General features: G+C 34.6%; 2 protein-coding genes across 3 annotated transcripts in view; one reads left to right on the top strand and one right to left on the bottom strand.

Annotated features, from left to right (window-relative positions):
• Positions 1 to 1,866, top strand: part of LOC119836407 (homeobox protein invected-like) — a 52,776-nt gene extending 50,910 nt beyond the window's left edge. For both annotated transcript variants that reach the window (XM_038361720.1, XM_038361719.1), the window contains exon 6: positions 1 to 1,866. This exon is cut by the window's left edge and continues 187 nt beyond it. In XM_038361720.1, coding sequence (XP_038217648.1) covers positions 1 to 74 — 74 coding nt within the window. In that variant the 3' untranslated portion in view covers positions 75 to 1,866.
• A 27,386-nt stretch (positions 1,867 to 29,252) lies between these two features.
• Positions 29,253 to 44,516, bottom strand: LOC119836443 (segmentation polarity homeobox protein engrailed-like). Its single transcript, XM_038361770.1, has 3 exons — positions 43,826 to 44,516; positions 30,033 to 30,124; positions 29,253 to 29,496 (listed from the first exon to the last, which is right to left on the bottom strand). The coding sequence occupies exons 1-3, from the start codon at positions 44,514 to 44,516 to the stop codon at positions 29,269 to 29,271; spliced, it is 1,011 nt and encodes a 336-aa protein (XP_038217698.1). The 3' UTR covers positions 29,253 to 29,268.
• Positions 44,517 to 72,089: the final 27,573 nt, after the last annotated feature.

Here is a 72,089-nt window from a genome sequence, read left to right as displayed (position 1 = left end):
CCATCCCACTCACTAAGGAGGAGGAGGAGCTGGAAATGAAGGCGAGGGAAAGGGAGCAACAGACGCGGCATTAAAGGTCTTCTTTTGTGTACCATTTTGACAGCCCTAGCTTTTTTGTATCGATTTTATAGTCCTTTGGACCTCGTCTCGATGTGTTTATGACATTATTGTTGACTAGACTGGTAGGTACATTTTGAGATTTGTAAATACCCTAATATTTTATGATTTTGACATCATAGTACCTATAAATAAGAAAATTATTGAAATAAGACAAGTCATATTTTTATTCTTGGCATAGTTAAACCACTGTCCAATTTATATGGGTTCTTCATTCGAAGTATTTCTTATATAGTAGTTATGGGGTGACGTGTACAAACAGATGGACATCTATTTGTACACAATCGCTACGTCATTTAACCTCAAACTGGACACAGTTTTTCAAAAAAAACCTAGGAGACCTATATAAAACGATGTGTCATAAACAGTCTAGGGCTCACGTAAGTACATTTAATGCTATTTAATCAAACACTTGTTAAACCTACCCTACACTATCTGAATTTTGTATAGATAATGTAAATATTTAGTACAATTATTGTTGTAACGTGTGCATACGCCCTTGAGCATAGATTAGGGAGTTAATGTTTTTAATTATAAAAGTACCATACACGTTTTTATAACTTATGGTAAAGCTGAAACTAAAATAAGATAAAATGGGAGTTGTTTTTTCCATAATCAACGAAAGCTAGTGCATTCTGAAATGGTGATATTTTATTCAAAACGTATAATGAAACATAACATCACTTATCAGTCATTCAGAAATGTTCAAGAAAAAATTTGTTATTCAGTCAGGCAGTTCGTTATTACAACAAATATTTAAATGTTTCGGTTTTATTATAATAAAAAGAGAGAAAGAAAGATACCTCTTCTTTCTTTTTCTTTTATAGTAAAAAACGTGTTGTTTATAAAAGTAAAACAATTTTAACGAAGATTTTTAAAACCTCCGCAATGCCATATAACTAAATTATTAAATAAAATTATCTCGACAAATCACTGCTCTCTTTATACTAAATTATTGTTAATGAAGCCTCTATAACGTCTAACTACGACTGTAGCCATGAATGGACTGAAACAATAGCAGTCATTTAAAATATTGTTAAACTACCCTCAATGAACATAGAAATCAATTTGTAAGGTTATTGCCTACAAACAGACACATTTTAACCACAAACGAAATATTGTTTTTTACACATGTAATAAACATGTGATTTTTAATACTATTATATATGAATACTTTTAGTCTGTCCATACCACTGCTCTCTTCTTGGAATAATTATGAAATAAATTGTGTTAAACTTGTAAAATAATGGAGACATTTTGAGGCATTTTTTTTTTAATTTTTTTCTATTACGATCGTAAATATCTCATTTCGAAATCTCTTTTATACTTGTATGAAATGTTTGAATATCAAAAGCTAGAAAATATATAAAAACAGTATACAAATAATAATGTATTTGTTATTTTATATATTGATTTTTAATCCCACTCGTATTGTAAAGTAAATAATTATTAATGTAAATATAGTGCTAAGTTATTATTAATTATTATCGTTAAGTTATTTATTGTGCAATGTAGCAGTATTAGATAATGTCTGTTTGGCAAAGTTATTGAAAATTGCTGGATTCGAAATCGTGAAACTTTTTAATGTGACTCTTTTTAACGTTTCAGTTAATGATGAACTAGCTTCAACAATGTTAAAGTTAAAGTATCTAAAACTTCCAAAAATATATATATTTTTTAATAATTTTGCCAAAAGTCATTCACCTAAGTAGTGATATAGAATCGTCCTATTAAATGAAATGTGAGATATATTGTTGTTTTTATTTATTTTTATTTCTTTGCCTTCCATTGCCATAAGGTGCACTTTATTAAAAAAGAGCAGTAAGACTTGAAATAAGCGATATATAGTAAGATTATAAAAAAAAAATGTTTTTTTTTTTGCTAAAAACTTCAAGTTCAAAATAAACTTAGACACACCCCAGAGAAAAAAGTAAATTACAGACGGGGAATCGAACCCGCATTCCTGATTCCCAAGTGCCGCAAAAATTCCAATAAAATCTTACCCTTGCAAGATCAAAAGGGGTAGTTTTAGAGGGGTTGTCTTTAAAGTGACGCGTGTAAAAAGAAAAAAAAACAGTCCTAAAACAACTGTATAATAACTTTGAACTCAATATAAGTCTATGATTTTTACACAAAATTGGAAAAATATACATTATCTGTCTTTTTTTTTCTTTTTTTAACTGCAATATATGCAACTGAGCTGGTGGTCCGCCTGATGGTAAGCGATCACCGCCCGCGAACAGAGCAGAGGTAGTGCCTCTGCGGATGCGCTGCCCGCTTTTAAGAGGTACAGGATGAGGAAAGGATTGACGACTGGTAAGCAGTACTGGTCTGGGAAAGGTGAGGAAAAGGAAACAGGCCTCCGGCTCCCTACTCACCGTACCAAGCTACCCAATTCGTGCCAAGCGTACTGGATTCCCACACACTACTGGTAGCAGCCCTAACTAGGGGCAAAGTCTCCCATATTTATTCCTAGAACAGGGGCATACACAGGAGGCCTATCTAACGAGAGATCAAGCTATAATCAACCATGTTGGCCAAGAGCAGATGTCAGACACTTCTGGTTACAGGCCATTACCACAGTTTGAAGAAAAGCCTATTAATTAGGCTTGTATCCAAATATAAAAACGCAGCGCAGCGTACGCGTATAAATAAGTAAATTATGATATTAAAGACTTTATTTAAATGTAAAAAAGTAATAAAAAAATAAAGACAGCCATGTTTAATGGAAGGCTACTACATATCCTAATAATATTATAAATGCGAAAGTTTGTAAGGACGTGTGTGTGCTTGTTGCTCTTTCACGCAAAATCTACTGAACCGATTGCAATGAAATTTGGTACGTAGACAGCTGGACAACTGGAATAAGGTAAGTTTTTATCCCGATATTCCTACGGAATACGGACTTATGCGGGTGAGACCGCGCGGCGCAGCTAGTATACTCTAATTTAATTGTGCCATTGTGTGTTTGTTAGAATTGATTACACTCCAAAACTATACTAATGGACCGATTTGCATGAAATTTGGTTCAGATATAGTTTGAGATCTAAGAAAGGATTTGAAAGGAAGTCCTGGTAGGTACTATTGGGGATAAACCACAGATATATCTTCATTATCATCATCTTTACTTTAGATTTTCTTATATTTTCCTTTGGGAATATATTTATTAAAAACTTAAAGACAGTACGTCCCTTAAATCGAGTGTAACAATAAAATTCCTTTTGTAAAAAAAACAGTTAATTTAAAACATTGAAACGAATTCTTCGCGCGCCATTTGTAAAGGATGGGTTACATGTCTCTATAAACTTTCTAGAAATTTTAAAATTTTTGGATGAATTAAGCGTTTGCTGCTCGTTTACGTAAAAACCCCTGATCAGATTTTGGTATGATTGAGTTGGAGGATAGCTTATTCTAGATCAAGCAGAATGTTAACTTGAAGAAGTCATTCTAAGCCACGGTTAGACCCTATTAACTACTGTACCAAGGTCCTACTAATGATAATTCACTAAAAAATAAACAATTCAGTAGTTTATGTTGAATTTAATGGAGATAAATATTCACAAATCACTAACTACGCTACCACTGAATAAAAATATCACAATTTTTTCACCATGTCGTCATGTAACCCTCACCGATTTAAGAGGGTGAGAAATTCCCTGCCGTGTCAAGTTATGTCTCGGAGGGCAGCATCCCTCTGTTCCAACACGTGTTTTATTAAATCTATTGTTTTTTAAACGTATCAAATTTTAAGAATGTTTGAATTATCTAAGCACCTGCTTAAAAAAACGTCAAAGAAAAAAGTCAATCAAAATTTAATATAATTGTTGTTATCAAGAATTACAGTGTAGTAATAATTAAAGGAGAGCTTTTTAGACTTCAAAAAAAATTTTTTTATATAAAAAAAAAGTCACTGACTTATGTGGGGGGAGGTACCACTCGATTGACTTCCTAATAAACAAAAAGACACACGACAAGACAAGACCTCCCAATCGGTTGAAAACCCACGGAGTTATCGAGTATCGAGTATTCGAATTCACCTCCTTCGTTTTTGGGAACGTCGGTAAAACAGTTTCATAAAAAATTCTGTCATGTATATAAAAAAAATCTTTAAGTGTTGTCTGATATGAAACTAGTTTTAATGTAATCTTAATATCGTTGAGGCGACTGCTTCTGCTGCCAGAACGCATTGTTTAGAACAATACGTATTTTCTAAGCGATTCAACTTAGATCGGTTCTGGGCCATATTGTGACGTCATAGGTGCTAATTGGAACAAATAATATAAGTGTGACATGACGTTGCTAATTAAATTTGATTTAAGAGTCAGATGTAATAATATAACCCGTTCTTTGTTGTAAGAAGGATTTCTGAGTAGTTCGTATTTTTCTAAAGACTTCAACAAATCTACATATTTCCCTATCGATTCTTTATTGACTCTATTGATATTTCTTTATTGATCTATACATACTATATCATCATCATCAGCCCATATATGTTCCCACTGCTGAGACAGGCCTCCTATGAGGCCATAATCCAGCACGCTGGCCAAGTGCGGGTTGGCAGATGTCACATGTCGTCGAACTTTTAATTCTTGGACATGCCGGTTTCCTCACGATGTTTTCCTTCACCGTTTTAAGCAGTGGTGATGTTATGTGCAGATAAATTGAAAAATCAATTTATTTCCTGCACGCTCGCCCGGTCTCGAACCCCGACTTATCGATTTTGAAGTCCAAGGTTCTCACCACTGAGCCACCACTGCTTACATATATACTATATCTATATATTTATATAAAGAAAACAGAAAACGACACATGCTTCATCAGTCTTGAAGGGTAGATATAATCTTCAAAGCTCTTTTTCTCACTTAAATTCATTCACGTCAACCAAATATTATGAATTAAACAGTTTTCAATACGCAAACCAACTGTAAAAATAAAAAATAACAAAAAAATCAGGTGTCGCGTAATCGGACAGGGTGAATGACCTTTTGACGGGTAAATAAAAATGTCGGACCACCCACATAGCGACTAGCGCTAAACGACCAGCTTGGGTTGATCCCGCGAGCGATGGAACTGGTTTGAATTCGGAGGTATTTGTATTTGGTCGTTTTTGTAAGCGAGACGTCCAGTTGGAAAGAACCCTCCTAACGTAGTTTATGTTCTGTGTCGTGGGTCTTTCGACTGGTTTATGTGGCTTGTATACATGGAACTGTGCTGTGAAGGGTTCTCTTCGCGGATGGAGGTCATGTTGTCTGGTTTTGTATGTCATAAAGATTGTCTAGGCCACACACGTAAGTAACCACAAATAGGAAAGGTGTTGAATAATCGTATGCGCCATTCAAGATGTTTTTATTATTATTGAATTTATTATATCTGTTTGTTTGTTGACGTATAATGCTAATTTATTTTTTTCTTGTAAAAATATTCGTAAATGTTCCATGCCAGTTTGGTAATTGTTTTTTGTTTGTTTGTTTGTGAATTTAAGTTGTTTTCTTGTAAATAAGTAGAAATATATACCTTTTAGGTCATGAAACATGGTAGTATTCGAAGTTAGATTGATATTAAACCTTTTTGGGTGGGATTTATAAGTATAATCGAAATTAAACAAATAAAGACTTTTAATAAGACATGAAATGTAATGTACCTAACATTGTTTTAAGGGAGAAGCCACCGACAGCCAAAACACAGTTCCCAACTAGTTCGGTAGTCAGTGGGTCGTATAAGAGATGTATTTGATTTTATCAATAAATACGATTTTATTTATTTTTTACTTATTAATATGTTTTAATGGTAGAAACAAATACATTACCTTACTTTCTCTTATATAAAGTACTAGCTGCGCTCCGCGGTTTCACCCGCGTAAGTCCGTATCGCGAAGGAATGTCGAGATAAAAAGTTATATGTTATTCCAGTTGTTCAACTGTCTACGTACGAAATTTCATCACAATCGGTTTAGTGGTTTTTGCTCGAAAGAGCAACAAACACACACATGACACACACACACACACACACACACACACACACACACACACACACACACACACACACACACACACACACACACATGCTTACAAACTTTCGCATTTATAATATTAGTAGGATACGTAAGGATTTTTTTTATCCTATCGATCCTAATCAGGATAATAAGATAAACTCATGAAACTATTGTATTGTCGCCGATCCGCGATAAGTGTACAGAGTTTGAGTTCAATCTGTCCGCTTGGAGTGGGGCAACATCGGGTCTGAAGGGGTCAGTTACATACCTACAGGTGAAGCTAATAAAAGCGTGTTAAAAAATCTTTGTCTTCTGAAATGACATATTATATATAATACCTACCTACTTTCAAAATTTAAGTTTAATGGCTTAATACTAAAACGAGTAAAACCGCGAGAGGAAGGTAGTCTTAATTATAGCGTATCGAGAGATTATTGCTGCTAATTACTTTAGGAGTTTCATACAATGTAGGCTAGGGTTGCCACCAAAAATATTTCAAGATTTAGCTGACAATAAAATAATTTCATGAGTTTTTTTATCTTCCTTTGTACATCCTTCTGTACCTCAACTTCTTGTGCTGTATTTTTTTTTGTCAAAGTTCTTGTACAATAAAGAATTTTTATTATTATTATTATCCAGGTTTGTAGGAAATGGGTCAAAGGCCTCCGGCTCCCCCACTCACCATACGAAACACAGTAGCGCGATACTGTTTCACGCCAGTCTTCTATTGGGGTATGGAACTTCCCTGGTGCAAGCTGGCCAAATTCTGTCAAAACGTGCTCAACACCCACATAAACGTTATGAAAATAAATAATAAAATATACTGATATAGATACGTATAATACGATAATAGCGTAAAGGCTTCCCAGGGTCCTCTCGAGATAACAGGGATTAAAAAATGTAGTCTATGTTTCACTGTAAAGGTATGTTTTCAAACAAACAAAATTTCCTTTTTGACTAAATCAGTTATTATATAAAATATTTATTATTAATTACGGTCGAGTGGCAGCCCTATCGCCCAGCCAATCAGCTCGCAGGATTCGCTATCTATCAAACGCATGCAAATAAAAGACCGCCATCCGGGTGGCCGAGCATAATGTATCAATTTACAGTTTTTAATTAATACAATTATTTTTTATTGCCCTGTAATTGATATATGCTGAGCAATTAGTGATGGGAATAAAAATAAAAAATAGCACACATGATTAGGTGGTATAACTTGCTATTTTTGGCCCGTGGTTTAGTATCATGCTAAAACACGACGTGTTGAATATTGAATGGTCGATGTGCTAAACTTCATCTGAATCGGTGAAGGCGTTTTGGTGCAACAATCAAATATATATATGCTTCAAAACTGTGACTTTTAGGTTATTTGTTTTAACATTCAGTTGAACTATATTATTCTCCATGTTTGTTGATCTTTGTTCAATTACTGTGAACATTAAAGCACGCAGGATATATTATACTATACAGACAGAAATTGAAAATTATATGTAATTAGAAACTAAAAATCCTAAACTAATTTTAAATTTCGCACATTATTACTACGACGCAATCGACGTTACGCAGGTATTGGTAGATATACTTACAAAATTTATATTGGTTAAGAATAATACGTAAAAATTCCTTCTAAATCCCGATATCTCACCAACCGTGAACGAGCAAGTCAAGGGCATACGCTAGTGTAAAAAGCAATCAAGCCATCACCGAATATAACGTTACAAATCACATTCATCCGAGCCATTGGCCCAAAACATTCTGATCAATTACGCGCCTATTTTGACAGTTCCCGCCATTCTGTGTGACATGTGACAGCTGTCAAAACGCAACGCCCGCCCGCTTGTTAGAGGCGCACGTATTGAAGGTATCTCCGATCTCCGATATGATCTGTATGATGTTGTGTTAATCGATTTATTGTCTGTGCGCAATTTTGGAGGGAGTTTTTTTTTTTTGCTGATTTGACAGATGCCATAGGTCAGGATTAATGGCGAGAAAACAACGCCATAGACTAGATGATTGATAGAAATTAAAAAAAATAGCGCGGAACATTCGAAAAATGTTTAAACTGTATATTTAAAATTCGCGCGTTTTACAGCTTTGACTCTACAATGTATTTAGTATCAGCTGTGTTTCACTAAACATCATACGAATACGAATTTAAGTAGTTATAAAATGTTATACGTATGTTAATGATTGTGAAGTCAGTTATTTGCATATTTAGTGGGACGCTGAACGATGTCTTTTACGATATTTAAACCTAAAATATTAACATGTTATTAATGCGAAAGCTTGTTTGTTTGTTCTTCTGTCATGTAATGGTGGGATTTAGGATTTCTTCAGTAGTGTCTGGAGATAGGAAGCTAGAGAACATGGACCACTATTTATATATGTGAAACATATTCCATTGGGGATTTCAGAATTTGAGAAAAATATGATTTGATTGTTTTTGTGTTTTTTTTTTATATCTTTACTAATATTATTTCGCTTTCTTGGTAAAGTGGATCCTGGGTTCGATTCCCGGTGGGGACGCACAAAAAAAAACGTATCGGTCTAACAGAAGGCTGATCACCTACTTGTCCATAAAGAAAATTGATCAGTGAAACATATCACCTGCCCCATGCCCCACTAGGGGACACGGGACTTCACTTATACTAATATTATTGAGTAAAGAATGTTATGAAATATTCATAAAAAATTGTATTTATTCGTTAAATAAACGTATTGCGTTCTTTGAGCCTAACACCAGTTAGCTCGGGCAGATACTTGTGGTTTGTAAATACACCTTAAATTTATGGACATAAGATTGCTTTTACCTTACCGTTTGATCCTTTCGATTAGAGTTTTGACATATACGGTAAAGGACAGTTTCAAGTTTTGGTCTAGGTTTGTAGATCTAGTTGTCTTTTGTCTACACTAATATTATAAAGAGGAAACTTCAGTATTTTTGTATGTTTGTAACTTTACGCAAAAACCGCTAGAGCGACTAATAATTTTTCACCATTACAAAGCTGTAACGTCACTGAATGACATAGGCTATGTATGTACCACGGGCGAAGCCGGGGCGATCAGCTAGTTTTAAATAATCGAATATCATAGGTTCATGTAGAAAATAGCAATAAAGAATTTACTCATAAAGAATCGTACGATTTTTTTGCTTTCAGGCCATATTTTTGTAATTAATCACTACATAGTATAAAAGAAGTCGATTTCCGCCATCTATGCGTCTCTATGTATCTTTAAAATTACGCAACAGATATTCATGGGATTTTTTTGATAGATAGAGTGATTCAAGAGGAAGGTTTATATGTATATATATCATGTTTTACACCCGTGCGCAATCAGGGCAGATCCCTTATGAATAATATTTCAATGTGAATATCATATTATCTATATATATATATATATATGTAGCCTGTTGTGCTTCTATAGAATTTATTTATGTATGATTTGGTGCACAATAAAGTATTTTTGATTTGATTTGATGTATATATATATATAAAGCTCAAAGGTGACTGACTGACTGACTGACATAGTGATCTATTAACGCACAGCCCAAACCACTGGACGGATCGGGCTGAAATTTGACATGCAGATAGATGTTATGGCGTAGGCATCCGCTAAGAAAGGATTTTGATAAATTCTACCCCCAAGGGGATAAAATAGGGGATGAAAGTTTGTACCATGGAAATTTATTAGGACCGCGCTGGCGAAGCTGCGGGCAACAGCTAATCTATACATATAATAAATCTGTAGAAAAGTCATTTTTGTACATTGAAAAAATTGAAAAAAAAATAGTCAGTGTGTTTAAAGATAACTAACACAACCCATTTCAATAATTTTTGAAATTTTTGTCTGTTTGTCCGTTTGTTTGTGTGCACATCACGTAAAATCTACGAATTAAATGCACACAATGTTTATAAACAAAAATTATACGTAACTTGAGGTATAACTTAGTTTTTGTTTCATCGAAATCGGTTCACTCTATCACAAGATATGATTAATTTGATATTCCTACGGGATACGGACTTACGCGGGTGACACCGCGGGGCGCAGCTAATCGCAAATATAATTATTTTATGACCTTGAATAAAGATTTTTGTGTTTCAAACGAGTGTGATAAATGAGTTTCGGATATGTCATTAGTTTTATACATGTTATATTGTTCGTATCTTTTGTTTCAAATCTAATATATAAAATTCTCGTGTCACAGTTTTCGTTGCCATAATCCTCCGAAACGGCTTGACCGATTTTGATGGAATTTTTGTGCTTATCCGGTATCTATGAGAATCGGCGAACATCTATTTTTCATACACCTAAATGATAAGTGCAAGGCAGAACAGCGTTTGCCGGGTGCAGTAATACGATAAAAGAGATTGAACCACACCACACAGGGGATCCTATGTGTGGGGTTCAATACAATATAATATATTATGTATCCATATTATATGACCTTTTGGCTGGCTGGCTGGTCAAGTGGTCTCCTATGAATTAGGACATTGTATCAGTCGACAGGCATGGTCTGCCCCATACAAGAACCTGTACCTGTTCCTGTAAAGCCTAATAGGCGATGTCCTAGGGCATTTTAATTACTAGATATCAATACTCTTTTAAAACAAACTCGCCAAAACTACAAAAAAAGATCGCATTTTATCATCTTGTAATAAATTTGAATTAAGAAATAAAAAATTTGTATCAACCTTATTACGGGTGATACAGGCGGGTATAGCTTTCTCCATATGAGTGAGCGAGAGGGTAGATAGAGGAAAGGTCATAAGTGCAAGTGAGCGAGTGAGACGGAAAACGCATAATCAACGAGTGTGAAACGATAGCGATATATTAAGGGGTATGAAATTAAAAGATTAATTTTAGTAGAGGTGACAGTTAGCGAGATTATAGTAATTGGTTTTATATTTATTTATAACTTAGCGCAAACTTTTGTCAAATTCGAATGTAGGATTGAGTGTAAATGAATAAATAAATTAAAATAATATTATAAACGCGAAAGTTTGTAGGTAAGTATGGTTGGATGGTGTTTTTTTTACTCTTTCACCCGAAACCTTTTACCCGTCTGGATTAGCACATAGGAATAGCACTTTTTACCCAGGTACCACGCGAGTGACACCGCGGGTCACAGCTAGATAATAAATAAACAATAAAGTAGCCAAAGAGCTTATACAGACTGTAATCTATCTCTGAACAAAATTTCATAGAATTTTTTTTTATTATTTTTTATACAATATACGTATGTTTTAACAGAAATTTCGCCAAACTGCTGAGCAGTTGACTCGTGTGATGTAAAAACATCCATCCAACCATACTAACAAACTCTCGCATTTATAATATTAGTAGAATTTAAACTAACGCTTTACCCCAGTTCATATACGGGCTTTAGCACTCAGGCTTCACGTACGTAGTTACGCACGGTAACGGCCAAATCACACTAGTTCCTGAGATTAGCACCATCGAACAAACAAACGTTCAGTTTCATATTATTAGTTTAGATATTGGAGAACATTGTTGTTACATAATACTTTAACACATCACACATACCTTAACGGCTTACTTAACCACTAAACAGATAAGAATGGGATATTTATCTAAAGATAGCCATGAATCATCGAAACAAATCAACCCTTCCTTCACCGCCAGAAGTTAAATAACCATTCAACACTAGAAGGGGATGCAAAGAAAGGTTCTTAAGTCTATGAGGAAGAATTACGTGATAATATAACAATGTACTAGCGGCTCCCCCGGCTTCGCACACGTTGATTCGGGTTAAAAAAAATAACTTATAACACTCCTGTTTAGTGAAGCTATAAGTTAGTGAAAAAATTTTCATAAACGGATCCACACTTCCCTAGATAATCCCACACGAACATAAATGAATTTGGTTTTTTTATAATATGAGTACAGACTAGCCGCTCGTCCCAGCTCCGCCTGTGTTGACGCAGGATAAGATTAGTAGTTTAATATGAATTTATGATTTAATATAGCCTACGTCACTCAGTGATGTTGGAGCTTTCTAATGGTGAAAGATTTTTTATAAATCGGTGCTTCCTCCATTTAGGACCTAGACATAGATTCTCATGGGGAGTCTGATATGAATTATGACCTGTATATGTAGCCGACTATAGGCTCTTAATGATATGGGCAGTTTATCAAAATACCTGGAAATCCGAAAAATATTCTACTTGTAACCAACTAATTCCAATAAATAATGAAGGAATGTATCTGAAATACTACTACTACTGTACGCTCTACCCGGGCAGATATTTATCGTAATCGATATAATATAAACTGTCCGTTATATATATAATATAACTATATTTCTTTATCAAACTGCACATGGTGTGCAAATTACAATCGATTGAGTAGTTTAGGAATCCATAGCGGACAAACAACTTGACACGTAATTAAGATTAAGATTAAGCCTCGAAACTACTACTCAAATTTCGTATTTTCGTTTTTTGAGATTATCGCAAAATATATTTTTATCTTCGCATAGGATACACGATTTTCAGAGCTACCCAAGTGCCCAATAGACATACAAACTCAATAGCTATAGAAAACATACGAAAGCCCACTCAAATCGGAAACCAGTTCCAATATTTTATTCTCACACAATAATATAAGAAATATCTAAATTAGTCACAATAAACATGCTATGTCTATTTACATAATCTTTGCCGTAGAGCGGGACGGGCGATATCCGTCGTACGTGCGAACGGGACGGCGATAGACCACCCAAGTTGTGGTGGTATTTCGTCCACAGGTTTTGATTAACTATTGTGAGTCTTGGTAGTAGTTGTTTTTTATTTATTTTTTAAGGGGATTTCTTAGGCATATCTTAATTTCGGTTGTTTGATTGGCCTTTATGCGGAATTTTGATTGATATAATTAATGTCATGTTAATCATTCGATATTTAATTGTAAGTAGGATAATTACTAATTAAATACAAAATAATTGATTATATTAAAATAGAATTGTGTTTAGGATTATTTCAATACTGTTTTATCTCTCAATTGAAAGTTTCTAAAACTGCCAATTGAAGTATCTCAAATCAATTCTAAAAAAAAAGCAGTGGTGGCTCAGTGCTGAGGACCTCGGACTTCAAAATCGATAAGTCGGTGTTCGAGACCGGGCGAGCGCGCAGGAAATAAATTGATTTTTCAATTTATCTGCACATGTGAACAACATCACCACTGCTTTAACGGTGAAGGAAAACATCGTGAGGAAACCGGCATGTCCAAGAATTAAAAGTTCGACGACATGTGAAATCTGCCAACCCGCACTTGGCCAGCGTGGTGGATTATGGCCTGAACCCTCATAGGAGGCCTGTGTCCCAGCAGTGGGAACATATAAGGGCTGATGATGATGATGATGATGAAATCAATTCTCGCCTATGAAATCCCCTTATCTAAATTGGTTTTTTAGTCTGTGACGATAATTGAGATGGACTAGCTTTAATTAGTGAATTTTATGACCACTGGCCAATTGATTTACCATGAAATTGTACCGATTCGCAGTTTTTTTCTATAAAAATACATTAGTATTAAATAATTCCCGCGATTTAAGGTGCAAACGTTAAAAATCTTTTAATTCCCAGACTTCGAGTGTATGTGTGCACAAAGTTTCATTTAAATCTGTCCAGCAGTTTTATAATCTAACGAAAAAAGACTTTGTCGGGAAAAATTTGTAATTTTTTATGTCATATCGGGTGAGTGAGTAACCGGGGCGGGGCGCTAGTTGTATAGAAAAGGTGTGGGTGTAATCTCTTACTTAAACTCAACATGCAACTCAAACTCAAAAGTTATTTTACTTGCATTTTACTAAATAAAGTTTTATATGTAATATCGGACAGCTGAGCAGGTGGTCCGCCTGATGGTAAGCGATCACCGCTCGGGAACAGAGCAGAGGTAGTGCCTCTGCGGATGTGCTGCCCGCTTTTAGGAATGAGGATAGAAGACTGGGAAGGTAATGATAAGGAGTGATGGTGATCCCTGCGTAGTGATAAGCTGGGATTTTGCTAAATTTTGGAATCTATTGTTCACCTGTATGCATTTATTTGTACTTTAATAAATAATAGTATTTCTTTTTTATTTTAAATGTTATACATTTAGAAATTAAAAACTTTAACGGATTTCAAACAAGATTTATTTGTCATGAAAAATATAATGAATAAAACGAAATAGCATCCGTTAAAATTCTTTAATGAATTTAAAGAAGTTTCGTTTCACGTCAAAATTATAAAAAGCGAACATGTATGTAAGTATAGATCTCTGAAACTGCACAACGGATTTTGATGGGACTTTTTTAAAAGATAGAGTAATTCAGGATAAAGGTTAATACATATAATAACATCTATTAAACTACATCTAATTAACGCGTGCGAACCCGCGGACACCAACTAATATTAAACAAAAGACAAATATCAATGAAACGAATTTGATACTTAACAATAAATCAATTGAACGCAAAGTATCAAAACCGTTCGCGATATCGCGCAGTGAAATAAAGTACCAATACATTTTTTGATCTCAAACTGCGATTACACTCACCATTCTTAGTGTGGAAACACACGGGCGGTCGGTTACGTAGCTACAGCTGAAGCGATGGAACAAACATATTCGTTTTTTTTATTCATTAGTAAATAAGTCTGGATAGACTAGAAAATAATGTATTTCCACACTTTTTCAAACTACTTAACTCAAACTCAACTAAATTCCTACTCAAACTCAAACATTTCTTTATTCAATTTGACTTAAAGACGCACTTTTAAATCTTAATTGAAATTGTCTATATTCTTAGTAATATAGTATTAGTAATACTACTAGTAGTAATACTACCTACCTGTATATTAATTTTACATAGTATTCGACGGATAAACTACTAAATACTACATAAATACTGACCAGCTCTCGTGACCTCCTCACTAAAGCTCGACGGAACAGTGGGGCTTTAGTCGGCAGGAATCCGACATAACCCACGGCCGTCCCCTGGGAGCCGTGGGTATCTATGCAAGATATCCCCACTTAGTATAATTTATACTTATAAATCGCCCGTGTTACATATATACTAGCTGCGCCCTGCGGTTTTACGCACGTAAGTCTGTATCCCGTAGGAATATCGGGATAAAGTTGCCTATATGTTATTTCATTTGTCCAGCTGTCTACGTACCAAATTTCATTGCAATCGGTTCAGTAGTTTTTGCGTGAAAGAGCAACAAACACACATACTTACAAACTTTCGCATTTATAATATTAGTAGGATATATGGTGTAAATTTTGAAATCGGTCCCGCGGTTTTCACGTGAAAACATACAAAAAAAGCTACCTCTTTATAATAAGTGTATAAAGCGTTGTTTCAATTCATCCGATTCTATCCCGTGTGTTTCCACATTGTTTGCCCATAGTTTTACAGTGCTTATATTTTACAGTCGATAATTTGATTGATGTTTGTTTGAATGTATGTACGTGCGTTGTTAATTGACGGAAAGTGCTGGAATCAAAACGATGTTTAACTGCTGTTTACCGGCTTGTTAAATTGTGAAAACAATTATTGCAAGGTTTTTGTCCTATTAATATTATAAACGCGATTGTTTTTAAGTATGGATGGATGTTTGTTACCCTTTCACGCGGAAACAGCTTATCGTATCTGTATGAAATTTGATACAGAGATAGATTATAGTCCGGATTAGCACATAGGCTACTTTTTACCCGGGTAAACGAGTGACGCCGCGGGTTACAGCTGGTTTATTACTAAAACAGTTATGTTCAAAAAATTGTTAAATTTTAAAATTATAATATTGTAGACATAAGTTTGTTTAATTATTTATTTTTGTCCAATTATCAAACGGATCCATATCATTACAAATGTAAAGTGTTTGTTTGTCTTTCGTTGACGCAGCAACGGAGCGATTATTTATTGAATTTTAGTATCTCAAGATAGCAACAGGATGGTACTCCATAGAATATCGACAATAAATGGTGACCACTCATACTCCAATTCTCATATAAAAAGAACCAGCACACAGCTTTATGCCATAGTCTGGAGCTGATGGTAGCTACCATCCATGTAGATTAGGAGAAGCGTTAGACTATTGGCCAGCCTTACCTGTCTGGAAATGGAATCATCATCATCATCATCATCAGCCCTTATATGTTCCCACTGCTGGGACACAGGCCTCCTATGAGGGTTCAGGCCATAATCCACCAAGCTGGCCAAGTGCGTGTTGGCAGATGTCACATGTCGTCGAACTTTTTTGATTCTTGGACATGCCGGTTTCCTCACGATGTTTTCCTTCACCGTTTTAAGCAGTGGTGACGTTATCTACATGTGCAGGTAAATTGAAAAATCAATTTATTTCCTGCACGCTCGCTCGGTCTCGAACCCCGAATTATCGATTTTAAAGTCCGAGGTACTCACCACTGAGCCACCACTGCTTTTAATGGAATGCCTACTTCTAAATATATGGAGTACAAAATGGCTTGATAATGGGAAAGAAAGAACTAGGAAGGGTAAGGAAAAGGATATAGGGCATTGGGGGATCTCGAATGCTGGGTAATATCGGTGAGATTACCACATCAGACGATCTGAACCGTTGTGAAAAACACTATATATAGTAATCCTGCTAATATTATAAATGCGAATGTTTGTAAGTATGGATGTATGAATTGTTACTCTTTCACGCAAAAACTACTTACTCGATTGCAATGAAATTTAGTACGTAGATAGCTTGACAATTGGAATAACATATAGGCAAGTTTTCATCCCGATATTCCTACGGTATACAGACTTACACGGGTGATACCGCGGGGCACAGCTAGTACATATAGCTAAAAAACTGAGAAACGCGCTTTTACAATAGAATCAAATAAATTCTCATATGATCTTATACTGATTATACGAGTACATAAGGATTTTATTAAACCCGGCGATCCTAATCAGGATAATAAGATAAACTCATGAAACTATTGTATTGTCGCCGATCCGCGATAAGTGTACAGAGTTTGAGTTCAATCTGTCCGCTTGGAGTGGGGCAACATCGAGTCTAAAGGCGTCAGTTACATGAACACAGGTGAAGCTAATAAAAGCATAAAAAAATGATATGATATATAATCATAAATTAATTAAATCATATATAAACAATATTAAAAATGATCATAAATTTTCATAAACGGCGCTGAATATGCATTACAACCGAATTCAGAAAATAAACTAGTCGCACAGCTATACATTTGTTAGAGCTATATCACAAATGATACAGCATTTCGCCGCGAACCAGCGACCATTAACGTTATTAATATTGCCAGTTTATTGCGGCCCAGCGTTGTGTGGACATACCTGTATATTTTTACACGCTTTTTATTAGCTTCACCTGTATGTTTGTTTGTTTGTAACCGACTTCTTTGGGCGCGATTTTGACCCACTTTAAACGGCCAAATTTCGTTCAAACTTTGTAGATTTATTGAGGACCGATGACAATACACTAATTTGATAAAATTATTCCATTTTTCAATTTGCAAAATATGATAATAGCGTGTTTTTTAGTTTTTTTTAACTATTATTTTATTTCAAATGCCAATTAAAAATATGCAATGATAACATAGAAAATGTTAGCATGCGAAATGTTATGAAAATAAAATGTGAAATAAATCGCGTTTAAAATCCGTTAAGAAGTCTTTAATTTCGAAATCTATACTGATAATATAAAGCTGAAGAGTTTGTTTGTTTGAACGCACTGATCTCAAGAACTACTGGTCCGATTTGAAAAATTCTTTCAGTGTTAGATAGCCCTTTTATTGAGGAAGGCTATAGGTATTTATGTACCACGGGCGAAGTCGGGGCGGACCGCAAGCATACCGGATAAGTAAAGGATTGACTAGAAAGAAGGAATGGAATGGGAAGGAAAAGGAAACGGGCCTTTGGCATGCTATTTCACGCCGGTCTGTGGAGGTGTGGTACTTCAGCTGGTCGAATTAGTGCCGAAGCGTGCTCTACACGACAAATATATGGATTAAATAATATGTGCGGGTGTGGTACTTAGGTACTGTAGCTGTTAGAATTCGTGCCGAAGCGTGCTCGACACCAAAAATGTATGGATTAAATAACATGGTATGTCCACACAAACCAACGCGCCGCGTCGTGTGTGGTCTCACCGCTTCACTTGCATCCAGCATCCCACCTACGATACGTAATCTCGTTGGAATCCTATTGGAATACTTGGAACATTTTGGGATTTCATCGCGAAAATATTGTTTTTATGGAGATTTTGGGTTTAATTGGTTAATTGATATATTTATTAAAACACTTTATAAATAATGGAAATTTTTTTCACAAATTTTTTAACTAATTAAATATATTCAGTTCAAAAATATTAAGTCTTGTATAAATTAACGCTATATAGTATACTAGCTGCACGCCCCGGCTCCGCCCGGGTTGTCATTTATCGTAATTAAAATTATTTAAACTATCCTATCTCTCAAGTTGGATCGAACTGCACATGGTGTGCGAATTTTATTATAATCGGTGAAGTGGTTTAGGAATCCATTGAGGACAAACATTGTGACACGAGATTTATATATATTAAGATAGTATAGCTGTTGCCTGCAGATTCGCTCGCGTCCAAACAAATATTAATGGTACAAACTTTCATCCCATATTTTAGTCCCCTTGGAGGTAGAATTTAGCAAAATCCTTTCTTAGCGGATGCCTACGTCATTACATCTATCTGCACGCCAAATTTCAGGCCGATCGGTCCAGTAGTTTGGACTATGTGATGATAGATCAGTCAGTCAGTCAGTCAGTTTATTAACAAAAACGCATTAAAACTCGATAAAAACAATATTTAAGCTGCTAACAAGACTCGGGATATTTTTTGTATGTTTGTTCAAGTCCATATTGCCACAACTAATAAAACACATTGTGGGGCGTTTATCACAATTAGTAGCTCATGTTTTATGTTCACAATATGATCGAAAGGTTAGGAATGTGTGAACTGTAGTATCACGATGCGATGGTGTTTTTGATGACGGGTAGATGACGGGTCATATAAGCGTCATCTAAATGTAGGTAACCTAGGTATTCTATCTTAACTTAAACTTAAGTAATTTCAATAACATCGTGTTATAAAATCAAGTTTGTTAGAATGTATGTTTGTAACTCTTTAATGCAAAAACATCTTATCTGAAATATATGGAATATGGTAAAGAGATAGATTATAGTCTGGATAGTAAAAATTAAACTATTTTCTATGAATCTATGAATATTTATTGCATAAGAAATTTAGTGGTTTCGTAGATGACAAAAAGAGCTGCAACGTGCATAAAACCTAACAAAAAGGTTGCATAAAACTTGGCTCAATCACCTCTGTTTTTAGGAACATCATCATCATCATCAGCCCATATATGTTCTCACTGCTGGGACACAGACAGACTTTTTTTTATGTCAGAGTCTGCAATGGAGCTGGTGGGTCGCCTGATGATAAGCGCTACCTCTGACCGTGAACATTTGGAGAGGCATAAGGTCAATTGCAGACCTTACGTATCTACAAATAGATTGCTGACTTTAAATTGGGAAGGCATTAAGAAAGGATTGGCGACAGGAATAAAGGAAAGGACTGGGAAGGGTAAGGAAAAGGATATGGGCCTCCGGCTCCGCCACTCACCATACGAAACACAATAATATGCTATTAATTCACGGTTTTCTGTTGGGGTGTGGTACTTCCCCGGTGTGAGCTGGCCTAATTCGTACCGAAACGTGCTCGACTCCCACATGTCGTCGAATGTTTGATTCTATGATATGCCGGTTTGACACAATGTTTTACGATTTTAAAAACTTCGTTTAAAAATTATTGTACGTAGCTTTAGAAGCACTTCAAAATGAAATTATGTTAGAATATGCTAGCTGTAACGTCGCGGGGACGTTACACGCGTGGTACCCGAGTAGAAAGTAGTCTATGTTCTAATCCAGACTGTAATCTATCTCTGTACCAAATTTCATATAGATACGATGAGCTGTTTTCGGGTGAGAGAGTAACAAATATCCATCCATACTTATTTTCATTTTTATAATATTAGTAGTTAATACGTATCAAAAATATATTTACCATCGGCACCGATTACTCACAACAATAAATTACATCTTTTATTCAACGCAATCTCAAATATTGTTACAAAAATAGGCAGAAACAGGTTAATTAAATAGGTAAGTACAAAAAATCAGTCTTCCTTTTAAAAACCAGTAGTGAATATAAGATCATGATCAGCCAACAAGTCAGCAAACATTTTTAACACAATGTATGGGCAAACAACGCGCGGTCAAACAACGCGCGGGCAAACAATGCGCGGGCAAACGGTCCTTGGGCAAACATATTGATTAACGCTAATTTGGAAACTGTAGCGAGCTGTACTTATGATACTTGATTGTTTTTAAATCTTAACAACTTGCATTTGTCGATATAAAATCTGAGAATTGATTTAAATCGGTTTATATTTATTTATTTAATAGCTTTTGCCCGCGGCTCTGCACGTTAAATTCGGAGTAAAACACCTTCCTCCCTGTTTCTTTGTCATTTTACATATAAACCATCCTATTGAATCACTGTTTGTATTTAAAAAACGAAGAAAATCTGTTGATGAAAAAAAATATACATACAGCAACAAACACAAAACAAACTCCTCCTTTTTTGAAGTCGGTTGGAAGCACTTACTAATTGGAAACAGGTTAAATATAATTTTATGCAACTTCAAAACTAGCACAGCAAATAATATGAATTGGCATTTTAATAATCTATAAAAAATCATCACCACTTAATTTAGATTTGAAAATAAACAAACAGAAACGTTGTATTACGTTTTATTTATAAGTCGATTGCCGCGCGATATATCCGTCAGTATCCCCAATAACTCACGCAAAGTGGTTCGCTGTTATTTTTAGATGAACTATGATGCTTTCTGTCTTCAATTCTTGCCCCTTTACCTTAAAATCTGGCAGCGCTTCCGCGGAGGCACTACCTCTGTTCTATAAATGAGAAATTTTTGCCCCTTAGGCACATGAAACCGAAAGAGTAGAAGAAATTCGATTACTGTGGCAGGATCACGGGTGGCCGAGAGGCTAGGCGTTGCTACGGTTAGGCAAGAAACGAAGTTCGAATCCTGCCTCGTGATCAAATTTTTTCTATTCTTTCAAAATTTCTCATTTATAAAGCATTTCAATGCTATAAAACTAAAAATTAAATACCTCTGTTCTGTTCACGGGCGGTGATCGCTTACCATCAGGCGGACCACCAGCTCAAATGCCCCAGCAAAAATACTAGTTTCACACGTGACTTCGTTCGCTTGTATCTACAATATAAATACATATCCAAACCCTGTCACACCCTCTTTAGTTATTTATAATCATGAATGATATTATCAAAAAGAAATTGCAGCTTTCAAACGGTGAAAGAATTTTTGAAATCGGTCCAGTGGTTTTTGCATGAATACGTTACAAACATACAAAAATACATTCCCGTTTATAACATTAGTGTAGTCAATTGATAAGTAACGGAAACTATTTCTTTTAGATATCATAAGCATTTAATACAATTTTAGAGGATTAAATTATACCACCTAAAAATCGAAACATTTCTGTTTATTACATTATTTTAAAACATTATCTAAATCGGTCAAGTAGTTAGTAGTAAGTAACCAAACAATCACATTACAAACAAATATATCAATCGCGATCAACAACACCGGAACATCTTAACACGCTAAAACTGGTTTTAAAACCATTAAGCTGCGTACTGACAGACCCTTTCAATATATAAATAAATGGACATGTATTTACGTATGCGTTAAGGGGACTGCATACGCTGAAATCATATTTTAATGCCGTAAAGGACTGAATTAAAAAAAGAATAAAAAATGTAGGACAAACAGAAGTGATGACACAGTGGTTAGGATATTGGACCTGTAGCGAAGTCAGGGGTTCGAGACCGGTCGAGCGTGCAGGAAATAATTTTTCAATTTATCTGCTTCTCTTTGTAAAACTGGTAATAAAATAAAGATTTTTTTTATCTTCGCATGTGGATAACATTACCACTGCTTAAAACGGTGAAGGAAAACATCGTGAGGAAACCGGCATGTCCGAGAATCAAAAGTTCGACGACATGTGACATCTGCCAACCCGCACTTGGCCAGCGTGGCCAAAGGAGGCCTGTGTCCCAGCAGTGGGAACATGTTTGAACTGATGAAGATCACAAAGACTTAGTGCTGTCACAATTATAGGCAACCACTACTAATAAAAATAGCATTTCACAGCCTGCAGCTAACAGCTATTTAAGTACGAACACAATTTTATCTTAAATATATTTTACAAAAAAAAAAAACAATAGCAACAGTAAAAAAAAATAGTAATAATAATATAAAATTAATGCGAACACATATATATAATCATGTGATCATGTGGGATTAGGTAAAGGTTCAATCGAAAGCAATTCTTTCTTAAACTTATGTAGCGTATTAGAAAAAATATCAACAGACTTGTTATTTCCAGAAACTATATTATTGTAATCTTCCGTAAGACGAGAGAGGCCTAAATAATGGCCTAAATTACTATTGTGAAATTTTGTATGGAACGGCATATTATTACAAGTTCTAGGCAATCTGGCAGGAACTTTAAAGTTAAGCTCAGATACTAACAACGAACAATCGATTGAACCATTCACCAATTTGTGTAAGAAAACCTGATCCAACACTTTCCTCCTGTGGTATAGTGTTTTTAATTTAAAGTAATGTAGACGTTCTGAGTAACTACGCAATTTTTTGGCTACATTACAACTGTATGCTAAATGCCACAGAAATCTTTTTTGAATACGTTCAATATTTTTAATATGAATATCTATTATATTTCGGATTCCAGATTACGCTACAATATTCTAATTTGGTTCTAACTAGGGCATTAAACAGGGCAATTTTTGTGACAGGATTCTTAAAATTTTTGCACGTTCTGAGTAGAAAGCCTAGCATTTTAAAACTATTATTAATTATGTTGCTGTAGTGTGCGTGAAAAGTAAGTTTTGCATCGAAATAAACACCCAAGTCTTTTATGTTATCTACTGTTGTTAAGATATGATTGTTGATTTGATAGCTAGGTGCAATATTGACCCCATTTCTTTGTCTGCTAAGTCTGCTATTTTTCCGTATTAAGTTTCATTTTATTTACGTTACACCATTTAGCCAAAGAGCTAATATCCTTTTGGAGAAGAGTACTATCAGTGATCGAATTAATTGTACGTAGAATTTTGAGGAAATAAAAATATGTTTTGAAACCATAATGCAGCATATTTGATACGATAGAAAATTATTGAATACTAGCTGCGACCCGCGGTTTCACCCGCGTAAATCCCGTAGGAATATCGGGATAAAAAGTTGCCTATATGTTATTCCGATGTTCAACTATCTACGTACCAAATTTCATTGCAATCGGTTCAATAGTTTTTGCGTGAAAGAGCAACAAACACACACACATCTGTACAAAATTTCGCATTTATAATATTAGTAGGATAGTAAAAAAACTCGCTTTAAAGATAAACTAAACCAATCATTTCACTATTTGTTTCGCCATCCTCGCCAATGGAGCTGGTGGGTCGCCTGATGGTAAGCGCTGCTCTTCATACAGAGTATACGTAAGGTAATTATTGAATCCCCGCTATCCTTATGAGGATAATAAGATAAACTCATGAAACTATTGTATTGTCGCCGATCCGCGATAAGTGTACAGAGTATCTATAAAACGATTTTTTTCAGGCAACCTTTGTTAAATACATTGCTAATGCATTTACAAAAAACATCTGGAACACACTATCTCTGTACCAAATTTCATCCAAACCGGTTCAGTCGTTTAGGCATTAAGAATATACTTATACAGAGCTACTTTCGCGTTAAGTTAATTAGGTATTGTCCAAAATTATTGACTAAAATTGTCTCACGTATTGAATCTAGACCCCCTCAAGCACTAACCTTTACACACAAGGGACAGACAGCCATCTTTTAATACAACAGACTGATTAGTCCACAGAACAAAACGAGACCTAGGCAATAAATAAGCGCTAACTTGCTTTCAAATAAATCATATTTTATAAGCAATGCATCTTGCACTCACTTCGTAGAAGCCGCGAGCCTAATTGTTCACTTTGATTTAACTTGAAGTATGTTTTATTAACTTGGATCCAAGTGAGTTTTTGTTAACTTGGTTCAGTGGTTTCCGAGATGTGACGGGACATAGTCACATACAATGATAGTGACGAAATATTTTGGTGTGATTGTTATAAAACAAAAAATAAATAATGCAGACAACTGTTTGTATTATTGGCTGCATCGATTTTAATGGTACTTTTCCCTTGATCGTCTGCAAATGTCCTTCGTGTGGCGTTGGTAATCCTACAATTACAATAAACGCCAAATTTTGTAAGTATGGATGGATGGATGGAGGTATGGATGTGTCTCTTCCACGCGAAAGCATCTTATCGTATCTATATGAAATTTGGTACAGAGATAGACTATAGTCTAGATTGGTACATAGGCTAATTTACACCAGCTGATTTATAAAATCCTCTTAAATCCCGGTCACATTGTCACGTCTTAGTATAGACGAAGCGTCACAGTCGCTATATAAATTATCCGGACAAAGCCAGGGAGCAGAGCGAGCTAATAATTAGCTGCAAGTTATTTTAATGAGTGTATATAAATCACACGCCTCGTGTGACGTACGGACAGATTTAATGTGCATTAATTGGGGCCAATTATGGAGCGTTAGTATTTAAATTGAAAAGGAATCGACTCATGTATTTTATCATTTGTTTATTCACTAGCTGCATCCCGCGGTTTCATCCGGGTAAGTCCGTATCCTGTAGGTATATCGGGATGAAAAGTTGCCTATATGTTATTCCAGTTGTCCAGCTATCTACGTACCAAATTTCATTGCAATCGGTTCAGTAGTTTCTGCGTGAAAGAGTAACAAAGATATACATCCATTCTTATAAACTTTCGAGTTATATTAGTAGGATATTAGACTTTTAGTAGCACTTTTGAATCGGCATAACACAGTTTTAACATTTACCACCGGTTCGGAAAGCAGTTTCCTTAAATTATATACTTAAGTAGCCTTTGCCCGCGGCTTCGCATGCGTAAAATTCGAAGTTATTTAGATGTCAAAATATAACCCTTCTCTTGAATCACTATCTGTTCATGATCATCAGTCTATATATGTTCCCACTGCTGGGACACAGGCCTCCTATGAGGGTTCAGGCCATAATCCACCACGCTGGCCAAGTGCGGGTTGGCAGATGTCACATGTCATCGAACTTTTGATTCTCGGACATGCCGGTTTCCCCAAATGTTTTCCTTCATCGTTTTAAGCAGTGGTCATGTTATCCACATGTGCAAATAAATTGAAAAATCAATTTATTTCCTGCACGCTCGCCCGGTCTCGAACCTTGACTTATCGATTTTGAAGTCCGAGGTTCTCTACTATCTATTAAAAACATCTTAATCTATTTGTGTGGTTTTAAAGATCTGAGCATACCTACATACATAAATAGGGACTACGGTATTGTAATATGCATCTGATAATCCATGTCTTCTTATGGGGTATGGGGCAGACACCTGTATCACTGATCGAATTTTTAAACACACTTTTATTAGCTTCACCTGTATGTATGTAACTGACTACTTTAGACTCGATGTTGCCCCACTCCAAGCGGACAGATTGAACTCAAACTCTGTACACTTATCGCGGATCGGTGACAATACAATAGTTTCATGAGTTTATCTTATTATCCTGTTTAGGATCGCCGGGATTTAATAAAAGCTGAAGAGTTTGTTTGTATGTTTGTTTAAACGCACTAATCTCAGGAACTACTGGTCCGATTTTTGAAAAATACTTTCAGTGTTAGATAGCCCATTTATTGGGGAAGGCTAGAGGCTATATATGTCCCGTGGGCGAAGCTGATGTCTAGACATCTCAGGCATTGTGCTAGTGTAACCGTCTTCCCATGTGGTCGCGCTGAACCGCCGCGTGTGTGTGTGTGTGGAGTGAAGGACTGGATCTGGTCTGCCTGGCCCGAGCTGGAGGACCCTTGACCGCGTGGTGCTGTGCCGCGTGCTTGCTTGGACGCTACTCCCTCAGACGAGGTACGTGCCGTGTGTTCCCGTCTTTCCCATTTTCGCTTCACCACGTAGATTAAGTTTTACAGTCCGCTTAATATCGAAATTAATATATATATATATATTGGCGCGACCATTGTGTATGTATGACTTTCGCATTTATAATATTAGTATGTATTTATTTATCTTTACACTAGCTGTAAGATGTAGCGAATGTACTAATCCGGACTATAATCTATCTCTATACCAAATTTCATAAAAATATGATAAGCTGTTCGCGTGAAATCTTAACATACATCTATCCATACTTACAAACTTGCGATTTCATTTAGTAGGTTATATGTTAAAGTAGGATAAATATCAGAGATGCTTATATATAAATATCTTTATATAAATATCTTTGCATAGCAAGTGTCTGACATTAAGTTACTAAAATATTTATCCATACTATAATGAAATATACATAGGTAACTAGCTGTGCCCCTCTGTTTCACCCGCGTAAGTCCGTATCCCGTAGGAATATCGGGATAAAAAGTTGCCTATATGTTATACCAGCTGTCAAGCTGTCTACGTACCAAAATTCATTGCAATCAGTTCGGAAGTTTTCGCGTGAAAGAGTGACAAACCTACACATACACATACATCTGTCCTCACAAACTTTCGCATTTATAATATTAGTAGGATATTATTTAGTATTTTATTTATTTAATTACTAATGGAATCGGGAGGAAAAGCCTCTGCGTATTTACTACCGATCTGCCCCAGCTTCGCTCGGGGTATGTATAGCCTATATCAGGTATCACTTGCATATCCAAAGATTAATGATATTATATAGGGTCCAGTTGTTCTTGAGAAAAGCATTCAAACTAACAAATTCATAATCTTTATATTATTACTAGTTGACCCGGCAATCGCTGTTCTGCTTTACGCTTATAATTTAGGGGTATGAAAAATAGATGTTGGCCGATTCTCAGACCTACCCGATATGCACACAAAATTTCATGAGAATTGGTCCAGCGGTTTCGGAGGAGTTCGGTAACTAATTATGACACGGGAATTTTATATGTATGACTAGCTGCACGCCCCGGCTCCGCTCGGCTAGTCATTTATCGTAATTGAAATAATATAAACTATCACATCTTTTAAGTCGGATCAAACTGCACGTGGTGTGAAAATTTGATTTAAATCGGTCGAGTAGTTTAAGAGTCCATCGCGGACAAACAACGTGACACGAAATTTATTTATATAATTAGTATAAAAAAGAGGAGACAAAATGAAACAAACGTATAAATTTTTAAAATCATACATATATTTTATTTACATACGGACTAACACAGTCGACAATTAAATAAATCTTTAATCTATTAATATTTACAAATATAACAAGATGGAAGAAATCAATGACTGACACTGTAATATTTACAAACTTACAAATAAAATTTCTTACATAATCTGTGCAAGGTTTTTTAATCTGTGGCTTTGTACATTTTGACAATTTCATAAACATTTAATACCATAAGCCTCATTTATAAACAGCACTTATCTATCTTTCTTCCAAAAATTAAAAATCTTTGATGAAAATATATTTATAAGATAATATCGCCATTTCATGCCATTCTAATACAAAAGAGAGAGACAGATAGTTTCAGGTATTTATTAGGTAAACAATTAACATATTTTTGTTTTCGTCTAAGAATCTGACAATATTACGTACTATGAAACCACTTTAAAATCTAATGTTTTGTCTCTTTCACACCGATACCAATTAATAAGAGAGTAAAAGAGACGGAATACTGATTGTACCCAAATTATCGTAAACGAGGGAATATTATCTACAGAGTCGAAACTTCTAGTATTTAAATACCGATCTAAAAACTATATTTAAATCTACATTAATATTAATTAATTGGTTATGATACCGCATCATTTTATTGCTAGGTGACTTGAATTTAATAAAATCAGAACTTTTTTAGTGAACGAACTATAAAGAATTATCATTAAATAACTTATATTACAATAACAATAAATTATCCGTAATTATTTATATTTACATGACAGGAACTGTAATTTCTAATCGCTAATTATAACTGCAATAAATAAGAAAAATGATTCTTATAACTATCAAATAAATACCAACTATGTTAATAAACTTGTTTATGGGATTCGATATTTTATAGTATTTGTGAAAATATTTGAATCTGTCTATACTAATTTTATAATACAAAAAAAGTTTTTTATATTTCAAAACACTCGAAGCCATTTTGTGTTGTCGGCCATTTTGAATTTGATGTAGTGTATATTTAGTATTCTAATAATCTAGCCATTTCATTTGATACCTATATTGAGGGGGTCGTGAAAAAATATTTAAGCTGACATTAGGGGTGGTCACAATCTGTGACCGTTTTTCTCAAACACATCCAAGCAATACCATAAGGAAACTAACTGGGTTTCTAAAAACAAAATAACTGCATCGAATTCGGTTCATCCGTCAAACCTATATCACCCTCATCAAAAGATATATAATAACAAAACTTCGGTATAAAGCTCTCAATATATCATACTTTAAAATCAGTAATAATTAATTTCTCTTGACGAGTTGATAAAAGAAATACAAAATACCATTTAATCATTACTCTGTTCTTTTTAAGTTTGCATACGCATTATTCAATTCTACCCGCATCAATCTTAAAAAGATGCAAAATTAAAAAAATTACACGCTCAACGTATTTTCTAATCTCCCCATTTTATAAACGATCCTTTCCGATCCGAAGCTTCCGATTCCAAAATTACCTACCAAATTCACAAATTTTCAACGAATTTCCATAAAACCTTCCTCCACAGACCCCACCTCTAATACCCAAAACCCTCACACCACCCTACTCTTCAATATTCATAATCCCACAATCCCACAATCATCCAATCCCACCATACATTGCTTTGTACTACGGCATCCCCCCCCCCCCCCCCCCCCCCCCCCCCCCCCCCCCCCCCCCCCTACCCCATACACACTACGTGACACTGATCTCTTCATCTTCACTTTCGGTGACGGTGCTGTGGTTGTAGAGCCCCTGCGCCATGAGCTGCAGCGCGAGCGGGTTGCGCTGGCCGGACGCCTTCTTGATCTTGGCGCGTTTGTTCTGGAACCAGATCTTGATCTGCGCCTCCGCGAGCCCCAGCTCGGCGGCCAGCGCCTGCCGCCGCCGCTCCGTCAGGTAGCGGTTCTCCGCGAACTCGTGCTGCAAGCGGACACACATTAGCCAAGTGCTACTACAGACTTGCTACCGGTCGTGCATAAGGACTTACAGGACTTACAGGACTTACAGGACTTACAGGACTTACAGGACTTACAGGACTTACAGGACTTACAGGACTTACAGGACTTACAGGACTTACAGGACTTACAGGACTTACAGGACTTACAGGACTTACAGGACTTATAGGACTTACAGGGTTTGACTTTGCTATACTTTGCAACCATTGACTATAGACTTTATTTCTACATTTGAATTTGGAATGAGAACCATAGAGTTTCATTTAAAGCAACGACTTATGAGTTTTATTTAGCTTTACTGTTGGAAATGGCAACTGCAGAGTTGTCTTGTTGTGAATTGATAACATTTATTGAAATTAACACCTTATGTCGTTGCGATAAAGTTCAAAGTCAATTGTATCGCTCTTTAGAAAACTGCTTAATGCACGCGTAGGCAGAGTTTTACTTCGGACATTTTTGAGCGTGATTGTTTATTCTACGTCAATGACATGGCAAATTTACCTTTAATCGAGCCAGTTGCGCTGCACTGAATGCTGTTCTCGGTCTCTTCTCTTCTGCGGTCATTTTCTTTTTCATTCTTCTACTTCTGGGACCTGTTAACAGATAAATACATAACATAATTACTTACGTACAAAAAATCCTTATCATTTTAATAATTTGCTTCCATCTCACTACTTAAAAACAATCGTTTATAATTACAACTTCAAGTGACAGTTACACGAATTACGAATAAATTAAAATATAATTACAAGAGAAAATTCGTAAATAAAACGAAACACGCTGTATTAATTGCGTATTAGCGATAAGAATCAAGGTTGGAATTTAAAAGTGCTTAAATCAAGCAATAATCTTTGCTTAGAATCTAAGCAGACAGTTCGTGTGTGTGTAATATATTTGAAGGCGGTGAAATGAAAAGCGATTACAGACTATAAACACATTCGCGCGAACTAACTTTTTTCTGAACTTGGAAGGTTGCCAGACAGAAAAATGTTATTGTATGCAGTGTGTAGAAAATATTCCAAATGATCATTAAAACAAATTGCTTTTCATTTATCGGTTACGTCGTAAATTTGTTTTAGAATAAAATTAAATAAATATGATTTTAATTATAATTAAATATGATTCATACATTATGATAATTTGACACAATATTATTGCTGTAAAAATCAACTGTCAAAAATAATAACAGATTCTCAATAGTAATTTAACACGGACAATAGTTTCACGAACAGAAGTTAACTATTTAATCTTATCTGTGGTTGGAATTTATTTGACATGCAATAACAAACGATAAAGCACTTTCAATTAACGTCATCAAAGCACAGATTAGCCTGAATTATAGTTGACTTATGGCGTTTTAATCGCGATTTGAAATAAGAACACGTATTCCAATTTTATTCCTCTGTTTTATGGTTGACTTTTGTTTGAAGACAGCTTTTAAATTTAGAACTGAGCTATTAAAGAAAACTGGTTTTTATTGCATTTAGAATAGAACAGGAAATGGCGTAAACAAATCTTATAGCGCGGAAAATAGGGAGAATTTTCCATGAAATAAAAAATTTAATACTAACGCCTTGGAATAGAGTTTATTTTTGTATAGCAATTGGTTATAGAACAGGGCCGTTTATCACCCGATAAAATGGTTGGTAATTTTTTTTATTCGCGTTTTTAATTAAACAAACGTTGGTAACGACCAGTAATGTTTTGGGGTTTCGTGAAAAATGTTGGAAGTGCTGCCAACCTTCGTGAACTTGAACAATTTAAAATTCGAATTTTGTTCTTTTTTTTTAAATTTCTTCACACGAATTGCGACAGAGGACGTTAATAACAAAATGAATTGTTGACATTTAAAAATCGTCAATAAATTAAAAAGCGATGTGATAAATACAGTGTAATGTAGAAATAAATGTACCAACAAGATTAGTTGGGGGATAATTTTAATTGCTGGCAACATTACATTTTAATTGCCGCGAACTCTATAAGTGTTGCCAATTACAGATGTAATGAATTTGTTTGGGACAAATAAATTATAGCTTAACGACTATTAGGGGTCTGAACTGACAACATATATTTGTCGTATGTTTATTTATCTGCCGGTTGTGAAAGACTTTTTGAATGTTACTTATAAAATATACTATTTTGATGACTGTTTTTATACTTAACCGACAGTTACGTAATGAAATATCATTTTAGGCTGTACTATGTTATTATAATTTTTAACATACGGTGTTTTAATAACTTTAATCCTAGTATTTTCATATATTTGATTTTACGCGAGTATTATACATTTAGAAATTACTAATGACTCGCTCGCACTTAATTAGAAAGAGAAGTAGTGACAATGTAATGAAAAACACATGTATGTAAATTGACAATAGTCACGGCAATTATAACGAAAACCCGGGTGCACGAGCTAGCATTGATTCCATAATAATTACAAATAATATAATGATTTATGGACAAATAGTAAATTCAGTAGAATCACGGTTAATTGGCGTATTGCGTGCGACGCATAGAATTTTATAAATTGACCCAATATTAGAAATAACTCAGTTCGGGCGTTCAAAGAAATAATTATTTTAATAAACTATATGTAATAATAGTTAAAATTCGAAAATGTACTGATTATGTAAATTGTATTGTTTTAATTAAACAACCATTGCTACTAAGATACATATTTGAGAGGGTTTTAATAAGTTGGATTCTGTACATATTTAAAATATTGACATATGACCCGACTTGACCGCCTCCTTGGTACAGTGGTTAACGCGTGAGCGTAGAACCGAGGGTACCTGGGTTCGATTCCCGGTGGAGACGCACAAAAAGTCTCGGTCTGGCAGGATACAGAAGGCTGATCACAGCTTGGCCGTAAATAAAATCGATCAGTGAAACAGATGCATATCGTCTGCCCCATGCCCCACTAGGGGACACGGGACTTCACTTATGAACTAATCATTTGCCCCGACTTCGCCCGATAGGTAGTTTGCTGATACTACTAATACTATAAACGACACCCCTTGAACCACGCGTAATTTTTCTCACCCCTATATAACCAACAGTAAAAAATGTAATTTCATAAAATCGACTCTATTATTTTGGGCATAGAGTTCAATATAGCCTTTGTATTTGCTTGACTTAGGTTTGATTTTGAATTGAAATTGGGAACAAGGGATATAAGCCTTTATTGCGTTCAGATAGAGTTCAATAAGGCTTGTTTGTTTAATGTAGAAGTCATGCATTGAAACGCAAAGAGACGGAGATGTGTAAGGATTGGATGTGGCTTTTAACTCCACCCGATGTAAGTACTTTAGCAATGGTGTAAGAACAGAATAATAAATTATAACCGATATTTTAAGTTATTTTTTTTAGTTTTTTGATTTTTAACGAAATTTTGAAAATTTATCTCTCAATATGTTTGTCTTCAGACAATTCACAAAATTTTAACACTACCATTTTCCAATTATTTAAAACTTTTTTCAACAGTTCTCACAACACTGGATACTATTCCAACCCTTCATCAATATCGCGTTCACATTCTGCCCTCGATAAATCTCCAGCGTCGATGCCGCATCCACATTTCCCACACCGCGAACACCGTGAACGGAACAAAACGTTAAGGCGGGACCACACGCGCGCAGATTGTTATCACCAGTGTACACTCGGCTTAATAGATTCTTAGTGTGACGCGGATGTATAGAAAATGGAAGCGCTTCAAATTTGATTTTTTTTTTTTCATTGAAACTTTTTTTCTACCGACGTATGTTTTACAGATAAATAATTGAATTATTAATACATATATACGGATTAACATATTTGTTATATTAAAAAAAATTGTTTGTTGCAATAAAAAATACATATTTTTGAAATTAAGTTTTGTTTCATATTATACATAAACATGTATACTACAAATGACTGCACCAGTTTTGATGTATGGAGAAATTTGAACTCTTATTAGAAAACAAAAAAGCAAATCAAACAGTCCTTGCACAAAATTCACCGACTGTAAAACACAAAACTCTACACACCGAAATGATGCACCAAAAACGATGCCCTCTCACCAATTGATAAACCGCAAAACGGCATTTAATCCGCTGATCGCAAAAACCCAAGTTCACCAAAACAGATAAAATCAAGTTATTAGCGAATTCTTTAAAATAAAAACCATTTGCAAAAACATTCAGCAAGGTGGGCCGTTCCGAGTACGCGAGTGATGTACGTCGTGTCGATGAATTATTTATCGATAGTTTTTTTGTCGATGAACATCCGACGCGGGCTTTTTTCTTTCGTCGAACTATTTTTAGATGATTTAATAGTGTTCAGTTTTTACATCCATTTAAACATCTATAACCCTTGTAACAACTGTAATCACGTTTTTTGAACAAGTAGGTTAAAAGACTGAGTTTTCGTTGTATATAAATACAATTTTATAATGTTATAAAAATGTCACATTGTTACATAATATTAAATGTTTCTGAGGTTAAACTCCATTTTTGTCTACTAGATATTACATTTTAGAATACTGAGGTGTAGCCTTCAGTATTTTAAACTGACTTCAAAAAAGAACGAGGCTCAATTCAATTCTTTATTTTTTCTGTTAACTTGTAACGTTTCACTGGGTGAAACGATTTTGATCAGGTTTTTTAAATTAACAAGCTGTTACTCCTTATGTGACCCTATCAAATTTGGTCTAGTTCTATCAATTTGGAGGCGATTTCGTTTTTTTGTTAAAATAAATTATCATAGGACACGATGAACATAATCCAGCGCTATACTAGCAGGAAGGAAAAATATAATTTACTAATTATATCGATAAGTAGCAACACTAAACCAAAAAATTCAGTAATAAAGAGTAATTGCAAAAATGTACGCACAATAATTCGAACGTTGCCGTTTAATTGAACTGGTTATCGATAGTCGTTTTGAATGATTGTCGTTTAGTGATGTACGCGATTCGAATGTTTTATCGATAGTTTAAATATCGATTATTTTATCATAAGCAAATCTTATATTACAAAACGTTTTCTTACCATTGTATATTGATAAATTTTATATAACAATATCAACACAATTATTTGGTTTTACTACTTCTAAATATGTTTAGTTTCGCTTATCTGTCAGTTAAAATGACATATTATATAACAATACTAGCTGTAACCTGCGGCGTCATTCGCTTGGTACCCGGGTAAAAAGTAGCCTATGTGCTAATCCGGACTATAATCTATCTCTGTACCAAATTTCATATAGATACGATAAGCTATTTTCGCGTGAGAGAGCAACAAACAACCATTCATACTTACAAACTGTCGCATTTATAATATTAGTAGGATTCAAAAAGTCACATTTATGATCACTTTATGAGCAAAAGAAACTGGCTCTTAATCTCTTATTGTTTTAATTTCATCGTTAATTAAGCAACTATGTAAGTAAATGTATAATTTATGACGCAGTTATATGTGAATTAATTAATGGCCGTCGTGCATTTCTTGAATTCTATTTAAATTAACGCCATATTGGATTACTAATGTCGTGAAACTAGATCTAAAAATAATATTGATTAGGCGCTGTTGAAAAATTGTGCTAGTCTTGTTAAGACATATACTAATATTATAAGTTAACATTTGCGTTTCTGTATGTATGTTTGTTATGCTTTCACACGTAAGCGAACATAATAAACATACATACAAAAACACAAATGTTTCCTCTTATAATATTATATATTAGAACGATTTCAAAAACTCTTTACACCAATATAAAACTGCTTAACTTACCAACAACTATTACCAACTCAATTTAAAAATCTGAAAGTTTTGAACGCGCTAATCTCAAGAACTGAACCGTCTCCAAAAACGTTTAATATACGTGATCTTTGACTGCTATAGACTATATATGTAGCACGGGCGAAGTCGGGGCGAATAGCTAGATTTAATTAAACTGCCTCTAACCACTGTTTCTTCGTATCAACACCAGGTATTTTCGCATTAATTGCATTTTTCTCTAGTAACACGTTAAATGGAGCCATTCGTTAGCACATCATTAGCACACAATGATATTACGTTAATGTTATGCGCCGTTTTATCCGGTTCACTTGTTTTTTGATATGGGAGTCGAGCACGCTTCGGCACGAATTGTGCCAGCTCGCACCGGGGAAGTACCACAATCCCACATATGCGTGACTGTTTCATACGGCGGGTGGAGGAGCCGAAGGCCCGTTTCCTGTATCACACTTCAGACCATTCCTTCTTTTCAGACTAGACCTTTCCTTTACCTTACCACTTAAAAGTGGACTGCGGTAGTGCCTCTGAGAATCATTCAGCGAACCACCAGCTCAGCTGCATGGCATATAGTATTTTCTTGTGTTTGATATCACGCGAGTATTATACGTTTGGAAATTAAAAACTTTTTAACGGATTTTAAACGCGATTTATTCATTATATTATTAACCCGACGTTTCGAACACTTTACAGCGAGCGTGGTCACAAGGACACTGCTAACGGCGGATTAATAATATAATGAATAAATCGCGTTTAAAATCCGTTAAAAAGTTTTTAATGTAGAAAAACCTTCGCTCATCTTGTCACGCTTATGGGTTCGCTTTTATATGCGAATGTGAGTCTATCACGTGTTATTTCCGCGCCAGGATCGATAAAGTTTCGTTTTTTTGCGAAACAGAATTACGATTCAGGTGAAAAATTTGTAGCAGACATAGTTCAGTGTTACTGCACTGATAGTTTGATTGTGAAATCGTGTTTTTACAAAAATTAATCGATTTACCGATGAATTATTGTAATTGTTGCCAGTTGTAATCGTTTGTTTTAATTTAATTGTAATTTCGAATCGATTGTTTTATCTGTGGTGCGTGTATCGAATTAACATTAATTATTTAAATTAACACTTATAAAGTCTTTCTGTCTTTTCCATATGACGAGTCAGAATACAGTTTCGGATGTTTTCAATACGAAAATAATTTATCACAGGATAATTTTTTTGGAGTAGATTTTGTAGGTGAAACCGCGGGGCACAGCTACTTATAAACAAAAAGCATTGCATTTAAATACGTTTTAAGATAATAAAAGCAATTATAAAAAATGGCTTAGTATAAACCTTTACAATACACCATAACGAAGGTCGCAGCAATTTAATTATTACCGGCGATCAAAATATATGATAATATGCGAGAAATTGTGCAATAACTTAACTTAATAACTTAATTAAGTTCCATAAAATTTATGGCTGTATTATAAAACATCTAAGTACACTGTAATTACTAATTTAATCTGATTTTATTACAATTCTTAAATAACTTTTAATAAGTGCGTTTGTTCCACGCTGAGATTTCGTTTGTGCTTTGATATAGTATTTTTTATTGGTATATACTTATGTTACTAGCTGCGCCCCGCGGTTTCACCCGCACAAGTCCGTATCCCGTAGGAATATCGGGATAGAAAGTTGCCTATATGTTATTCCAGTTGTCCAGCTGTCTACTTACGAAATTTGCAATCGGTTCAGTAGTTTTTGCGTGAAAGAGCAACAAACACACACACATTCTTACAAACTTTCGCAATTATTATATGAGTAGGAAGGATATCAATCATAAAACAAAAAATAATGGAAAAAAAAGTTTTGACAATTTATGTAGACATCTTTGCGAGTCCTTCTAAAGCACAAATGTTTGTAAACATCGAATGTTATCAATAAATTTATCGATATAGTTAACAAATTATCGACATTTCCGCGCACGCATCACTAGCTTCCCTGTAAATGCGCCTGTCACAGTAGCGGGAAGGAGTGACAATTAAAAAGTTAGTTCTGTACCTGTACATTCGTTAAGAAAAGTGGAAATGAATTATATTTATGTTGTATTAATTAAATTCATCATCATCATCATCTTCAGCCCATATATGTTCCCACTGCTGGGACACAGGCCTCCTATGCGGGTTCAGGCCATAATCCACCACGCTGGCCAAGTGCGGGTTGGCAGATGTCACATGTCGTCGAACTTTTGATCCTCGGACATGCCGGTTTCCTCACGATGTTTTCCTTCACCGTTTTAAGCAGTGGTGATGTTATTCACATGTGCAGATAAACTGAATAATCAATTTATTACTTGCTCGCTCGCCCGGTCTCGAACCCCGACTTATCGATTTAAACGTGTAAAAACAAAAATCAACAATGTTATGGCATTTAATTAAAAACGATTACATTAATACAAATGATTTGTATCAATTATTCTTTTATTAATACAATGTAACTAAACTTTGTGGTGTATATTAGAATAAATTAATAAATAATTAACTGTTATAGTTTTTACAATCTCTGGGATCATTGTAATGGGGCGATTATAATATTAAAACAATTAAAACGAAGCGATTTCAATGTAACAACTTAAGAAATAACTTTTTATGTCTACATTTTATTTCATTGTATGGCTAAGAGTCGATCGCTAGAACGTGCCGGCATTGAATAAAACAAAAAATAGTCGTCACAAAGTAGCTAGAGAGCTACTAGACAAAAGACAGAAGGTTTCCCCGTTTCCGTGGCATTGTGGAGGTTGAAACTATCCTATATCCTAAATTCTTTCACGTGTTTCAAACTACATCTGTACCAAATTTCATCCAAGTCGCTTTGATTTAGACGTGAAGAAGAGACAGACAGACAAAATAGAGGAAATCCTTCATTGTAGGGAAATATGGGAAATATGGGCGTCGGTTAAATATTTGTAAAAGAGTTCGGTTCAATGAAATACTATTCAGTTACTAATACTATTAATACTATTAAGTAGAGACTTGTGGAAGTTTTCTCAATACCTGACCAGTAGTTTCGGTGGTTATTTTGTACAATCTATAGGTATACCTTTGTGCCACGAAACGTAGAGAGATTTTTGGTTATTTTTTATTGTTTTTGTATCATAATAATTTTTTTAGGGTATATAGAAAGGTAGTTAGTTAAGGGTAAAACACACGATTTATATATTTACAGATAATTTATGATGTAATTAACACAATTATACAGCTTAAAGTGACATTAGATTACAAAATACAACTTTAACCGACGTTCGTAAGTGTTTCTCAATTCTCTATTGCTTTTGTTTATAACTAGAATTTATAACAAAATGGCCGCCTTTTATATTCACCATAATAATTAGGTTTTTTTATTTAATGTGAATTCAAATAAGATGTTATAAAATAAATTGATACAAAAAATAAAAACACTTCTGTCACCAACTGTACATGGGTTTTATAGTTCAGACACCAAAAATGGAGTAAGACGGTACCTAAAGTGAACCATCTGGTTGGACAAAGCACTACTCAATGTTTATATGATGATGACCAGTGGCTCAGTGGGTACGGACCACGGATTGGTAGTGGGTTCGATTTCATAAAACCAAGTTACTAAAATTTGTATGTTAAACTGTAAATCGCTTTCCGCTGTTTGTCGCTATGGTCTTCAAAATTGCGCAACAGATTTCGATGCAGGATTTTTTATAGATTGATTTAATGAGGGTGATATGTGGTTCATAAATGCTCCCGTGCGAAGCCGGGGCGAATCGCTAGCATCATCTAAAGTTAAATAAACTTAATATTAATAAGAGCATTGAAGTCCCATGTCCCCTAGTGGAGCATGGGGCAGATTGCATCTGTTTCACTGATCGATTTTCTTACAGACCAGTAGGTGATCAACCTTCTACATCCTGCCAGACCGATTATTTCTGTTCGTCCCCACCGTAAATCGAACCCAGGACCCCTCGGTCTTACACGTGTAACCACTAAACTAAAATGGCGGTAAAAACTCCATCGAATATATTATTACTTAATGATTTTATTAATCAACGCATTTGCGACTTACATTTTAAAACCAGATCACTACACACCAAATTAAGATATTTCATTTTAAATTCAAATAAACGTGTATTTCATAAACAAGTATCCGCCCGCGACTGTGTCCGCACGATAACGAAAACTACTATGAAATGAGATGTTTAACCGCAGTAAAAAGTGGCCTATGTCTAGCTTCTTATCTCGAAAAATGCTATATAAATTCGCGTTATTTACTTCTTAAAAAGGACACCGACGTACCTAGAGATAGGTACCGCTCAAGTTTCTAAAATGGGACCTATCTAACACTAAAGAATCACGTTAATCGGTTAAGGAATTACGGAGTTATCGAAGAAAAAACAAAATAAATACAGTGGACGCAGGTTCCGTTTATAGAAATGTCAATTAAACACGCGCCTAAAAATAACTTACAGATACCTACCGCTGTAGTTATTATATATTAAGTAATCTGTGACATCGCTATGACGTTTAAAAGAAAAATGTATCAAATATGGCGTATTCTTAGCTCACCGTCACAATCAATCTAATTGATTAAATATATGTTTGAGTAAATATAATCCTATTAATATTATAAATGCGAAAGTTTGTAAGTATGGATGTATGGATGTTTGTTACTCTTTCACGTAAAAACTACTGAACCAATTGCAATGAAATTTGGTACGTAGACAGCTGGATAACTGGAATAACATATAGGCAACTTTTTATTCCGATATTCCTACGGGATACGGACTTACGCGGGTGAAACCGCGGGGCACAGCTAGTAAATAGATATATAAGTAATAAAACGACAAAATTTCTGTTACGTTTTGTCCAATTTTAAATTCAAACTCAAACATTTATTCATTCAATTAGACTTTTATTGAAGCACTTTTGTATCGTCATAACACAGTTTTAACATTTACCACCGGTTCGGGAAGCAGTTTCTATAGAGAAGAGCATCCTTCAAATTGTCAGTACTTGCTCATATTTAAACTGGACCAGAGGGGTGGCAGCAGCTTTCAGATTGAAAAAGAATCACTAAGATCGGTTCACCCAGTAAAAAGTTATGAAGTAACTAACAAAATAAATACAGTCGTATTGATAGTCTGTGCTTTTTATTTTGAAGTCGGTTGATAAAGACTAAAATAGCGTATGGTATTCAATGAAAATATAACTTATATAGATATAGGATTTTATAAAATCGGTAATCGTTTTTGTTTGTTTACTTGTCCTAACAAATAAACAAACAAAAACGATTACGGAAATAACAATAGGTGCCTTTTACCCGACACCTATTTACGTCGACTAAACTTTTATTAAAATCAGTATACCCGTTTCAAACGTACAAACGACTTACGACCTCTACATTTCGAAACTCGTTATAAAAACGTAAGGTCAACGCCCTTTTGACACTTCAAGATAAGGCTCCGATGACAGCTGTCAAGACACCAGCGAAAGTGCTCGCGTTGGAAAAAAACAAAACAGTCACTTCCGGTATTGGAATGAGAGTGTATGTATTATTTTAATATTGTTTTGTTTGTTTAAACGTCAATTTCAAAGGCTATTTACCTTTTGTTTGCATATTAAATTTACGAAATTGCGCTCCAAAATCTACAATTATATTATCACCTATCACATTTTCAACTACATAATATAAAAATTCTTTACTACTTAAAAAGGACACCGACGTACCTGGAGAAAGGTACTAAAATGGGACCTATCTAACACTAAAAAATCACGTTAATCGGTTAAAGAACCTCGGAGTTATCGAAGGAAAAAAATACAGTAGACGGAGGTTCCGTTTATAGAAATGTCGATTAAATACACGCCTAAAAATTACTTAAAGGTATCGGTTGTATGTACCGCTCTAGTTACTACATATTTAGTGATCTGTGACATCGCTATGACGTTTAAAAAAATATAAATGTGTCTGTACCTATCAAATAAAGCGTATTCTTAGCTCACAGTCACAATCATTCACATCCAACACCCTCCATCTATACATTACCATACAATAACAGCAAACGTCAATAAATATTGACACAAGATAATTGTCATATTCATAACCTCCAACAGCCATAATGACAGAAACTTTTTTTATATTGACAACCCAGTTGTCATTGTTAAAAAAACATACCTATATTATACATAAAAAAGAAGTATTTACAAAAGGGTGTTAATTATGTTTATCTATTCCATTATTTTTTATCGCATTTGAAATCTTAGTAACTTTTAGTACCTGTAGGCCTTTTAGTACCTATTAACAGCAAATTATCGATTTTTAATAGGCTTATTTTATCCATAACAAGTATGTATATTATTAAATAAATAGTTTTATATTACAATTCAGATAAGAATTATTAACTAATATATATCTAACTAATCAATCTTTATATAGACTTAAAAGTTAATATTCATTTAAAATGCCTAAATTTAGTACTGCAATATTAATTTACGACATAACATAACGAATACAGATTATAATTGGCAAATAAGCAAATTCCAATATTTCTGACGGAAATCGTATCACAGCGGCTTTCATATTGGTATTCGGCCCATGCCTTGTTACGTCAAACGGATTAAAAAAAAACAACTGCCTGTTTTTGGCGCTAAAATTGACAGTTCATTATGCTTTTGGCGTAATTATTTACGCTGCGTTAGCATTATGCTAAACATGCTTTATAATGTTGGAATATTTATTGTTTATCCTAAAATGTATCTTAAATAAATAATAAGCTAACAAGAATGTATGAAACGATTGTGAAAAGCAAAAATATCCCCAAAATGTATGCGTCGTTTCGGTTCATGTACTAATTGGAATTAGTTAATAGCAATGGTAGGCGCATTTCAAAATTCTCGAGTTAAAAAACAAATCAAAAGTTCTTTCCCTTAAAAAAGCTTTCATTATCCCTAATTATACAGCTACTGTTTTAATTAAATAAATATACGTGAACCATACGGGTTACACAAGATTTTTTATAATTTTTTGTTGGTAACATTCTTACATTATAATTAAACAAGATAAAGCTATTAATTACATTTAATTACCCACATTTATGTAGAAGTCATTAGACTGGCAATACTGGTATATAGCAATAATCTTAGATTTGATATAATTAATTAACAGGTCCATACTTCTACGATTTTTCCCTCCAAAAGTGCAGTCTATGAGATTGAAAAATAAAATAAAAAAAAACCAATGAGAATTTTGTTATGTTTTATAAATATAACAGTACTACCTTATTTATAATCGGTAATGCAACAGCATCAAATAAATGATTAAAATGATAATAAGAAACAATTCTGCAATAAAACTGCTCTAAAAATACATTTTTAGACAAAAGAATACACAATTTACGATACCATTTTTCGTAGCAAACATGAGATTATCCGATACATAAGAATAACGGAATTAAGTCATTATTAACTTTAAAAACTCAATCCGTTATAATTTATTTAAATTCAAACAATAAAAAACTAGAATACACATCTAGATTGCTTTTCACGGCGAAATTTTATCATAATCGAATGGTTTTCGACCATAAATATGCGAGATAACCATTATTGAAACGATCCCAGTCTTTAATATTGTTTTTTAAACTATTTAAATAATGGAATCATTTGTATAAGCTTGTACGTAATGTCGCTTTAGAAAAAGTGTTTTATTAAGTTATTCTCGAATTGTATTATTTAAGCGAAACTATGTGTCTTCTTCACGCCTAAACAACGGGGCCGATTTAGATGAAATTTGGTACGAAGATAGGAGACCGGGGAAAGGGCATATGTTAGTTTTAGTAACTAGAAATTCCTCAGGAACGGGGAGAATGCTGTAAAAACCGCAGGTTCCCGAAGCGAATCTTTCTGTCAGGACACCGTAATTACGGCACCATAATTGGCGATATAATTACATCCTACAAGGAGTATAACACCAACAAATTTCATTGAAATCGATCAAGCTGTTTCGAAGCAATTTGGTTACGATATCGTTTTTTTTTTACTTGAATTTACAAGGTCTGGAAATGCCTTAACTACTAACAAAACTTGTATAAATCGTTGGAAAAAGTCACGTCTTTTCCTTCTCGAAGTCATAACTTTACGTAAACATGTATATCTCAACTACTAAACTAATTAACTTCCGAAAACAAAACATTCTAAAAGTGTATTCGATAAAATTATTGTCAAACACTTGAATAAAATAAATCGCATTTGAAATACAAAATTTGGATATAATTTCTTTTGCCACAGACAATTAATTAGCTCTAAATAGCATAGAGTAATTATTCCCTATGATATAAGTACATATCAATTATTCTATCATTGAACGCGATGAAAGTAAGAAGAACTAACAAAAAGCTAATCAATCGCGCATTGTACGATTGAAAGATAACATAAACAAAGAGCAATTAATCTGTGAGAAATCTATTGATACTGAATTTGTGCGTTTGTCATTAGAATAACTGATAATGTCATTAAAAAACTTACCAGAGCTGGGCCTGTCGCTGTATCTCGTGCAATAAACCCAGGCTGGCCATAATTGTGTGTTTCCGGACGAAGATTGACTGTTCGTGTCTGTGCTGTGTGTGGACGCACCACTGGATGTCGATGAAACAATCGAACTCGCGGAATCCGGCCTCCTTTGCTCCAAACTTTTTGGTAACTCCCTTTCTTTTATCTGTTCCCCAATGTTTGACACCGTTTGACGCAACCCGCCAAGCGGTGGCAGCCCGCCGAAATCGTCGTGCGATTTCAAAAAATCGAATTTCGAACTAGCTTCGTATGGCTTGTACAATATGGAGTGGTTGGGCCCCGCGGCCTTGGGTCCCTCTATTTTATTCGTCTTGCGTATCGCATTCAAACCGAACTCCGGATGTAGGATATTGGAAATTGAAAACGCGATCGGCGCCGTCGGCTGCGTTCGTTTGTCCGGCTCGAATCTTTCTGGAATTATCGGTTTTACGTCTGGCGTTTCTGGCCTGTAATAGTACTCCATTTGGTTGTCTGGGCTCGGCGGGGGCGAACTCGACACTTTGATCGTCCTGTCGAATCTGTCTATCGTGGTGCAGGTGTATTGATTTTGGTATTGCATTTGATTCATGTGAAGCGCTGGAACGCGTCCCGTGACTGGGCCAGGGCTGTTCGCTTGGCTCGGACTGCAGCGGTCTTCGAACGCCATATTTATTCACTAATTACTGTCTCATAACCAATGTTAACTACGATTATCCGAACGCACTTGTCAGATTGAAACGTCAGATATGACAGCTCAGAGATGCGCTCGCGGCGACGGCCCCTGAGCGACTGAGGCCCTCGCGCCAGAGCGGACACGCCTTCAAACAAATATTGCACCCTACCCATTCTGTTTTGTAGGCGTAGTCGCGAACACAATTAGGTCGCCCGTCCCTTTCTTGTGCTCGATGTTTCAGCGTGTTAGAAGGAGACGGAGGCACAATTGATTTTGATTGTTTAGTGGGCTTGGTAGAGATTTGTAATTCAGTTGTAAATTGCTATGGCTCTTTCGGTTTCATAATGTATCAATAGCTTAACAGAATTTCAATTAAACTTTGACAGTATTATTATATTGATAGACAGGCCGCCATGATGCGTTCGGATAATTTCCACAAATTGTTTTTAACGATTGAGTTGTTTTAAGATTTTTTATGGTAATAAACTCGTTTTTGTAATTAAAACATTATGAGACATGTCCAATTGAATAATTCATAGATCTAGGTTTTAAACGTGACATTTAATGCCGTATTAAGATATTTTATTACGAATTTCGTAAATACGGTAATAAAAATAGATAACACACTATGTCCAAATTAAGTGGGTACCTACTTTGCAAGGTGGAATACTGGAATGCTTGGTATACAGTGTTTGTTATTTAAATATGTTTAATACAGTATTTTGAACGCAATAGTTATAATTCAATTTTACTGACGATGCAATAGTCTCTAATAAGACGCATTACAAAGAGTATATTTTACAAATTCAATTTTTTATGGATTTATGTTTATTAAAGTTACCTAGTATCTACTACGTATACAATATGTTTTCTTTTAAATATTTAAAGAACCTACCTATTTACGCATTATAATTAAAATATTAAACTTAGACTTATACCTATTATGAAACACTAAATATCTACTAACGCTATTTAAAAAGATACATAGTGATAATTATCATCAGCAGTCAACAGTTTAACATTATACCATAGTATTAAGTTAAAAGGATTAAAACTTGACTAGATAAAAATTGGAAGTCTATAATAAACTTCTTTTTTCTTTCCATTTACATACATTATGTAGTAATTTTTAACTTCAATCAAAAACAACTTATTCGATTTTGATGTGATTAGACACAACGATATTATATTATTAACGATATTAGTTGTATTTAGAATGTCTATGGAGTGTAGTGAAAGTTTTATTTAATTTACACATAGATGGCGTTGAGAAAACGATACTAAGAACATTGAAGCATTAAATTTAATTATTAGTTTTATAGCATTCAAATAATTTAAAACTAATAATTAAATTCGAAAGAAATTTAATATCCCTATGCTTTTTTGTGTAAATAATTAATTAAGCTTTATTCTATTGTCCTACTAGTCCTACTAATCCTATCCTTCCTACTAATATTATAAATGCGAAAGTTAGTAAGGATATGTGTGTGTTCGTTGCTCTTTCACGCAAAAACTACAAAACCGATTGCAATCCAATTTGGTACGAAGACAGCTGGACAACTGGAATAACATATAGGCAACTTCTTATCCCGATATTCCTACGGGATACGGACTTACGTGGGTGAAACAAACATTAAGTATATCTATGCTTTTATTGTGTGAACCAGAAACATACCAAACATCAACAGCAACTAAGTAATTAAGCTTTATTCCATTGTTAGTTATAAACTACTAATTTAATTATGATAAAAGGTCAAGTCCAGGACATAGCGATATATGTTTTTAGGGATCGTAAAATCGTACTCTACTACTAGTAAGTAATAGTAAATGCTATGTATTAGTTATACATGTATTAGTTATAATAACTAATTATTAATTAATAATTAATACTAAAAACATATATCGCTATGTCCTGGACTTGACCTTTTATCATAACTAAATTACCCATTCATTGTAATAAAACATTTCAAAACAATGAATTTTTCAAACGCCTTTCAAGAATTCAACACAAAATGTCATCAGTGCTGATAAGGCCGCAATAAAAACTATAATTTCTTTTAACATGCCTAATTTAAACGTAACTTTATGTAACAAAGAGTTATAAATACTTCTTCGGAATATAAATACGTTAACACCTGCTCTGAAAATCGATAAAAAACGTACCGATAAAGCTATTGAAAAGTAACACGACAGTAGTGTGTTCATAGACAATGTTTTAATGAAATTCTAGGTAACTGATGCAATTAACGCGCGAAAAACTGTTATTATTATGTGTAATAACTACTCGAATGTTGTCTATGCACGTGTTGCTTATTATTCACTTTTTTGCGACGAAAACTGACTCGTCTCTGATGATTTATCGTGTGGTTAGTGAGCATTTAATTTAATTATTAATCAGTAAATGACATGTGTTAAAATAGCTTGGAATATTTTTTATGTCATAGCGGATAACTGGGCAGGTGGTTCGCCTGATGATAGGCGATCACCACCACCCGTGAACAGAGCACAGGTAGGGCTAAGGGATTAGGAAAGGATTGACGACGAGAAAGGAGGAATGGACGGGGAAGATAAGGAAGAGGGCTTCCGTTTCTTTTAAGGTTTCACCTGTATTGTCTCTAGAGAACAATAATAAATTAAAACTAATTTCGCTCAGGTATAAAAGAGCTTTCTGCATGTGAAATGATTTTCGAAGCCCGTCGAGCAGTTTTTGAGTTATATATACAAACACAATAATTCTATTCTTCGAAAAAACCATCGCACTCTGCAGTATAGTGATACATCTCCTGAGTGGACCTCGAGATTCTAAAATGAGACGAAATCACAACAATTCTCTAGCAAACATAAATAGAATCACACCAAACATAAATAGAATCACACCAAACATAAATAGAATCACACCAAACATAAATAGAATCGGTTGAAAACTCACGGCTATCGAGTAACAATACCAAAAAGAAAAATACCCTCTTATTGAGAAACTTCTAGTAGCTTCTAGTATCTAGTAGTAAGTAGATATCAAATATCGAAGCCAGTGTGTTTACCTGATTTTGACTTGTGGATATAAATGATACTTATAAGGTCGATATTTACTATCTTATTTACTATAATAAGTATCATATGAAATTTCTGAAGAGTTAGAACACGCTAATATCAGGAGCTGCTGGACCGATTTCAAAATTTCCAGTTGAATTCGTTCGTCATCGCTGTGGCTATGTAGTAATTATTCACTTTCTTATTTATAAAAACATATAACTCACTATACTTTAAGGCATTCTAAATATATCGATGTTTGAAGCCATAGCCCCAAGTAAAACAATCAACATTCATTTAAAACCATTCTCAAACAACAAAATCATTCAGCACTCACGACATTCCAAATTCGAAAACCCGTAGACAAATATGTAAACGCAACAACAATAGACAAACAAATTGGCTGTTAATAAAAAGAAGTAAAAAGCAACATGGCGTCGCTAACGAGCCGACGCGCTGTCACTCAACGTTCCCGCCTAAATAGCTGTCAAATGTCAATCGTGGCGCGATCCGCCATTGTCCGTGAAACTGAATCGTAATTATTTGTATACTATTTACATATTCTTGTTTTCGATGATAATGTGTCACTTTTAGATTATGATTGATTAATTCAAAGTATTTAAGTAGTTCGTGTAGAGTAATTTATGAATATTTTATGTTAATTTTGTGACGAATCGATTATTCAATAGTCAATAGTCAAAATCACTTCAAATGGATTCGAACAAAATTTGAAATTCAGACTAACTACTATATACTACACTAGCAAACCCGGCGAACTCCGTTTCGCCACCAGATGGCTTCGTTTTTTCCGCTTTTCTGTTGAAATTTTTCCGGAATTTTCTTTGCTCTAAACCTCACGGAGCCTGAGACCTTTCCAACGAATGCAAAACCGTGGAAATCGGTTCGTGCGTTCTGGAGTTATAGCGTCAGGAAGGAAAACCCGACTTATTTTTATATAGTAGAGATATAACTACTATAGATTATTATTTAGTGTTCTTCTGGTACATAAGTTACATCACTGCAAATATCATCAAAATTCCTTCAGTTTTCACGTGAGAGAGTAACAGACATACATATATCCATACATTAAATTCGTGTCTACAAGTAGAATTTAAGCGCTTCCTCAAATTCATAAAGTATTTGTAAAACTCGTTAAAAACAAAAATACAAAATCCTAAAAAAGTCGATAAACAAAACACAAAAAAAAAACAAATTCTTCCAATTAATCACCTTAATTACAAACTCCGCCTTAATAAAAAAAAAACTAAAATCCTAAATCCGTTAACTATTTATTTGTACATATATTTACAAGCAATAAATAACGTTTCCCGTAAATAAAGGGATAAATAGGGATAGAAATAATAAACTAATTACGGAATGTGGATGAGTTTAGTTATTCCTGCAGCGTCGTGTGTGGTCCGGCGTGCGGGGTTAAGGCGAAGTGTGTTTACGAATTTTGAATTTATTTTATAAGGATTTAATGTATTAATATTTGATTTTGAAGCGTAGGTTTGATTCTTATATGCAGTTCGTCACGTCAGTCTCCATAGCGAAACAACGTGACGACAAAAAAAAAATGTTTTTACTGGTCTGTATGCAAGAGTACAATCAACTATCCATCATATATCTCGCTTAAAGTTCGTGTCCTGCTACATACATCATAAACTCTGCAAGTATAGTTAAATAATATTAATGTTTTTTTTTCGATTTTTACTTATTACAGATATATTTTGAACACTCCAAAACTTTGTGTGAACGATTAGGAATATCATCAGACATTAATTAATATAATTCAACATTAACCAGTTACATATTTCTTGTCACTGGACATTTAATTACTTTTCAATTAAAACTCGTATTCACGTGATCTGTATTAAATTTATGTGCGAATAAATAAATAAATAGTACATATTATATTTAAAACAGATTTATCCCGGGTTCACGATTTTTTTAAGATAACAGCACTCTTTTAATCAACTCAAATAATATTAATTTAAATAGTTAATAACGTAAAAATAAGTAATTGAAATATTTATACACATACATAACTTAACTTTTTCAATCATTTGTTCAGAATTTTTGTTGAGTTCAAACTCAAATTTGCTGTTTATTTATTTACTGGCGGTCCACCCCGGCTTCGCACGGGGTACATATATAGCCTATAGGCTTCCTCAATAAATGAGCTATCTAACACTAAAAAAATTTTTCAAACCGGACCAGCAGTTTCTGAGTTTAGTGTGTTCAAACAAACAAACTCTTCAGCTTTATAATATTAGTGTAAATGTGTATTGTAATCTTTTTATTATATTTGACTTCAAAAAAAGGAAACTGTTATCAATCTGCCCGTATTTTTTATGTTTGTTTCCTCATAACTTTTTACTGGGTGAACTAATTTTCATTCCATTTAAATTTGGTGACTAATTTGAAGGAGATTAAGTTCTATTTAAAAATAATATCTATGAAATACTTCTGTTTGCTACGTAATAAATTTATGATATAACTATTTACATACAGGACCAGAGTAATTTATTAAAAAAAAACAAATTGGATTAAAAAAATTCGAAATTTAAACTCAACTTCCAGAACATTCTTCAGACGTCACCGCGAGTGCATGATCGCCTTAACTGCGCGTGCGCAGTGCAATTACGTAATCACTTAGCACTTGCTCGATTATCGATCTATTTCACACTGTCTTAACCGTTTACACAAAAGTGGGTTTGGTTTTCTCATTAGAGCCTTCATTTGCATGGATTGTTATTAATGCGGGAGTGTTTGTGGAAGTTCAATGAATGTTATTTATGTAAGGTATAATTATAATATTAATATTTTAAACTAATCAAAACGACTGTACCGATCTGAGTGAAATGTTTTTCACAGATACACTTCGAAAGCACTTTTTACTCTATTTTTTAAATGGATCAAGTAAAATATTATAATGAAAAAATGTTAATTACTTGCAAATAGAGTAGTGGTGGTTCAGTGGTTAGGACCTCGAACTTCAATCAAAAAGGGGGGGGTTCGAGATCGTTCTAGCGTGCAAGAACTTATTGAGTTTTAAATTTATTTGCACATTATAAATATCACCACTGCTTAAAACGGTGAAGGAAAACATCGTGAGGAAACCGGCATGTCCGAGAATCAAAAGTTCGACGACATATGACATCTGCCAACCCGCACTTGGCCAGCGTGGTGGATTATGGCCTGAGCCCTCATAAGAGGCCTGTGTCCCAGCAGTGGGAACATATATGAGCTGATGATGATGATGATATAAAAAATCGAAATGTCCGGTTTTAACCAATTCCTTTTAAATCGAAATAAATCAAATTCTTATAGAGATATGTTATTTAAATAAAATAAAAAAAAATATAAAAATCATTTATTGAACAAATTATAAATCACATAGAACATGAAACCCAGACTCCTAATATAGCTTTCGCTGTGTTTCAGGAGTCTGTGTCTTCCCGATACAGTACATAATAGTTCAATTTAGACACAATAAAATGTAATTGCTGCTGCATACATATTACATTTAAATTCTATAATTTAATATAAGTTTATAATATTTAACAACTAGCTATCCGCCCGCGGCTATGCCCGCGTAGTCGCAGGAAACTTAGACCCGGGGTTTTTTTCCCATGTTCCCGTACCCGTGGGGTTTCCGGGATAAAAACTACCCTATGTCCGTCTCCTGGGTCCAAGCTACCTCTGCACAAATTTTCAGCCAAATCGGTTAATCCGTTCTTCAGTTATAAATAGTGTAACTAACACCACTTTCTTTTATATTATATATATTAGAGATATTAGATTAACAAACACAAAAATTGCTAGACTTAAATCTATGCATCTACACTAATTTAATTGTGCCTTTGTGAGATTGTTAGAAATGAATAGACTCCGAAACTACTGGACCGATTTTAAGAATACTTTCATCTGGAAGCAACATCATTCTGATGTGACATCATATTTTAAATGCGAAAGTAACTCTGTCTGTCTTTTCTTCACGCCTAAACAACTCAACCGATTTCGATGAATTTTATACAGATATCATTTGATACTCGTGAAATGACTTAGTATAGTTTTTAACCCGAAAACTGCGGGAACGAAAACCATATTCGAAACCCTTGCATCATAATCGGCTTAGGAGTTTTGGCAACAAATTATATTATTTATTACTAGCGGTTCGCCCCGGCTTAGTCCGTGGAAGATATATAGCCTATAGCCTTCCTCAATAAATGGGCTATATAACACTGAAAGAATTTTTCAAATCGGATCAGCAGTTCCTGAGATGAGTTCAAACAAACAAACAAACTCTTCAGCTTTATAATATTAGTATAGATATTGAGTGACCAATAACTTTAAAAACTAACCATAAGTGTATAATGCTCAAACTCAAATATTCTGATTTATAAATTAACAAACTGTAATCGCCCGCTGTCCGGGCGCCATTGTTTGACAGCTGTCAGATTTCCCGCGCTTTTGCTGCCGTAAATAGTAATTTTACGTTTATAATTGAGGTTATATTTCTTCACAAAATACAATACATTATTATTTGCTTGTGTAGTTATTTATATAATAGTTTATTAATGAATGGGTTTTACCCCTTTTTCATTTTAATAAATTTGATACAATTGTACTGGATATCCTATCCTATCCTACTAATATCACATATATATGAAAGTTTGTAAGGATGGATGTATGTGCATGTGTATGTTTATTACTCTTTCACACAAAGACTACTGCACCGATTCCAATGAAATTTGGTACGTAGACAGCTGGACAACTGGAATAACACATATGCAACTTTATATCCCGATATTCCTACGAAATACGAACTCACGCGGGTGAAACCGCGGAGCGCAGCTAGTGCTTCATAAAACAGTCATCCGAAACGGTTCTCTGAACTCAATACCACGCAAACAGCAATAGTGAAGTTAAGTAGTCAATTATTTTAACAACACAATAAAGAAATTTAGTTAAAATTACAGGTAGGTCGATTGCTTTAACTGCCTGATTTAACCATTATGTGCTTAGGTAATTTGCTTATTTAGATGACCTGTACTAGGGCTGTATAAGCTTAATTCAATAAGCATGACTAATCATATCTATACTAATATTATAAAGCTGAAGAGTTTGCTTGTTTGAACGCACTAATCTCAAGAACTACTGGTCCGATTTGAAAAATTCTTTCAGTGAGAATTTTTTTTGAAAGAATAGAAAAAATTCGATCACGGGGCGGGATTCGAACCTGCGTATCTTGCCTAACCGTAGCAACGCCTAGCCTCTCGGCCACCCGTGATCCCGCCACAGTAATCGAATTTCTTCTACTCTTTCTTCTAGGCTATATATGTACCACGGGCGAAGCCGGGGCGGACCGCTAGTAATATATAGTTTTCGAATTTACTGTACGTATTTTCGCTTTCATTAACTTCACCTGTATGTTTGTCTTATCAATATATCTACAACGAGTGAAGCTGGGGAAGCCTGCTAGTTAATTCCTAATATCATGTGCAGGCAGTTAACTCTTTATAGGTATTACATGCCACAGATCACACTAATCCTATCCTACTAATATTATAAATGCGAAGGTTTGTAAGGATGTGAGTGTGTTTGTTGCTCTTTCATGCAAAAACTATTGAACCGATTGCAATGAAATTTGGTACGTAGACAGCTGGACATCTGGAATAACATATAGGCAACTTTTTATCCCGGTATTCCTCTGGATATGGACTTACGCGGGTGAAACCGCGGGACACAGCTAGTATCATTAATGTGAAAGTTTGTTTGTATGTTAGACAGATCCACGCTAAAACTGCTCCACGTATTTTGATGGAAGTTGGTATACAGACAGGGTATGAGCTGGCTTGGGTGATAGTAAGGTTTATCCTGATTAAATGCTCCCTTGGGATATAACAGGAATCTTGATATCCGGGCGGAGCCGGGACCAGCGTCTAGTATTATATAAATGAATAAATAAACCCTTATATACATTATTTCTATTAAGCTCCGAGCAAACACACCCACGTCGTAGATTAAGAAAAATGTACTGTGGATCGTAAAATATGATCCCTTATAATTTGGGGTGGGTTTGGGTGACCATGATCTTGGTAGGGATGAGGTACATTGGGACTGTTTTATTTATCAAATTTTTTCGATTAAAATCGTATTCAGTAGGTTTAAAACACGGTATGTTTGTTGTACAGATAATACATTATAATGTAGATATTAAAAAATACGTAAAAATAGAAGGAGTGAGTGAAGTAAATACGTTTTATTTTTTATAGAATAGTCTAAAGTGCAATGCCTTCAAGACACTATGAAGCATACGTTTTTTATTACCATTTTTCTTGTTTCTTCATCATCAGCCTATATGCTCACTGCTGGGGCACTGGTTATGAGGGTTCAGTCACATGTCGTCGAACTTTTGATTCTTGGGCATGCCGGTTTCCTCACGATGTTTTCCTTCACCGTTTCATATCATTTCTTATTCATATTTCTGCTACTCTCTACTAAATAAAATGCATGGAATTTAAAAGTTATTAAGCAGTGAATCAATTTAAATTCCCACCATTCAGAGTGTTGATATTGTATGGACATAATAACTTTCAAAAGATTAACCATTGAGTTTATTTCAAATTCATCTGTGTTAAAGCGATCTTTCGAATAATTGGTAAATAAAATAAAAATTGGGGACAGTCCCATATTTCCCAAACGTGTTGTCACCCCACATGGGAGAGGCCAGGTGTTCCCACAAAGGTTGGCTAATGTACACGCCTTCAAAGCGTTGTTTATTTTGATGTTATTTCATACCGAATTTACTTCTAAAGATTGTATTTTGTTATATATCTGTATCTTTTGTAAAATAAACGGGAGTTTGTTGATTAGTGACACTGTCACACGAAAACGGCTGAACTGATTTTGATGGAGTTTGGTAGTGATATAATATGGTCTGGTTTTTTTCGAATTTATTGTCTATACTACTACTAGCTAACGCGGCAAACGCTATTCTGCCTAACATATTATTTAGGAGTATAAAAAATAAATGTTGGCCGATTTTCAGACATACCCGATACGCACACAAAATTTCATGAAAATCGTTCCAGCCGATTTAGAGAAGCATGGTAACTAACATTGTCACATGGAAATTTTATATATATAGAGTATAGAGATTACAAAACTGAAGCATTCGTCTGTTTGAAGGCGCTAATCTCAAGAACTGCTGGTCCGAATTAAAAAATTATTTCAGTTAGATAGCCCATTATTGAGGAAGGCTATAGGGCATTGGCTATATATGTACCCCGGGCAAAGCCGGCGCGGACCGCTAGTATAATATAAAATAACGGTAAAGAGTTTGTTTGAACGCGCCAATCTCAGGAACTATTGCACCAATTTAAAAAAATTCTTTCACATTTGGATATGTACGTTGATCCCGAAGCTGTATGTACCACGAAGCCAACTTATTACATATTTATAAATTAACTGTAACACAGGTTTAACCTAGCACAGGGATCATTGTTTAAAATAAAAAAAATGCTATGAAACCTTAATAATGTACTTAATGTCTGCAGTGTATTTCTTTTTTGTTCTAATAAACTTATTTTTATTTTTTTAACTAGCTTTTGACCACGGCTTCGGACCCGTTAAATTCGTAGCTTAATAGATGTTATTATAGATATAAAACCTTGGTCTTGAACCACTCTATCTATTAAAAAAAAACCCATCAAAGTCCGTTGCGTCGTTTTAAAGATTTAAGCATATATAGGGACATAGGGACAGATATAGCGACTTTGTTTTATACTATGTAGTGATATCGCATCAGACAAACACTAGCTTTGTCACAGTGTTTGTAACAAAATTTCCCTGCAATGGCTTGAACGACTTTTATGAAACTTTGTGCATTCAGTAGATCTAAGAATAGGTTATATATTTTTATTTCGCTAAGTTACGTGCGTGTCATGGTAGACCAACTTTTCTCAAATCAAATAATCCTACTAATATTATAAATGCGAAAGTTTGTAAAAATGTGTGTGTTTGTTGCTCTTTCACGCAAAAACTATTGAACCGATTGCAATGAAATTTGGTACATAGACAGCTGGACAACTGGAATAACATATAGCAACTTTTTATGGACTTGCGCGGGTGAAATCGCGGGGCGCAGCTAGTATTTATTTGTTTTATTATCAAATTCTATTACTTTAAGAACAATCCCTTAAATTTAGGGTCAATGTATTATATTTCGGAGTGAATATTTTAATCATATTAACGATGGATGAACATTGGCTGTTCTGGATGATTAGTTTTGTATTCCTGTTATGATATATATGATATTTCTAAAGTGGATATCGAATCTACACCCACTATATAACCACTGCGCCGATTGAAAGATTATTCTAAAAGCACGGATGCACGGTCATTAACAGAACGTATTAATCTAACGAGAAATAAATTAAAAAGCATCAGCCGGTTGCCGCTAAAAAAAATATTATTTACAACAACGACCCGTATCTTAATAGATGGCAACGCAATTTACCCAAATGACATTCTACCATTCTACCGAAATATATAAATTTTCCCCCGAAAAAAAGCCAGGCGGCATCCTTGAGTACCTTCGCCACGAAACATTGGTAATTAAAAAAAAAACACATCCAACATGGCCGCTTTGGACGTCGATTAAAAAAAAAATAAAAGACTTCCAAATTCAAATCGAGCGCGGCTGGAGATGAAAAAGCGGGACTAATTTCATGCGCTCATGCGGTGTTCCATTTTCGAAATGACGCGTTGAGACGGGTGATGTGCAAGCCGCGTGTGCGAGAGGGACGGACGTATTATAAATGTATTAATCGGATCGTAATTTTGGGAATATGTTGTTTATATTGAGGTAAATTATATTTTGGGTTGGGTTTTGGGGGCATTAGTTGTCTATGAGACAAACTGCGGCTAAGCGTGAGTTGACCGGACTTTGGTTCCGCGTAAGTAAAAGCATTTAATCCGCTTTTTATTGAATACGTACGAAATTAAATAAGTATAAAATAATGAAAAATGTATCCGTTGAATCTAGGTCATAATTAAAAATTAGCAGTCGGTCGAATTTAATTTTAGCAAAAGAACCATAGTGTTGGTGCAGTTAGGTTTTATCTGAGAAAACCTAGATTTAAGTTATTAGTATGTGTATTTATGCATGGTGCCCGATTAAAGAAATTTAAGAGGTGAAAAGGTCATGAAAATAAAATTCTAGCAAATATCTCAGATCACAAAAGGCTTCTACGCATTTTTTAAATAAACAAATAACTAACATAAATAAAAGAAGCATAGCAGTTTTGTTTATAAAACTAGCATTTTCCCGCGGCTTTACACGCGTTAAATTCGTATTAGTTTAATAGATGTTATTATACAAAACACAAACTCAAACAAGCATTTATTTATTCAATTAGACTTCTTACAAAAGCACCTTTGAATATATTATTTATTAAATAAATATATTATATTCATTAATGCTATAATAGGCTCTCTGAACTAATACATTTTTAATACAGTTTTTTACATTTAGCACTACTAAACGATTTAATACTACGAGAAATTCTATTGTATAATCGTATACCTTGCCCCATAAATGAATTTTTTACTTTACTAAGCCGGAAAACAGGCATTTCAATTTTATTTCTGTTCCTTTTAACTATGTCTATCACCTGCTTTTGTAAGTCGATGTTATTGTGTATGTGTAAAATGTTAATTATATACTGTGACGGCACAGTAAATACTCTTAAAGAGATCTCTCAATGAGTCCCGAGCACATAAATTATATATAGAACGTATGGCCCTTTTTTTGCAATCCTATCCTATTATTATTTATAGGTATTACATGCCACAGATCACACTAATCCTACTTACTACTAATATTATAAATGCGAAAGTTTGTAAGGATGTGTGTGCGTTTGTTGCTCTTTCACGCGAAAACTACTGAACCGATTGCAATGAAATTTGGTACGTAGACAGCTGGACAACCGGAATAACATATAGGCAACTTTTTATCCCGATATTCCTACGGGATACGGACTTACGCGGGTGAAACCGCGGGGCGCAGCCAGTATAAATATAGGTGCAATATCAGCTGCCCTGTTCCATAGCAGAATTCCATAGGACATGATGCTGTGGAAGTAGCTAAAATGAACCAGCCTAGCCGTATCTAGATCAGTGAGATGTCTAATCTAATCTAATCTAGTCTAATCCTTCGTACTAAACTAAGTAAAACTAAGTTAAACAGTGGAGGTGTTAACATGGGCTTCCCACTGTAGTTTCTTTAATGTTAAGTCAAAAAATACAGTAGATTTTTACATTAGTTTTGTCTAATACGGTTACATTACGGTTTTAAGGTACATATGAACCTTCCTCTTGAATCACTCTATCTATAAAAACACCATCAAAATCCGTTGCGTAATTTTAAAGATTTAAGCATACATAGGGACATAAGGACAGAGAAAACGAGCTTTGTTTTATACTATGTAGTGATAGCTGACATCATAGAAATAGAAAACCTGTTTTTGAAAGTCGGTTATTAACGAAAAAATTACGGAACTCTAAAAACAAAATTAACTTTTTTTCAACTTAATGATAAGGTGCGGGCCGTGCTGGCCTCTCCACCATTTTGTGGATAAGGACTCCCGTGCAATGTTAAACACAAGCATTTGTACCTGTTTCGTCTGGGTTTAGTGTTTATCATTTTGGAAAGTTTCATCGAAATCTGTCGAGCTATTTCTGTGGTATTTTTGTTCAATAATAACAGTACACCGGTAAAAACAACACGAAAGAAACATAGCATAATAGGATTATTGTACTAGAGACGGTCTTATCACTAACAAGTGATCTTTACCAGACAAACTACCTTGATTTTCATCAAATATTTGATTATGGAGTGCTAATATGTGGTTGCTTATCGAACTATCCGTGTATTGAATTACATCGAAAGTGGTGGATTCGTTTTTGAGTGATTAAATACCAAATGTAGATGAAAAAATTAAGTACTGCTATTATTAATATTACAACGAAATTTCTCATAAATCAGTCTAGCAGTTTTTATGTAATAAGATAATAAGTAAAAATCATAGTATCGAAATTAAAGTTATATTATAAAGAGGAAACATTTATTTATTTGTTTGTTATGTTTTCACACAAAAACAAATGCACTGATTTCAAAAATTACATACACAATTAGAAAGCTGCATCTTCACTGAGTGATATAGGCTATATATGTACCACGGGCGAAGCCGGGGCGAAAAGCCGGTTCTGATTTCAGATCGTCGTCAACAGCTCATACATGTTCCCACTGCTGGGACACAGGCCTCCTATGAGGGCTCAGGCCATAATCCACCACGCTGACCAAGTGCGGGTTGGCAGATGTCACATGTCGTCGAACTTTTTGATTCTTGGACATGCCGGTTTCCTCACGATGTTTTCCTTCACCGTTTTAAGCAGTGGTCATGCTATCTACATGTGCAGATAAATTGAAAAATCAATTTATTTCCTGCACGCTCGCCCGGTCTCGAACCCCGACTTATCGATTTTAAAGTCCGAGGTACTCACCACTGAGCCACCACTGCTACTATTTCAGATAGAAGAGATAAATTTTGCTGAAATCACACTAATATTATAAATGTGATGAAGTGATCTCTCCCAGGCAACCATGGTAAAGTACGTAGACAGCTGGACAACTGGAATAACATATAGGCAACTGTTTATCCCGATATTCCTACGGGATACGGACTTACGGGTGAAACCGCGGGGCGCAGCTAGTTGAAAAGTAAAGAATGCGCTTTAATAATACAATCAACTAAATTGTCTCCACTCTTATACAGAGTATACGTAAGGTAATTATTGAATCCCGCCGATCCTAATGAGGATAATAAGATAAACTCATGAAACTATTGTATTGTCGCCGATCCGCGATAAGTGTACAGAGTTTGAGTTCAATCTGTCCGCTTGGAGTGGGGCAACATCGAGTCGAAAGGGGTCAGTTACATACATACAGGTGAAGCTAATATAAAAGCGTTTTGGCAAAAAGACGCGGGTTCGCGTCCGGCCCTTTAATAGTTTCTATTCTTTAAAAATTTCTCATTGAACTAAACATCAGTCAGATAAGAATTGTAAATGACTGCTTCTTCAAGTGCTCTGTTTATTATTGCCTTTAAATTAAATCGTTGAATTTGGCGAAAGCTGGTTGAGTGACGCTCAGAATATTATATAGAACTAGCATACCCGGCCACAAGCTGCTGTGTCTGAGTAATAATTAAATATATTAATATCATAAATTATTGGGATAATTATACGAAATAAAAACTATCCTATATCTTAAGTTGGACCAAATTACACATAAAATGCCAAACTTCATCAAAATCGGTTGAGTTGTTAAAGAGTTCATTGGGAACATACATCATGACATTGGACTTTTATATATTAAGATTTGAATCTTGTTTTCAATTAATTTATCCGATAACGTCGTTATTTCTATGTAAAACAAGTATTTCTATAGCGTATGTGTTATTCTGGTATATACGCTACAGGTCTGCCAAGTGTCATCAAAATCCGTTCATTGATTTACGCCTGAAAGAGCAACAAACGTACATACATAAATCCATGAATGTTTGTCTCTGAGCCGCTTCTAAACGGTTTGACTAACTTAAATTTTTTTTGAAATTTTTCAAGTTATACATTTTTTTGCCATTTATACTAATATTTAAGTAGACTGTGGTACCCACGGATCTTAAGTACTTTATCAATTAAAATTGCAGTAAAAAAAACTAGCGTAATAATTAGTACCAGCAGTAACTGTCAAATAACTTAGTCAGACTTTTGTAAGCTATAAAAAAAAACACAATTTAAACGTAAATATGTAATAATTTATCGGCTCTCGCGAGATCGTTATCAGAACAAACATGTTAATTATTGCTATCTATGGCTTTTTTAATGAAACAAAATATAATTTGCACGTAACACCATAACAAATCTCGTGGTAACTTTTTTATCGAAATAAACTACCAAGTAATGAGTGTCTGCGCCATGCTTCATTAAAAAAAATATATAGAAAAATATAGCTACCGCTATGTTGGCACCACTGGAGGGAGATAGATATAGCTTTCACCGCGTATACGTGAGCGAGACGGATGTATGTCAGTCGCGCGAGCATTATTCGAACCGCTCGAACGCGATTGGCTGACAGTTCGCGCGCTGAGGGCGTCGCCTGCGAGTTCCCGCCATAAATTGAGTTGTTGACACATTAATATGGTAAGGTTATGTTTTAATATTATTCTTTTTTTGAACGCAAGCGCGCGAAATTATAAGCTCTGAATATAATTATTGTTGTTACGTCCTCGGTATAATGAGCTACGTGTGCGGTCCATGTTGTAATTAAACTGTTGCCCGCCATTGTAGCAGCCATATTTTCATTTAGTTTAGAGCTATCGTAATGTGAATTTAATGGATAAAGTTTTTATTGGCGCGTGTTGGTAATGTAAAACATATTTATTGCGTAGATTAGAAATGGTGTACGTATATTGTGAGATTGTAAAATTTTATTAGGAACGCGTTTGTTTGCGTTATGCAAAACCAATTTCCGAACGTTACGATATTGTTATTCTCAATTTGAATTTGATTTTCGTTATGTGTAATGGAATATACAATATGTGAGCGATAGTCGATTTTGCATTGTTTTTATAAGCTGTCGTAAAATGATTTGTTTGTGTTTTAAATTTTTATTGGGGTATAAAGATTGTTTTTCTTTTTTGTTTTGATGTTGATAGATAGGTATAATAATTATTTGTTTATATTGTTTGCTGCTTTGTAATTTCGCCTGAATATTTATGTTTTAGATACATAATTCTTCGTAACTGATAAAAACATTTGCATTTAATTAACATAGTAATTACACATTTATAAAGAGAGTCAATTATAAACCAATAAAATTCGACCGTTTTGGAGGGACGGACAAACATAGTAACATGGTTTAATTAGCATAGAGTTTAAACGGCTAAATAGATTCGACACTCGGTTTTTCTCGTGGGTAATTAGATAATTTATATAACCTTATAAACCAATCATTTAAATGGAATAACACGGTTACCAGATTTCAAATTAAAAAGGAATCATCAAAATCGGTCCCGCTAGTAAAAAGTTATGAGGTAAGATATCTACACAAAAAACACAGTGGCGTTGAGAACCTGATCTGAAGTCGGTTGAATGGAAAACTGCTGATTCGGATTTAATGAAACTTAATCCACGTACTAATTCGCGGTTTATATTTGTTAGCCGACAGTTGGCGAACAATGTTTTTGGCAACTTTTTTGGAAACAGCAAAGTTTCCAGGAAAAATAACACGCTTTTATTAGCTTCACCTGTATGTTTGTATGTGACCGACTCCTTTAGACTCGATATCGACCCACTTAAATGGACAGATTTAATTCAAACTTTGTACAATTATCAAGGATCGATACTTTGTAACCCCTTTTATCTATTCTGTAGTAGGAATCATGAACCAAAGAAATATTATAATTTAAATCAAGAGTTATTTACCTGATATTTATACATTTAATCAATAATAATAATAACAGTACATTTTTATTAGATACTAAGGTAGAATAAAATAAAAACGAAAATTGAATATCTTCCTTTCATACAAAATAAGCATTCGAAATAAATACTTAAAATATCCTAATAGTCTAACCACAAGACAAACTAAAAGCAAGCACAATACATAAACATTTCATTCCGCAACAATGCGATTTCACACGCGCCATGAAAGCGCATAATTTACACAAAACACGTCAAATAAAATATTTCACCTGATAATCAATTTGGCCACAACGGCTGGCACAATAAGTACACAACTTTTAAACCGTTCTAAGAACTTAACCAGATTCATTAACACCGAGCGTAACGTACGTACATTTAACAATTGCTCACCGAAAATACTCCTTGTGTCAATACTATAAATGTCATTTTCGAAAATAATTGACAACGCCACAGCCCACGGGCAGTGTTAAAAAAAAAATGTTAAAATTGTTTATCTGTGCGAAACGCCCGCGGCGTCACGAATCGCGCCAAAATATTGACGTTATATTGACAGCTCAAAGCTCGGTGCCTCGGGACCGGCATTGTCACCTGCGCGCAGACAAATAGGCCGTTGCTAATTACACAAACTCCATTGTATCAACCTTTGTTGTATTGTTCTCAGTTTGCCTTCCACCGTTTTACGCGTGCCGAATTTATGGCGTTGTTTTATAAATAGATTTTTTAGATGACATGAAATGCTAACGTATTTGGAGTGCACTTTTTAAATTATATGTAGATAAGAATAAGATATCCTATCAATGGAGGCCCGTTTCCTTTTCCTCACCCGTGCTAGTCCATTCCTTCTTTCCAGTCGTTAATCCTTTCCTTTTCCCTTACCCCATAAAAGTGGGCAGCGCATTCACAGAGGTACTACCATTGCGAATGTTTATGGGTGGTGGTGATCGCTTACCATCAGGCGAACCACCAGCTCAGCTGCCCGCTATGACATAAAAAAAATGGGTACGAAATGGCCTAATTATGGCATATATTTATATAATGTCCATTTTTCCGGTATTATTTTTTACCTCTATTGTGTTATGTTTACTTATATGTAGTGAAAATATTTTATTTCTCTCTTATATTAATTTTGAAATAATATATTGTTTTAATAGTTATATAATAAGCTTATTTTTTTATTTTGAAGTCCCGTGTATGTAAACTATCTATCTATCTATTAAAAAAACCCATCAAAATCCGTTACATAGTTTTAAACATTGAAGCATACATAGGGACAGAGAAAGCGTAAAAAGAAAAATTGTAAATGTTCAATTTCATAATATTCGATTGAGCATTCAAGTATATTACTACAATTTATACAATTCACATTTATTTTCCATATTTTCTGATACTATCAGCAATCGTTCTGACAATTTTACGCAAAAATCGTTTAATAATTCATTTACGAAACCATTACCAAATTAGCCAATTCCATGTAGTAGTTCCGGAGATAACCACATACAAATAAAAACTAAATAATCATCGTATCAACGCAAACTGTTCGCCCGGGCTTTGCTCGAATATAGCCCATGTCACTCAGTGAAGTTGCAGCTTTCTAATTGTGAAAGAATTATTAAAATCGGTCCAGTCGTTTTTGAGTTTCATAAAATTAGTTTATATGGAAAACAATCAAAAAGGCAAACTACAGAAGCAAAACCTCATTATCATAAGCACTAAAATTGAATAATTAACCGAGAATTTTTGTTCAAAATAGGGCTCTATGGTGATTGCAATAGAATTCATAAAACGGCAACACTTTCACTGTTTACTGGGTAATTGCGTACGAGGCGATGGCAACACTGTTATTATCCTATTAAAATGTGGCAACTGCATCGTATTTCATATCTGACTTGATGCTTACCTAAATGCATTTTTATTTTATATTAAACTAGCTGCGGCTCGCGGTTTCACCCGCGTAAGTCCGTATCCCGTAGGAATATTGGGATAAAAAGTTGCCTATGTGTTATTCCAGTTGTTCAGCTATCTACGTACCAAATTTCATTGCAATCGGTTCAGTAGTTTTTGCGTGAAAGAGCAACACATACACACACACATACATCCTTACAAACTTTCGCATTTATAATATTAGTAGGATGCTATTTTTTTTCTATTACCACGTTATATAGCCTTACTCAATAAATGGGCATCTAAGACTGGAAAAATTTTCAAATCGGATCAATAGTTCCTGAGATTAGCAGGTTCAAACCAACAAAAAAACAAACTCTTAAGCTTTGGTATGAAAGTACCACTGAGATTATGCATAAACAAAAATTTATGTGTTATAATTTATTAAGTATGTGCGAGCACGCTTCGGCACGAATTGGGCCAGCTCGCACCGGGGAAGTACCACACCCCCACAGACCGGCGTGAAATAGTAGCATGCTACTGTGTTTCCTTCAGTAAGTGGGGGATTTTTTCCTTACATTTTCCTTACCCTTCCCACACCTTTCCTTGATTCTTCTCGTAAATCCTTTCTTAATCCTTTTTAAATTTAAATTTTGCACCAACCTTAAGCCTCTCCAAATGTTCATGGGCGGTGGTAGCGCTTACCATCAAGCGACTCACCAGCTCTATTGTCGACGAATATATAAAAAAATATAGCCAAATGTGTTAAGCATAAAACTCGCGAACGGCTCGACCAATTCGGCTAATTTTAACCTTTCAGTTAAGGCACAAGGAAGGTTTTTAGAAGAGAAAAAATGTACCACGGGTGCAGCCAGGGCAGAACACTAGTTTTATATAATAACCAATCCTTTATTGGCAAATTGTTAAATTACATCCATTATTGTAATGCTGTTTCAGGTGTACAGCTGTTGGATTAGCAATAAATAAATAAATGGAAAACTGTCTAATTAGTCATTTTTAAAGTTAGACAAATAAATTTTTCTAAATTTATTACAGGCTTTTTGTTATTACTCCATTTTATTAGCTTTTATCTTAGGACATTTTTAATAGCTGTTATATCAATTAATTAATTAGGAAAATTCAAACCCCTTGGTAACTTATCCTGATTTTTATATTAGGTATATATACTATAGAGTTTCTTCTTCATATCTATATTAATATTATGAAGCTTTAGAGTTTGTATGTTTGTTTGTTTGTTTGAACGCATTAATCTCAGGAACTACTGGTAAGATTTGAAAAATTCTTTCAGTGTTAAATAGCCCATTTATTGAGGTAGGCTATAGGCTATATATGTATCGCGGGCGAAGCCGGGGCGGACCGCTAGTTAGGATATGATTCTAAATTAATGAGAGATTTTTTATAAAAATTGCATTATCCATCATTTTTACAATACTTCAATTATTATTCAATATTTCAATTTAAAGAATTTAAGGAAGAAAATTCGAAAAGCAAAACAGTTAAAAATCTAGAACAAATTTGAAATAATTCAGATATAGAACGATGAACATATTATTAATATTTTAATAACAACTGACAACTGGGGTATATTTTAATGAGTCAGCCAGTTCTTTTTAAAAATATACGTACTTATTAAGACATGTCTGTATTATTAATTCATATTTAACACGCAGAAAAAAGAACTTTCCAGAATCAAGATAAACACTATTAATATTTAAGGGGCGACCATGTTTGAAACTTTTAATTAATATAAAAAACTGTTTTCGGTAAAGACGTCGTTAGTGAAACCTCATTTTATTTCCTTCGTTTATAATTCACCTCTTTGAACGTTATTACAGAAAATTGTCTTCGACACACAGCCAATTACGCGGGGTTGTAATTAAAATCGTTATTCTAAAGGGTTATAGAGTCATACGCTGTAATAAATACGAAAACAATGAAATTATATACAATTTTCTACCAATTAACTTTGGTGTTTTCAAATTTACCACGTATAGCTGGTGGAAAATTAAAAAAAAATCCGGCGCGTTCGATTTTCGAATTTACCGCGAGAACAGAGAGTCGAGATTCAGTGCGGCCGCGGCGCCCGCGGACCACACACGTCGATGCGGGTTTAAAAAAGGAATGCACGAAACGCCTCGCTCGTTGCCTCATCGATTTTTTTCACCAGCGGCACTAGATAGACCTATACATAGGTCGCGCCTCTGGCGGGTTGCCCGTTAAAATATAAGTGGAATAATGTTGTTGTGTTCGTATTATTACTAGTGTGGCAAGTTTTCGGCTCGGGTTGTAAATTAAACAGTTTTATTAGCTCGATCGTGTGATGCGCCGACGGTGGTAGTACGAGTATACAATTTTATAGTTTTTTAAATATCTTTAAGGCTCTTTGAAGATTAGTTCGTTATCGTGCGATATAAACTTGGTGAGGGTACAGCTTTATTTTTTTTTTTGGAGGAAACATGAAACCTCTTTGGATCTTCTCGATTGCCGATAAAGGATTTTTTTTTTATTCAAGGAGCTTTTATCGGCGGTGGGGTTTTATAAATTATATAGTTGTTGACATTTTAGTTTGTAAATTCTCTTAGGCGGAGGCTTCGTTTGTTTCTTTTGTTATGTTGCCTATCTATATTTTAATGGATTTAATACGTTTGAGCGGAGACTGGACTGAGAAGGTATATAATACGAGTATATTGATTTGTATCAGATACATAATATAACTTCTATGATTTCATGTGCAATTTAGTTTTTTGCCTACTAGCTGCGCCCCGCGGTTTCACCTGCGTAAGTCTGTACTGTAGGAAAATCGAGATCAAAATGTGTTGCCTGTGTGTTATTCTAATTGTCCAACTATCTGCCTACCAAATTTCATTGCAATGCGCTCAGTATATTTTGCGTGAAAGAGTAACTAACATACATTCACATACACATACATCCATCCACACAAACTTTAGTATTTATAGTATTAGTAGGATATTATATTACATTATATAATATACTTTAGATGTATCAATTTTTTAGGTACGTCGGGTAAATAAAACATACATTCACTACAATTAAATATAAATAGTTGACTATAGAGAATGAATGGTTCAAATCAGTCCAGCAGTTTCAGTCCTATGCACTATACAACTCAAACAAACACACATAACACAATTACAAGAGCACAAAATAAATCAATAAATTGAATTATATACTTAACCCGTAAATCGGCCCAATGTAATGTGGGTAATAAACGCCCGTGAAGATGGAATTACCCTCATCTCCCAACCTTGTGTGGTGGCAGTGATAGCGGGTACTGTGCGCTAAGCGGAAGCGTTTATGAAAAAAAACCGCTAATGTAAAAATGGTCATCACCCCATATATTATGTTCCCACAGCTGGGATACGGGCCTCGTATGAGGGTTTATGTGGATAAAAAAGGTATGGCTTTCATCTAAAGCCCATATATGTTCCCACTACTGGGACAGGCTTATCGCTCATGACCTATTCCGTACGACAACCCAAATATTGTGATGTACACAGGTATTGTAATAAAACATGTTCAAGAAAAGATAGTGGAAAACAATACACAAAATTATTTAAACTAGGTGCGTCTGAATATCAAAAAAAATCTAAATTTTTAAAGATATCCGTCTTCTCTATAGTCACCTAACAGAACAATAATATCACATTATTTATGTTTGTTCCTTTGTTGCTGCTATGCGAATAACTGGACTGATTTTAAAGCGACGTTCCTAAAATTTAAGTAGGTTAGTATTTTCTTGTGTTTGATTTTACGCGAGTATTATACATTTAGAAATTAAAAACTTTTTGTTCAAAACTTCGGGTTAATATAATGAAAAAATCGCGTTTAAAATCCGTTAAAACGTTTTATAATTTCTAAATAAAGGAGGTTTTTGGGAACGTCGAAGGAACAGATACTCATTAGACCGAATTGCGTGATTCTATTTCTGTTTAATAGAAAACTTCATAGCTGTTTATAGGCAGTGACTTATGTCTCTTCTGATCGCCTCCGTGGTACAGTGATTAACGCGTGAGCGTAGAACCAAGCGGTCGTGGATTCGATTCCCTGCGTGGACTCGCAGAAAATGTCTCCGTCTGGCAGGACGATGAAGGCTGATCACCTGAAAAGAAAATCGATCAGTGAAACGGATGCATATTATTTGCCCCATACCCCACTAGGGGTCACGGGACTTCACTTATATTTCTTTCAATTACTATGTAGTCTCCGGGCTCCAGTCTCTCAGAACATTATCCTTTCTCTTATCTGTATTTTTAAGTTTTTTGTAATCTACTAATGTTGTGAAGACTGAATAAAGATGATTTTAGTATCCTACTTTCCTACTAATATTATAAATGCGAAATTTGTAAGGATGTGTGTGTATTTGTTGCTCTTTCATGCAAAAACTACCGAACCGATTGCAATGAAATTTGGTACGTAGTAAGCTTGATAACTGGAATAACATATAGGCAACTTTTTATCCCGATATTCGTACGGGATACGGATTATTATTTCGTTTTAAACAATCATATATCCTTATTTATTACGTTTCACGCTTGTAAAACGCTTACAGTGTCACCCTATATATCTCCCAGCACCATTACAGAAAGATATATATATATATCGGTTATTAATAATTAATTTAATACCCTAGTTGGTACATGACGTATCTTTTTTCTCTCCTAAGTGCAGTGGTTAAATAAAACGAACCGGAAGGTCCCCGATTCGATTATATTAGGACTCTTAGTTTACAAATTAAAATCATGTAGGTATTCTTTTAGGTGGTCTTTTATTAAGTTAGCAACATGAAACCGCAAATTTCAACAAATATTATAAATGCGACAATGTGTTTGTTTGTCCTTCTTCCCCGTCGCAACCGATTGGTTTTATGATATGACTAGCCGCGCCCCGCGGTTTCACCCGCGTTAGTCCGTATCCCGTAGGAATATCGGGATAAACAGTTGCCTATATGTTATTCCAGTTGTCCAGCTGTCTACGTAGGATTTTTCATCTTTGCAAACTGTTTTGCTGAGCTATTCGATATATATTATGTACTAGCTTTTCACCGCGCTTTGCCCGCCTGTTCCAAGGATCTCCCCGTGGGAATGAGATGCTTCACCGCAGTAAATAAGAGCCTATGTCACTCTCTACCTAACCTAATTATCTCCAGACACAATAATCCTACTAATATTATAAATGCGAAAGTTTGTAAGGATGTGTGTGTTTGTTGCTCTTTCACGCAAATACCACTGAACCGATTGCAATGAAATTTTGCATTTTATGTGTAATTTGGTCCAACTTTAGATATAGGATAATTTTTATTTCGTATAATTAAACCAATAATTTATAATCTTAATATTTTTAATTATTACTCAGTCACAGCAACGCGTGGCCGGGTATGCTAGTTAAGTATAAAATTTCACATATCATGCGAACGAAGCCGAAGGTGCAAAGACAGTATTTTTAATTTTTTTAATGGGTTAAAATAGAAGCCATAATCTTTCCGTCGCTTCAGTCGCTTTCCTATAAGGTACCCGTTTACCCTTCTCTTGCATAAGTAAAAATAGATGTGAATAAGGTAAATCTATACTTATGTTATAAAGCTGAAGAGTTTGTTTGAACGCGCTAATCTCAGGAACTGCTGGTCCGATTTGAAAGATTCGTTCAATGTTAGATGACCATACATTGTGGAAGGGTATAAGCTATATATGTACCACGGACGAAGCCAGGCCGGGCCGCTAGTAAATTTATATATAGAGTATTTCATATTAAATCTTTAATATTGGACCAAATCTTAAGAATATGATACCACACTATGACATACACCATGGCCGCCAATATTTAAAAAAAGAACGCGCTATTCAAAACGCCGTTCCAAGTTCGAAAACATTGATTTACCGTTACGACTTACGACCATAGACAACCCTAAAAATTCGTTCCGACAATACATCCCGCAGTTTATTAACATATAAATTGTTTGTGCGCACACCCATCGAGATAAGGCACGATCCGCTTTGGTAATTATCCTTTTGGCGAAATATGCTTTTAAAAAGCTAAATAATTTAATTATTTACTGTCTATGTTTATATGGTAGTCTGTTTGAACGTGATATAGCAGGAACTAATGGCTCGTAATGTTGTTTTTTTTTTTGTTAAATAGTGGAACTATTGAGCAAATATAACATTTAGACTATATAGATTATTATAGTACGAAAGGAGCGGTTTCTTTTACATAATTCCTCGCTATTTTTCAAAATTATGTGTACTGGGAAGAGATATAAAGAAACCCTTTACTTTTATCTCACTTCTTGGCATTTCAACGATCTTTTAAAAACGTTTATATTATACTAGCTGCCATGCTAGCTAGCCGCTAGCCCCACGGATTCACTCGCGTAAGTCCGTATACCGTAGGAATGTCGGGTTGAAAAGTTGCCTATATGTTATTCCAGTTGTCCAGCTATCTGCGTACCAAATTTGTTTGCAATCGGTTCAGTAGTTTTTGCGTGAAAGACTAACAAACATAAAATTAGTAGTACTAATATTATAAATGCGAAAGTTTGTAAGGATGTGTGTGCGTTTGTTGCTCTTTCACGCAAAAACTACTGAACCAATTGCAATAAAATTTGGTCTGTAGACAGCTGAACAGCTGGAATAACATATAGGCAACTTTTTATCCCGATATTCCTACGGGATACGGACTTAAACGGGTGAAACCGCGGGGCGCAGCTAGTATTGTAATAATCATATACCTCCACGTTTGAATACACATTGAGTAAGAGTTTACTGGTGAATTAAATAATCAATATTCTAAATGCGAAGGTAACTCTATCTCTTCTCATACTAAAATTTGTATAAGATTTGACACAGAGTCTCTTTTACAGTTTAGTTCGACAGTCTCAGATCAGGGAAAGGACGTGAAACTTTTTTGCCCTCGAAATATGCACACTTTGTGGGGAAAATTGGATTGTATATTGCTCTCTGACTAAGCGGGCGAAGATGCGGGCGAAAATCTAGCAGAATAATACACGTTTAAAATCCGTTAAAAGGGTTATACATATTTCTGACTAACAATGGTTTATATATAAGAAGCCGATTCGACCTTTTTCATGCGAAAAAAGATCTTTATACATTTATAAACGTTACACCCGTTAATACATCATTACAACAGAAAAACAAACTAAACACGAGTTATCATAAACGTACCATCATAATAAATTCATTTCTAAACATATTAATTCATACCATCATAAAGAATATTTAATTACATCGCAAAAACACAATATCGAATTTATTGCCTCATAAAATTTCATCCTTATAGCTTGTAAATACATTTTCGCGGCAAAAACGCTCCAGCCATAGACAATATAGAGGTGACAGATGTTACATCGCCATATTGGAAAACTATTCATAAATTTGCGGCGTAGGAGCTGTAATGGCGATAATTTGTTTGGAAATTGCTTGTGTTTGTACGTTTTTATGTATTTACACATTTTATTTATTGCACATTAGATGTTTGCAGCGGTTTTACACGCTGTTTCGTTAAAAAATAATATTTTATAATCATTACAATCTTCAGTCTGGATAAAAATTCTATCTTATCATGAATAACTAGCTGCGCCACGCGGTTTCACACACGTAAGTCCGTATCCCGCAGGAATATCGGTATCACAAGTTGCCTATATGTTATTCCAGTTGTCCAGCTGTCTACGTACCAAATTTCATTGCAATCGGTTCAGTAGTTTTTGCGTGAAAGAGCAACAAACACACACACATCCTTACAAACTTTCGCATTTGTAATATTAGTAGGATAATAAAGAGCAGTATTTTCTTTACATATTATGTTCTAATAGATTTATTAATAAAAAATACCTGAGATAGTAGTTTTCTACTATTTTTACAAAATGGCTGACTAGTTGTCATGCAATATAGACTCGATACTTTGTACCTACATCAATGCTTATTCATGCATCCAGGTAATTCGAATATCCTGTGACTTCTAGTCTATTTATGAAGCCTTAAAATAGCCTGGAATTCTGTACAAGATACTAGGAATACGTTGTCTCATCTTACCTTTATGAAACTC

Source organism: Zerene cesonia, chromosome 24, assembly GCF_012273895.1.
Source record: "Zerene cesonia ecotype Mississippi chromosome 24, Zerene_cesonia_1.1, whole genome shotgun sequence".
NCBI classification, from domain to species: domain Eukaryota; kingdom Metazoa; phylum Arthropoda; class Insecta; order Lepidoptera; family Pieridae; genus Zerene; species Zerene cesonia.
The sequence above is the reverse complement of the archived record's forward strand: the minus strand, read 5'-3'. Positions and strand labels throughout refer to the sequence as shown.

What these genes read in the sequence shown, in the direction of transcription:
- LOC119836443 (XM_038361770.1), bottom strand. Translation starts at nt 44,516, where the DNA reads ATGGCGTTCGAAGACCGCTGCAGTCCGAGCCAAGCGAACAGCCCTGGC. An exon ending in CAGCGACAGGCCCAGCTCTG is followed by an intron (nt 30,125 to 43,825) that starts GTAAGTTTTTTA and finishes ATCTGTTAACAG; the next exon opens with GTCCCAGAAGTAGAAGAATG. An exon ending in CGCAACTGGCTCGATTAAAG is followed by an intron (nt 29,497 to 30,032) that starts GTAAATTTGCCA and finishes GTCCGCTTGCAG; the next exon opens with CACGAGTTCGCGGAGAACCG.